The following is a 67,385-nucleotide window of genomic DNA, read 5'->3' as shown; positions in this document are numbered from 1 at the left end:
TGGTCAGGAACCGACTTTAGGTGCTTGTCCAGTGCCAGCTTGAAGACTGCCAGGGGTCTGTTGGTAATTCCCCTTATGTATGCTGGGAGGCAGTTGAACAGTCTCGGGCCCCTGACACTTATTGTATGGTCTCTTAACGTGCTAGTGACACCCCTGCTTTTCATTGGGGGGATGGTGCATCATCTGCCAAGTCTTTTGCTTTCGTAGTGAGTGATTTTCGTGTACAAGTTCGGTACTAGTCCCTCTAGGATTTTCCAGGTGTATATAATCATGTATCTCTCCCTCCTGCATTCCAGGGAATACAGGTTTAGGAACCTCAAGCGCTCCCAGTAATTGAGGTGTTTTATCTCCGTTATGCGCGCCGTGAAGGTTCTCTGTACATTTTCTAGGTCAGCAATTTCACCTGCCTTGAAAGGTGCTGTTAGTGTGCAGCAATATTCCAGCCTAGATAGAACAAGTGACCTGAAGAGTGTCATCATGGGCTTGGCCTCCCTAGTTTTGAAGGTTCTCATTATCCATCCTGTCATTTTTCTAGCAGATGCGATTGATACAATGTTATGGTCCTTGAAGGTAAGATCCTCCGACATGATCACTCCCAGGTCTTTGACGTTGGTGTTTCGCTCTATTTTGTGGCCAGAATTTGTTTTGTACTCTGATGAAGATTTAATTTCCTCGTGTTTACCATATCTGAGTAATTGAAATTTCTCATCGTTGAACTTCATATTGTTTTCTGCAGCCCACTGAAAGATTTGGTTGATGTCCGCCTGGAGCCTTGCAGTGTCTGCAATGGAAGACACTGTCATGCAGATTCGGGTGTCATCTGCAAAGGAAGACACGGAAGGAAAGACGGAAGGGAAGACGTCGGAAACCCTGAAAGGGTTAAATATCATAGAATATTATGTGTGGGTGGGGTGGCCTGGCTGGCTACCATACATACCGCACTTGATTTCTTGCAATAAATACTACTCATCTCACCCTAGATTGAAGCTACAAATATTTTAAGGTAAGTAATGAGTGAACTGTATATGCATTTTATTACTCTGGGATGCTTGAATGTCATAGAATATTCCAGGCAAAGTGCCATACAGTGCTTGAAGATAGAAGACATAATATTCATGACTGACAACTCAGTGGCAAGTAATACGCATTTTCACTTCATCAGGAATCAGACGTGACTACTGCATCATGTGTAATACCTGTTGGTTTACGAGCCACTCTCTAAGACTGAGAGACAAGCAGACAGAAAGACACACACAGGTAGATAGAAAGACCGAGACCCATAGGCAGACAGAACGACACACACACACACAGGCAGGCAGAAAGACAGACTCACACAGGCAGACAGAAAGACAGACACACACAAGTAGAAAGAAAGACTGAGACACACAAGCAGACAGAAAGACCGAGACACACGGGCAGACAGAAAGACCGAGACACACGTGCAAGAGGGCTCATTGTTATGCGAAATGATCGGTATGTGAATGAATTTTCCCCATAAGAAATAATGGAAATCAAATTAATCCATGCAAGACACCCAAAAGTATGAAAAAAAAATTTTACCACATGAAATATACATTTTCCTACACACAAAGAGAAGGATACATGCACAATAGTAGAGTAGTACATGCACAATATATATTGTGCATGTACTACTCTACTAAATGAAGAACAAATGACACTTACCTTTATTGAAGATGCAGCAATGACTGATGAGACAGTGTGTCCTGGGAGTGCCTTTTCCTCCTGAGTACTGTAGGTCCTGTTTGGCATTTTCTTCCAGAACAGGCCTTATCACACTGTGTATGCCACTATGATTCTTAAATCTCTCAAACCAACCTTTGCTGGCTTTAAATTCACCAATATGAGCACTAGTTCCAGGCATTTTTCCCTGTTCACCTGGGTGTTAGTCGACTGGTGTGGGTTGCATCCTGGGAGACAAGATTAAGGACCCCAATGGAAATAAGTTAGACAGTCTTCGATGACACTGACTTTTTTGGGTTATCCTGGGTGGCAAATCCTCTGGGGTTAATTGTTTCTTGGTATTCTCAATAAGCCACACCAACAACGGTGCTACAGCAGCAGCAGCAGCAGCTGACGGTACTACAGCAACAGCTGATGGTGGTACAGCAGCAGCTGACAGTGCTACAGCAGCAGCTGACAGTGCTACAGCAGCAGCAGACAGTGCTACAGCAGCAGCAGACGATGCTACAGCAGCAGCAGGCGGTACTACAGCAGCAGCAGCAGCAGCTGACGGTGGTACAACAGCAGCAGCAGCTGACGGTGCTACAGCAGCAGCAGCAGCTGACAGTGCAGCAGCAGCAGCTGACGGTGGTACAGCAGCAGCAGCAGCTGTACCACCAATAGTAGCGATGGTTGATTGGGGTTTATTATACAACCTGGCCAGCTCGGAGACACGCACTCCACTTTCATACTTATCAATGATCTTTTTCTTCATCTCTATAGTAATTCTCACCCTTATTGCTGTAGGGTTGGCACTAGAAGCTTTCTTGGGGCCCATGGTCACTTATTTTGCAGATAAAATCACCAAAAACACTGTAATAATACGAAATGTTCCGATTGTATGCATGGATGTTACCGCGGAGGCTGGCTGGTAAACAATGCCACCGGCGGCACATGTGAGGCTGGCTAAGGGCGCACATTGGACGTGTCTTGGACGAAGAGCGGTGAGCGGGTTTTTGAGCGGTATGCGAGGCAAAATTTTTGCGATAAAAGCGAACGGTATGCGGATTGAACGTTATGTGATGCCGACGGTATGCGGGGGTCCACTGTACATGTATATGGGAAAGTTATTATTGTTGTGGATCAGGGAAAAAACCAAATGAACAGGAGATAGTGTTGTGGAGTCAGTGATTTGTGAGATGGCAAAGCAGTTGTATGAGGATCTTGTAAATATAATGCCTGGAACAAGTGCTGCTGTTAGTGAATATAGGGCCAGCAAAGGCTAGTTTGAGAGATTTAAGAAGCAGAGTGGCATACACAGTGTGGTAAGGCATGGAGAGGCTGCAAGTTCTGATAAATGTACGGTTGAAAAATCTGTGCAAAATTTAAAGAGGTAGGTACAGGCTAAAGGATTCTTCCCCCAACAAGTGTTTAATTTTGACGAAATAGGCCTGTTTTGGAAGAAAATGCCAAAGAAGACCTACATTATGCAGGAGGGAAAGGTCCTGCCTGGACACAAGCCAATGAAAGACAGGCTTACTCTTGTTCTGTGCTAACACTACTGGGGATTTCAAAGTGAAGCATTTACTGGTGTATCACTCTGAAAATCCCAAAGTGTTGAAGAAACACAATGTTTTCAACAGTATATTGTGTGTGTGATGAGGAGAGCTAACAATAATGCATAGGTCACAAGGCAAATTTTCATATAGTGGGTGAATGATGTGTTTGGCCCGAGTGTGAAAAAATACCTCCTGGAAGATAAATTGCCAATCAAGTGCCTCCTGGTACTGGACAATGGTCCTTCTCATCCTCCAAACTTGGTAGACCTTTTGTCTGTGGAATTCTGTTTCATCACAGTGAAGTTTTTGCCTCCTAACACCACTCCTCTCATCCAGCCCATGGACCAGCAGGTCATTTCTAACTTCAAAAATTTGTACACCAAAGCAGTGTTTCAAATGTGCTTTGATGTGACCTCAGACACAGATTTGACCCTAAGAGAGCTCTCAAGGAATCACTTCAATATCCTCCACTGCATAAGCCTTATAAGTAAGGCTTGGGAAGGAGTGGCTTCCAGGACTTTGAACTCTGCTTGGAGAAAATTGTGGCCAAAATGTGTCCAAGAGAGGGATTCTGAAAGGTTTGGGGCTGACCCTAAGGACCCTACATCTGTTGTGGAGTCCACTGTATCTCTGGGCAAGTCCATGTAGTTGGAGGTGAGTGGTAAGGACGTGGAAGAGTTGGTGGAAGACCACAGGGAAGATCTAACCACTGAAGAGCTACAAGAGCTTCATCTGGAACAGCAACAGATTGCAGCTCAGGAACTTCCTTCAGAGAAGGAAGAAGAGGGAGTGAAGTAAGTGCCTTCTTCAGAGATTAAAGAGATTTGTGCAATGTGGACTAAGATGCAAGCTTTTGGTGAGAAATATCACTCTGTCCAAGCTGAAACAAGCTACATTTGCAACAGGTTCAGTGACAGAACCTTGTCCCACTTCAGGGAAATCTTACAGAGACGCCAGAAGTAGAACTCTCTGGAAATATATTTTGTGTGACATGGGTCTAGTGACTCTCAAGCTGGTCCTAGAGGCATTAAAAGATAAAGAAGGGAAGTAACCCCACATAGGGCTTTGATACCTGAAGTCCTTATGGAGAGGGATTCCTCTTCCATACAATACTCTCCTCCTCTCCTCCTCCCTATCTTCCATAAGCCAACAACAGTCTTCAATATAGGTATGTAATACTGATTTAATTCTTCACGTATTTATTTTATTGGGCAACATTTGGGCAACTTTGTTCCGAAGCGTTTCGCCTGCACAGTGGGCTTCTTCAGTCGGGTGCGGGGGGTGGACGGGAGCAGTGGAGATGTGGTCAGTCCATCACCCTTGAAGTCGTGGATTTAGGGTTGTCAGTCCCTCAGCCTGGAGAAGTTCTGTTCCAAACTTTGGAGCAAAACTTCTCCAGGCTGGGGGGCTGACAGCCTCGGGTCTGCGACTTCGGGGGTGATGGACTGATTGCATCTCTGCTGCTCCTGCCTGCTTTCTGTGCTTGACTGGGGGGGCCTGCTGTGTGGGCGAGGCGTTTCAGAGTGGGGTCGCGTAGGTGTTGCCTATGTGTCTTATCTACCAACCTGTCGGTATTGTATACCATTTGATATTCATTACAGATTGCGAGGGAGATTTGGGAGTTCTGGTTGGCAGTGGTCTGAGGCCGGGACAATGGTGCATAGGTGTTCGCAATAAAGCTAACGGAGTCCTTGGCTTCATATCAAGAAGAATAAATGATAGGAGTCCTCGGGTTGTTCTTCAACTCTATATATCCTTGGTTGGGCCTCATTTGGATTGTGCTGCACAGTTTTGGTCGCCATGTTGCATAATGGATGTGGGTGCACTGGAAAACGTACAGAGGAGGATAATAAGGCTGATCCCATGTATCGGAAACCTTCCCTGTGAGGATAGACTGAGGGCCCTGAATCTGCACTCTCTGGAAAGGCGTGGAATTGGGGAGGATGTGATTGAGGTGTATAAGTGGAAGATAGGAATGAGTAAAGGGGATGTAAGTGGCGGGCTGAAAATATTTAGTCAAGACGGGACTCGCAGCAGTGGTTTTAGGTCGGAAAAGTTCAGATTCGGGAGGGATGTAGGAGGGCACTGGTTTGGTGATGGAGTTGTGGATGTGTGGAGCAAGCTCCCAAGTGCAGTTATGTAGGCAGAAACGTTGTGTAGTTTTAAAAATACATGAATGGGTGTGGGTGGGTGTGTTGGACCTGATTAGCTTGTGCTACTGGGTCAGTTGCCGTGTTCCTTAAGTGAATGTGACCTGGCCCGACTAGGTTGGGTGCATTGGCTTGGGCCAGTAGAACACTTGGACCTGCCTCGCATAGGCCAGTAGGCCTGCTGCAGTGTTCCTTCTTTCTTATGTTCTTATGTTCTTATATGGAAGATGGCGAGGAGGGGAGAGGGAGTTTACCTGGAGAGGGTTTCGGGGGTCAACACCCCTGCGGCCCGGTCTGAGACCATTCCTCATGGTGGATCAGGGTCTGATCATCCAGGCTGTTACTGCTGGCCGCACACAAGCTGACGTACAAACCACAGTCCAGTTGGTCAGGTACTGACTTTAGATGCCTGTCCAGTGTCTTCTTGAAGACAGCCAGGGGTCTATTGGTAATCCCCCTTATGTATGCTGGGAGGCAATTGAACAATCTTGGGCCCTGGACACTTACTGTGTTGTCTCTCAGTGTACTCATGGCACCCCTGCTTTTCATCGGGGGAATGAGTGGAACCTTGACTTATGAGTGTCCCAACATATGAGCTTTTTGAGATATGAGCTGTCGATTGGTCGATTTTTTTCTCTGAGTTACGAGCCAACATTTGAGTTACGAGTCAGCTCCCCCCTACTTCCCCCTCAACCCAAAACCTGGACACCTCTCTTGTTTATCTATGATCTCTCAGCACTGTCCTTTACACTTAATTTTTTAGGACCCATGGTTAGAAAAGTGAAATTTGGCCAGGTGACTCAAAAATGTAAGCAAAGCAGGAGAGAACTGCTCCCACAACTAGGCAAACAGTGCACTGAGTTGGCTTTGTTCTGAATCTCTTGTTATTATAATGTATTATTATTAATTTAGGGAACTGAAACTCTGTTGTTATTGTAATAATTATTATTATTGATAATTTAGGGAACTGAAGCTCTATCGTTATAATTATTTTTATTATTATTATTTTATTATTATTATTATTATTATTATTATTATTATTAATTATTAATAATAATAATTTAGAGAACTTGAGCACATAATCCAAGTCCCTAGATCAAGATCCCCTCACCAGTGTCAAGGTTCCTTGACTCTGGTGAGGGTCTCTTGATCTAGGGAATTGGATATGTGCTCTAGTTCCCTAAATTAATAATAATAATAATAATAATAATAAATTATTATTATTATTATTATTATTAAAAAGATAGAGCTTCAGTTCCCTAAATTATCAATAATAACAATAATTATTATTACAATAACGATAAGAGCTTCAGTTCACTAAATTAATAATAATAATAATAATGTACATAATACGTAGGTAATAATAATTCATGATGCTGCCGCTAGTTGACAGTACACATGTTTAAATCACCGTCGAAGCAGTTCTCTCCTGCTTTGCTAACAATTTTGATAGTCATTTGGTCAAATTTCACTTTTCTAACCATGGGTCCTAAGAAAATAAGTGCAAAGGACAGTGATGAGAAGATAAAGACAATGATTTCCATGGAATTAATGCATGAAATCATAGATGAATGTAAGCAAGGTGCACGAGTTGTGGATTTAGCCAGACAATACCAGTGCAGTATATTTACTATATGTATGATACTAAAGCAACAGGAGTCGATAAAGGCTATAGTGCCAGCCAAGGGCACTATATCTAAGCTGCGGATCTCTGTCCATAAAAAGATGGAGAAGCTGCTGCTGACGTGGTTGAGAGAGAAGCAGCTCGCAGGAGATACCATATCAGTTATGTTCAGTGATTAAACAAAACAAATTATATCAGTTATATTCAGTGTGTAAGTACATATACACTTTACATAAACATTTTATTATTTCTTTACATTCTGTAGTGTATTATGATACATTATGTTTTTATATATGATATTTTCAGTGTTTTCCTTAGAAAAACAGTGATCTACTGCAGTTAGCCTCAAAAATACTCCATTTTCTCTTACAATAAGAGCATGGGAAGATACTCTAAGTATATACACACAGGAAATGGCAGACACTTCCGCCGCTGCCTCTGCCACCATATTATGGCCTATTTTATTAATTCTAGAGTATATATCATGTTTCTGTGTTAATTATATTGTTTATTATGTCATATTAGATGAATTGTGATAGACAAATAAGCCGTATAGTTGATAATAGGGCCATATTCAAGTATTTTTTCTCATCTCTCCAGAGTGCAGGAACGAATTAATGGCTTTTCAATTAATTTAAATGAGGAAAATTAATTTGATATACGAGTAAATTGAGTTACGAGCTAGCTCCTGGAATGGATTAAACTCGTAAGTCAAGGTTCCACTGTATATTTCTCTCCAGATTTGTTTCAAATCTTAAACACTAATATCTAACTGCATTAGAAACTTAATCCGAACTGTACTATTCCTTTTGCATGCATTGATGTACAGGGGGCTAGAGTTGTGCAGTGTAGGGATGCCTTTCCAAGATTGAATGGTGACTGATATACATCTAGTTTGCTTTGAGGTAAACCTGTGTGGGGAAAGGGAGAGGGAAAAACAAGTAGGAGAGGTATTTGTTTGATGAAGAAAGCGATGGTTTCATAATTTCTAATGTCTGTGTGTGCCTTGGAGTGAATCTGTTGGTTGAATTGGTATGTGTTGCTTTGAGCTGTGTAGGTTCCAGCAGAGCTTGATTAGTGGATGCAAGTAGGATCAACCTATCATTGGCCAGTAGGCCTACTGCAGTGTTCTACTGTGTGTGCCGAGGAATGTGGAAGGGGATACTTTCATGTGAGTGTTTATTTGGCATCTGTCAGTGTGTACATATGATACTTGTATATCAGTGTGATTTCGTGTATAGGGCAAGGAGGAATAACATCTTGTAGGAGTGAGGAAGAGCCAGTTGTGAGTGTGGGGGAAGTTCGTGAGGCAGTAGGTAAAATGAAAGGGGGTAAGGCAGCCGGGATTGATGGGATAAAGATAGAAATGTTAAAAGCAGGTGGGGATATAGTTTTGGAGTGGTTGGTGCAATTATTTAATAAATGTATGGAAGAGGGTAAGGTACCTAGGGATTGGCAGAGAGCATGCATAGTTCCTTTGTATAAAGGCAAAGGGGATAAAAGAGAGTGCAAAAATTATAGGGGGATAAGTCTGTTGAGTGTACCTGGTAAAGTGTATGGTAGAGTTATAATTGAAAGAATTAAGAGTAAGACGAAGAATAGGATAGCAGATGAACAAGGAGGCTTTAGGAAAGGTAGGGGGTGTGTGGACCAGGTGTTTACAGTGAAACATATAAGTGAACAGTATTTAGATAAGGCTAAAGAGGTCTTTGTGGCATTTATGGATTTGGAAAAGGCGTATGACAGGGTGGATAGGGGGGCAATGTGGCAGATGTTGCAAGTGTATGGTGTAGGAGGTAGGTTACTGAAAGCAGTGAAGAGTTTTTACGAGGATAGTGAGGCTCAAGTTAGAGTATGTAGGAAAGAGGGAAATTTTTTCCCAGTAAAAGTAGGCCTTAGACAAGGATGTGTGATGTCACCGTGGTTGTTTAATATATTTATAGATGGGGTTGTAAGAGAAGTAAATGCGAGGGTCTTGGCAAGAGGCGTGGAGTTAAAAGATAAAGAATCACACACAAAGTGGGAGTTGTCACAGCTGCTCTTTGCTGATGACACTGTGCTCTTGGGAGATTCTGAAGAGAAGTTGCAGAGATTGGTGGATGAATTTGGTAGGGTGTGCAAAAGAAGAAAATTAAAGGTGAATACAGGAAAGAGTAAGGTTATGAGGATAACAAAAAGATTAGGTGATGAAAGATTGAATATCAGATTGGAGGGAGAGAGTATGGAGGAGGTGAACGTATTCAGATATTTGGGAGTGGACGTGTCAGCGGATGGGTCTATGAAAGATGAGGTGAATCATAGAATTGATGAGGGAAAAAGAGTGAGTGGTGCACTTAGGAGTCTGTGGAGACAAAGAACTTTGTCCTTGGAGGCAAAGAGGGGAATGTATGAGAGTATAGTTTTACCAACGCTCTTATATGGGTGTGAAGCGTGGGTGATGACTGTTGCAGCGAGGAGAAGGCTGGAGGCAGTGGAGATGTCATGTCTGAGGGCAATGTGTGGTGTGAATATAATGCAGAGAATTCGTAGTTTGGAAGTTAGGAGGAGGTGCGGGATTACCAAAACTGTTGTCCAGAGGGCTGAGGAAGGGTTGTTGAGGTGGTTCGGACATGTAGAGAGAATGGAGTGAAACAGAATGACTTCAAGAGTGTATCAGTCTGTAGTGGAAGGAAGGCGGGGTAGGGGTCGGCCTAGGAAGGGTTGGAGGGAGGGGGTAAAGGAGGTTTTGTGTGCGAGGGGCTTGGACTTCCAGCAGGCATGCGTGAGCGTGTTTGATAGGAGTGAATGGAGACAAATGGTTTTTAATACTTGACGTGCTGTTGGAGTGTGAGCAAAGTAACATTTATGAAGGGATTCAGGGAAACCGGCAGGCCGGACTTGAGTCCTGGAGATGGGAAGTACAGTGCCTGCACTCTGAAGGAGGGGTGTTAATGTTGCAGTTTAAAAACTGTAGTGTAAAGCACCCTTCTGGCAAGACAGTGATGGAGTGAATGATGGTGAAAGTTTTTCTTTTTCGGGCCACCCTGCCTTGGTGGGAATCGGCCAGTGTGATAATAAAAAATAAAAAAAATAATATCAGTGTATGTGTGTGGTAGTTGCTTGTCATTGGGTGTGTGTGTGTGTGTGTGTGTGTGTGTGTGTGTGTGTGTGTGTGTGTGTGTGTGTGTGTGTGTGTGTGTGTGTGTGTGTGCGTGTACTGGTTACATCTCTAAAAAATTCGGTGTTCACATTTTCTCCTTTTTGTGATGCAGGAGATAGACGCAGCTGTGGCAGCTGGTGTGATCAAGAACTTTGACCCGAACACCTTGCAGTACCACTGTGCGGTGTGTCCCCGGAATGGCTGCGGCGACATCCTTCCTCACTTCCTCAGCAAGGAACACAGAAACAGCCTAATCTGGGAAGCCGTCAGACAGTCCCCACCATCGCCCGCTGTCCTACAGCTAGTGCCAGAGGTAGTTCGTAATGCCAAGCTTAGAAACGAGGTGGGGGCTGTGGACAAGAACCATTTTTCATATAGATGTCAAATTTGTGTTGTGAAGAAGCCTTTCAATGGGGTGGCTCCTCTTGAAGCTCACCTCAATGGCAAAGAACACGAGAAGTCTAAGAGAAACATGCAGTTTACATCCATGCCACATCAAACTCCCTTTCTCCCAGAAGAGAATTCAGTACCCAACAGTAAGATACAAAAACAGAGCCCACCACCACCACCTTCACCACATTCGTCCCTGTTAACCCTTTGACTGTTGGTGTCATATATATACGTCTTATGAGCCAGTGTTTTTGACGTATTAATACCAAAATTCTAGCGGCTTCAAATCAAGTGGGAGAAAGCTAGTATGCCCACATGTGAGAGAATGCGTCTGTGTGGTCAGTGTGCACAGTATAAAAAAATTCCTGCAGCACACAGTGCATAATGAGAAAAAAAAACTCCGACTGTGTTTTTGGATTAAAAAGCCAACTTTAAGGTGTATTTTCATACACCTTGTGGTTGTATTCTAGTTTTCTTGGCCTCATTTGATAGAATGGAAGACATATTACAGAAATAAAGATGATTTCAATTGGTTTTACGATGAAAAGGACCTTGAAATTGAGCTCAAAGTAGTGGAAATGTTTGATTTTTGCCGATGTTCATGAGTAAACAAATCACACCACACGTCCAATACACGTCAACTAGCCATTCTAATATGCAGTCACTAATGCACTGATATTATTTATACCATTTTTACAATAATGCAGTAGTCTGTATACCAGTAAATCTTTATTTTTTTGTGTGAATAAAAATTCAAAATAGAAAGCAAGAGTAATATAAGAGGGGCCTGGAGACGTGACTAATAAACAGAGATATACAGTGGACCCCCGCATAGCGAACGCCTTGCATAGCGAACAATCCGCATAGCGAACGCTTTGTTCGCTAAAATTTTGCCCCGCATAGTGGACAAAAACCCGCTCAGCGACCTTCGTCCGAGACGCGTCCAATGTGCGCCCTCAGCCAGCCTCACATGTGCCGCCCGTCCCATTGTTTACCAGCCAGCCTCCGCGGTAACATTCAAGCATACACTCGGAATATTTCGTATTATTACAGTGTTTTCGGTGCTGTTTCTGGAAAATAAGTGACCATGGGCCCCAAGAAAGCTTCTAGTGCCAACCCTACACCTCAAAGGGTAAGAATACCCATTGAAATGAAGAAAGAGATCATTGATAAGTATGAAAGTGGAGTACGTATCACCGACCTGGTCAGGTTGTACAAGAAACCAAAATCAACCATCGCTTCTATTGTGGGCAAGAAAACGGCAATCAAGGAAGCTGTTGTTGCCAAAGGTTTAACTGTGTTTTCGAAACAAAGATCGCAAGTGATGGAAGATGTTGAGAGACTCTTATTGGTGTGGATAAATGAAAAACAGCTAGCAGGAGATAGCGTCTCTCAAGCGATCATATGTGAAAAGGCTAGGAAGTTGCATGACGATTTAATTAAAAAAATGCCTGCAACTAGTGATGATGTGAGTGAATTTAAGGCCAGCAAAGGTTGGTTTGAGAGATTTAAGAAGCGTAGTGGCATCCATAGTGTGATACGGCATGGTGAGGCTGCCAGTTCGGACCACAAAGCGGCTGAAAAATATGTGCATGAATTCAAGGAGTACATAGAAACTGAAGGACTGGAACCTGAACAAGTGTTTAATTGTGATGAAACAGGCCTGTTCTGGAAGAAAATGCCAAGCAGGACCTACATTACTCAGGAGGAAAAGGCACTCCCAGGACATAAGCCTATGAAAGACAGGCTTACTTTGTTGATGTGTGCCAATGCTAGTGGTGATTGCAAAGTTAAGCCTTTATTAGTGTATCACTCTGAAACTCCCAGAGCGTTCAGGCAAAAGAATGTCCTCAAGGATAATTTGTGTGTGCTGTGGAGGGCAAACAGTAAGGCATGGGTCACTAGGGAATTTTTCTATAACTGGTTACACCATGCATTTGCCCCCAATGTGAAAGATTACCTAACTGAAAAGAAATTAGACCTTAAGTGCCTCCTGGTGTTAGACAATGCCCCTGGTCATCCTACAGACGTGGCAGAGCGACTTTATGGGGACATGAGCTTCATTAAGGTGAAGTTTTTGCCTCCTAATACCACTCCTCTCCTGCAGCCCATGGACCAGCAGGTCATTTCCAACTTCAAGAAACTGTACACAAAAGCTCTGTTTCAAAAGTGCTTTGAAGTGACCACAGACACTCGATTGACTCTAAAAGAGTTTTGGAAGGATCACTTTAATATCCTCAATTGTGTAAACCTTATAGGTAAGGCTTGGGAGGGAGTGACTAAGAGAACCTTGAACTCTGCTTGGAAGAAACTGTGGCCAGAATGTGTAGACAAAAGGGATTTTGAAGGGTTTGAGGCTAACCCTGAGAGGAGTAGTATACCAGTTGAGGAATCAATTGTGGAATTGGGGAAGTCCTTGGGGTTGGAGGTTAGTGGGGAGGATGTGGAAGAGTTGGTGGAGGAGGACAATGAAGAACTAACCACTGATGAGCTGATAGATCAACTTCAAGAGCAAGAGGCCAGACCTGGGGAAACTGGTTCAAAGGAGGGGAGAGAGAAATTGAAGGAATTGCCTACTTCAAAGATTAAGGAAATGTGTGCAAAATGGCTTGAAGTGCAAACCTTTTTTGATGAAAATCACCCTCACACAGCTATTGCAAGCCGTGCTGGTGACTGTTACAATGACACTGTTGTGAACCACTTTAGACAAATCATAAAGGAACGAGAGGTACAGGCCACTATGGACAGATATGTTGTGCGAAAGAAGTCCAGTGACTCTGAAGCTGGTCCTAGTGGCATTAAAAGAAGAAGGGAAGTAACCCCAGAAAAGGACTTGCTACCTCAAGTCCTAATGGAAGGGGATTCCCCTTCTAAACACTAACACTCTCTCTCCCCTCCTCCCATCCCATCAATCATCACCAGATCTTCAATAAAAGTAAGTGTCATGTAATTGTGCATGCCTTTTTCAGTTTGTGTGTACTAAAATTAACATTTTTTTGTGGTAAAAAAAATTTTTTTTCATACTTTTGGGTGTCTTGCACGGATTAATTTTATTTCCATTATTTCTTATGGGGAAAATTAATTCGCATAGCGAACATTTCGCATAACGACCAGCCCTCTTGCACGGATTAAGTTCGCTATGCGGGGGTCCACTGTATATATATATATATATATTTATTTCACTTTATTCCGCTAATACGGACATTTCAAATTATGACCAAAACTCGCTATACGGCTCCCCCCACCTGACTTTCTAATACGGTCACCGTGCCCCACCCTGTTTGTTTACATTCTCCATGAGCTCAGTAATTCAAAATTATATAATAAACACGATGCATAACATATAAATAAGATAAATACACCCCACAGTAGAATAAATAAACATAAATGTGAGATGTGGTAGCAGACGACTTGCACAAGTGACGCCATATTAGAAATGATAATAATAATAATACTCACCGAGTCTCATTAAATGTCGTATATTACGGTAATATACACATTTTCATTAATCCATCCATGATATTTTTTTCAAAATTATATAATAAACACGATGCATAACATATAAATAAGATAAATACACCCCACAGTAGAATAAATAAACATAAATGTGAGATGTGGTAGCAGACGACTTGCACAAGTGACGCCATATTAGAAATGATATAACAATACGAGTCTCATTAAATGTCGTATATTACGTTAATATACACATTTTCATTAATCCATCCATGATATTTTTTTCAAAATTATATAATAAACACGATACATAACATAAAAAGATGATAAATACACCCCACAATAGAATAAATAAACATAAATATAAGATGTGGGAGCCACATAACTTGTACAAGTGACGGCAAGAATAACATTTTCTCTAATCTAACATAAGAGAAAATGTGTTACTGGGGGTAACTGTAGAAAATTATTCCTTTCGTATGTATGTAAGTAAGTTTATTCAGGTATACACAAATACAGTTACATAGATTATCATACATAACAACATACGTGTAGAGAACCTAGGATAACCCAAAAAAGTCAGTGTGACTTATTTCCATTGCCTTCACTCAGAGCTTCATTTCTTCTCAAAATGATGTTACATGAGAATGGGAGTGTTCTTCTTTATTAATTCTACCGTATCAATGTAGAGACAACCTGTACACAATGTAACTTGTACACAAACCAGACGTGTACACTTCGTTTGTTTACAAAACTTACCTTCGCCTGGTTTGTTTACATAACTCTGCGCCTGTCCCCTCTCATGTACTCATTCTTTCTCTCTCTCATTTATTCGTTTTATCTCATTTACTTACTCCTGACCCTACATTAAGACTACAAATATTTTAAGGTAAGTAATGAGTGAACTGTATATACATTTTATCGCTCTGGGATGCTTAAATATCATAGAATAGTATGTGTGGGTGGGGTGGCCTGGTAAGGTAGCCTGGCTATTACCATACATACCACACTTGATTTCTTACAATAAATACTACTTGTCTCACCCTAGATTAAGACTATAAATATTTTAAGGTAAGTAATGAGTGCACTATGTGTGTATTGTACTTTTTTATTGTTTTTTGATGCCTGGTTCTATTGCTAACTTAATATATGTTAGTGTAAACTTGTTATCTAGTGTTTGTATGCATTTATAAGTGGAAAAAAAGGGTGTTCCACTTTACGGCGCATAACCATGCAAGATTTTAGGTATGTCTTGCTACTTCTATTTACACTTAGGTCACATTACACATGCATTTACAAGCATATATATACACACTCCTCTGGGTTTTTCTTCTATTTTCTTACTAAAGTGGACCCCCGGTTTACGATATTATTTCATTCCAGAAGTATGTTCAGGTGCCAGTACTGACCGAATTTGTTCCCATAAGGAATATTGTGAATTAGATTAGTCCATTTCAGACCCCCAAACATACAAATACAAACGCACTTACATAAATACACTTACATAATTGGTCGCATTGGGAGCTGATCATAAACCGGGAGCCCACTGTAGTTCTTGTTCTTGTTTATTTCCTCTTATCTCCATGGGGAAGTGGAACAGAATTCTTCTTCCGTAAGCTATACATGTCGTACGGGGTGACTAACATGCCGGGAGCAAGGGGTTAGTAACCCCTTATCCTGTATACATTACTAAAGTTAAAAAGAGAAAATTTTGTTTTTCGTTTATTAACCATTTGAATGTTTCAGGCCCCTCTCTGAAACTGTCATTCTATGTCGCTCAATTTTTGAAAAAAAATTATTTTTTCTTATGAAATGATAGAGAATCTTTTCCCGATGGTAATGACACCAAAAGTTCGAAATTTGGTCAAAAACTCGTGGAATTATGCTCCCGCGAAGTTAGCGGTCTCGGCGACATATGCGTATCGGCGATTTCGCCGACTTTGAGCCCAATTTTCAGCCAATTCCATTGTTCCAGTTGACCAAACTCATAGCTATTTCTTTAGAACTCTATTTTATCTATCAGCTGAGTACAAGAAACCTCCCATTTACTAATTTGGACTACCCAATATGGTGGTCAGAAATTGGCAATTTGGCCAATTTCACGCAAAATAAAAAAGATGCCAATTTCAAAATAGGGTCCAGAATAAACAAGGTAGACATTCGTGGCACTAAAATAACATATGCTCTGTTCATTAGTCACATCTCTAGGCCCCTCTTATATTATTATTGCTTTCTATTTTGATTTTTTATTCATACAAAAAAATACAAAATTTACTGTTATGCAGACGACTGCATTATTGTAAAAATGGTATAAATAATATCAGTGCACTAGTGAAAGAATATTAGACTCCCCAGTTGACGTGTATTGGACGTGTGGTGTGATTTATTTACTCTTGAACATAGGTAAAAATCGAACATTTCCGCTACTTTGAGCTCAGTTTCAAAGTCGTTTTCATCGTAAAAGTAATGAAAATCATCTCTATTTCTGTAATATGTTTTCCATTTTATCACCTAAGACCATGAAAACGCGAATACAACGATAAATACTATACGAAAATACACCTCAAAGTCGGCGTTTTATTCCAAAAAAACGATCAGTTTTTTTTTTCTCATTACGCAATGTGTGCTGCAGGATTTTTTTTATGTGGTGCACACTGACCACACAGACCCAGTCTGAGCTACCAATGCTCCTATGATGACCTAGTTACAAGCAAAACTGCACTACCCAACGTAGCACCCAGAATGACCAAAGATTACCAACAGTGAAACCTACAAATCGAAAAAATAGAGATCAAAGGAAGACTGCAAACTAACCGTAAGCAACACCCCGCTGCCAGCCGAACAACGTAACCCTAAGCTTTGTATACTACAACTTCTTCTTAACTACAACAATTCCTGTAGTATTATGAGGCGCAATCTAAGAGGAAACAGCACCAAGGCCAGCAAGAAAACACCGAAAAATCAACTATTCAACAAGTGTAGTCAGGAGGACGCCGGCCCAGCAACCACCCCACTCACCACCACTCAAGGCGACACCACAACAATAACAACAAACATGGCTGCCACCAGCCCATCCTCCCCTCTCTTCCCCGGATTCAACCTACCAAGTAGTCTCTCAGGTATGACCAACGATCCAGATACCCTAAAGTCATGCATCTCCAACTTAGTTATTGAAAATATGAATCTTCGAGAGACGCTAACAAAACAAGACACCAGGATGACACAACTCGAAAACAAAATCCTCAGTCTTGAACAAAAGTTATCAACACCAGGAATGACTAACTGTGACAAGACCATCCAAACAGTCATAGATAGCCATACCCAACAAATAATATCTCTTAATACAAAGGTTGAAGAAGCAGTAAAAGAATGGAAGAACAACTTAGATAACCAGTTCAGTGACTACTTTGCTCTCCAAGAAGATAAAACTGAACAAGATAAACTATCGGACGCAGTAATAGTTAACAGTCCACTTTTTCCCAGTGATATGAACCAAACAAACAGTAAAGAAATTACTCTGCAGATCATAAAGGACCAAACAAGTGTTATTGTACCAGAGTCAGAAATAAAAGAAGCCAGGTTACTAGGATCCCATGGTAGAAAAAGTGTTATGCTTAGATTCCACTCACATGACAGGAAAAAAGACTTAATTATTGCATCTATTAAAGTAAAGAAAGAGGTATACATAAACGAGTGTCTTACCAAAAAACGTCAGAATCTCCTGTATAGAGTCAGAAAACTTAAGCGAGAGAATAATGACACAATACACCAATGCTTCACACGGGATGGGAAAATTCTAGTTAGGAAAACAAATGTAGGTCAACTGTACACAATCACGAACGAGAATGATCTATCACGATTTCTCAGGGATACTAATCTTACAGAGAATAACTAAACAATGTCCAACCTAAAAGCCTACGTAGTGTAGTGTATGTTTTGCTCCATTATTGTTCAAATTTCATTGTACAATCTCTTAGTAATTAAATAATCAACTACCTCATTTTGTGATTTTACTAGTAAGCATAAGTCACCTTTTGTGATTTTCTTATTTACTATTGTTCGCTTAAACATTAGCTGAATTGATACTTTCTCTGTCCATATTACTACCTCATATTTTTTTAAATACTATCAATTGATATTACTTACTAAAATTAATAAATATCATTTTTACTAAAATTTCAATTTACTCTTAACATTTTTGACATTTAATAACCATTACTTGTCTAATTACCTTTACCTGTTTTAATACCACATTTACTATCCTAGATTACTCTTAATTACCTTGTACTGCCATATAACCTCAAGTATAACTACCAGTGCAATATTGAATGAAATAAACATTACTTTTTCACTTTTTTGTAATCATTATTACTTACTAAAATTTTATTAAACACCATATTTACTACCAGTCAATTTTACTTTTGTACATTAAACATTATTTTATACTTCCCATAACATTTTGTAGCCAAATTTTCAAATTTTTATATTCAACCCCAACCTTTATATTATCCCTTGTACCTGTGTACCTGTCTACCCTCTTACTATCATATTATAACCAAGACATTACCATTGTTATTTTTTTACTATTATTCTTTTGGTACTTTAATTGTGAATTTTATTTTGTCAATTTAAATCTAGTTATAATCTTGATCTTGTCAACAACCTATACCAGACTCTAGTGCAATTGCAAGTACCATTTCAAATTGTATTTTTATATTATAAGTTTATATTATAATTCCTACCATCTGTCCATTTAACTTTGCTTACCATTACTTAATTTTAGTCCCTTATATATTTTCTCCTTTATTTTAGCTTTATATAACTATCCTAGTTTATATATTCACAATTGTTAAAATAATCAAGGTGGCTCTGGTGGCCTGGTGGTTAACGCTCTCGCTTCACACGGTGAGGGCCTGGGTTCGATTCCCAGCCAGAGTAGAAACATTGGACGTGTTTCTTTCCACCTGTTGTCTATGTTCCCCATCAGTAAAATGGGTACTTGGGTGTTAGTCGACTGGTGTGGGTCGCATCCTGGGACACTGACCTAAGGAGGCCTGGTCACAGACCGGGCCGCGGGGGCGTTGACCCCCGGAACTCTCTCCAGATAAACTCCAGATAATTCTTAGGTGCTAAAGTAGAATAAGTTCACAATTTTGCCATTATATTCCAAAGCTCATTTATTTGATTACCACTTTATTGTTCACCACAACCTATATTAGTCCCTTTTATATTATAATTTTATACAATAATTCTAACTTTAAAAAATTACCTTTATAGTACTACCTACTATCATATTCCCAAGCTCCACTATTTGATCATCACTTTATTTGTATTAGTCCCTTAGCTCATTATTTTACATTTGTTAAATAATCCAGGTGCTATTTTTTAGCTTAAGACTATTTACTTTGTTTTATACTTAATTCAAACTATAGATTCACTACAAATCTTATGATTACAAGCATTGATCCTGATACCAACCTCTTATTTAATGACTTAAATGAATCAAACAGTTACTGTAATTACTACACTGCAGAACAATCAAAGGCACTTCTCAGTGCCAACAACAACATAACTATCTTTAACTACAATATCAGATCTTTAAGCAAGCATTACGATGACCTCATAGCATTACTAAATTCCTTACATGCCAATATGTCCATCATTACACTAACTGAAACCTGGCTAAAGCCTGATAGTACAGATGTCTATGCCATTCCTGGTTACACAGCCATACACAACTGTAGGCCAGACCAACAAGGGGGTGGCACAGCCATATACTACTCAGACCAACTAGAATGTATCACTAATACTTGCACAAGGGATGAACATGGGGAATATATAATAGCTAAATTCAAATCCAAGTACCTACAAAAACCTCTCACATTGATAAACATCCACAGAGTTCCACAGTCAAACATTAGCCAATTTAGTCAAAATCTAGGAAGTATGATAACTGATGCACGCATGAACAAAGATCACTTACTACTCTCAGGTGACTTCAATATAAATCTCCTGCAAGACCAGGACCCACACGTTACTGAATTCACAAACACAATGAGTAACTGTATGTTACTACCAACAGTAACAAAACCTACAAGAGTTACAGAGACTAGTATTTCCCTACTTGACCACATCTGGACCAACACCATATCCCCTTTAAAATCAGGCATAATTACAGATAATACCACAGACCACTACCCTACTTTCCTCATAACAACTCTTGGTAAACTACCCCAAGACACTACTAAAGTCACCTTCAGACTTCACAATGAGGCAGCCATTAATAACTTCACAACAGCAATAGCAAACATTGATTGGCACACTGAGCTAGAAACCTATACAGATATTGACGAATGTATTAATAATTTTCTAAAAAAAAACCCAATACCTCTATAACAAGCACTGCCCTAAAAAAACTAAACAGATGACAGCAAAGAGACTGAACAGTCCCTGGCTAACACCCAGCATTCTCAAATCCATAAATACAAAACACCAATATGAAAAACAGTACAGAATGGGTCACATAACCAGAGACCAAACAAAACGTTACTCGTCAATCCTAACCAGCCTGATAAGAAGGGCAAAAAAATTGTATTATGAGAACAGATTATCCAACTTACGAGGTGATATAAAAAAGACCTGGAAAACCCTATCAGAAATTCTGGGAACAAAAAAGATATCACGAAATAGCGAAATAAAATTAGCAAAATCAGATGAACCCCAACTCCCACCAACAGAAACAGCAAACAGACTCAATGATTTCTTCTCCACTATAGGACAAAACCTTGCCAATAAAATCCCAAGCTCAGATACCCCACCAAATGACTACCTCACTGGCAACTACCCGAACACACTGTTCCTAGCTCCGACTAACCCATACGAAGTCTCCCTTATTATCAACGCACTAAAAAACAAGGCAGGAGATTTAAATACCTTACCACCCTTTATATACAAAAAAGTGTCACAAGTGCTATCACCAATCATTGCAACACTCTTTAACAAATCCATTGAATCCTCCACCTTCCCTACAGTACTCAAAATAGCAAGGGTCACCCCGATCCACAAAGGAGGAGACCAAACAGAGTTGAATAACTACAGGCCAATATCCAACTTACACCCTCTCTCAAAAATCTTTGAAAAATTAATTCATAAACGAATCTACTCCTACCTTATCTCCCAAAACATACTCAACCCCTGCCAATTTGGATTCAGGCCTAATAAAAATACTAATGATGCTATTATACACATGCTAGAACATATATACACTGCAATAGAGAAAAAAGAAGTCCCACTGGGGATCTTCATTGACTTACGTAAAGCTTTTGATACAGTTGACCATGACTTGCTCCACGTAAAATTGTCACACTATGGTATAAGAGGGCACTCCCTCAACTACCTCAAGTCATACCTCAGCAACAGAAGCCAATATGTGTACGCAAATGGGGCAAACTCTTCTGCGCAACCAATTACAGTTGGTGTCCCACAGGGAAGTGTCCTTGGCCCTCTTCTCTTTCTCCTATACATAAATGACCTTCCAAATGCTTCGCAATTACTCAAACCCACACTATTTGCAGATGACACTACATACGTCTTCTCTCACCCGAGCCCAGTCACGCTAGCCAATACTGTAAATACCGAATTACAGAAAATATCTACCTGGATGAGGACTAACAAACTTACACTAAACATTGACAAAACCTACTTCATTCAGTTTGGTAACAGAGCTACAGATGTCCCTCTTAACATAATGATAAACGGATCACCTATCACAAAACTAACAGAGGGAAAATTCTTAGGAATCCACCTTGATAATAGACTCAAATTTCATACACGCACTGTACTTCCCATCTCCAGGACTCAAGTCCGGCCTGCCGGTTTCCCTGAATCCCTTCATAAATGTTACTTTGCTCACACTCCAACAGCACGTCAAGTATTAAAAACCATTTGTCTCCATTCACTCCTATCAAACACGCTCACGCATGCCTGCTGGAAGTCCAAGCCCCTCGCACACAAAACCTCCTTTACCCCCTCCCTCCAACCCTTCCTAGGCCGACCCCTACCCCGCCTTCCTTCCACTACAGACTGATACACTCTTGAAGTCATTCTGTTTAGCTCCATTCTCTCTACATGTCCGAACCACCTCAACAACCCTTCCTCAGCCCTCTGGACAACAGTTTTGGTAATCCCGCACCTCCTCCTAACTTCCAAACTACGAATTCTCTGCATTATATTCACACCACACATTGCCCTCAGACATGACATCTCCACTGCCTCCAGCCTTCTCCTCGCTGCAACATTCATCACCCACGCTTCACACCCATATAAGAGCGTTGGTAAAACTATACTCTCATACATTCCCCTCTTTGCCTCCAAGGACAAAGTTCTTTGTCTCCACAGACTCCTAAGTGCACCACTCACTCTTTTTCCCTCATCAATTCTATGATTCACCTCATCTTTCATAGACCCATCCGCTGACACGTCCACTCCCAAATATCTGAATACGTTCACCTCCTCCATACTCTCTCCCTCCAATCTGATATTCAATCTTTCATCACCTAATCTTTTTGTTATCCTCATAACCTTACTCTTTCCTGTATTCACCTTTAATTTTCTTCTTTTGCACACCCTACCAAATTCATCCACCAATCTCTGCAGCTTCTCTTCAGAATCTCCCAAGAGCACAGTGTCATCAGCAAAGAGCAGCTGTGACAACTCCCACTTTGTGTGTGATTCTTTATCTTTTAACTCCACGCCTCTTGCCAAGACCCTCGCATTTACTTCTCTTACAACCCCATCTATAAATATATTAAACAACCACGGTGACATCACACATCCTTGTCTAAGGCCTACTTTTACTGGGAAAAAATTTCCCTCTTTCCTACATACTCTAACTTGAGCCTCACTATCCTCGTAAAAACTCTTCACTGCTTTCAGTAACCTACCTCCTACACCATACACTTGCAACATCTGCCACATTGCCCCCCTATCCACCCTGTCATACGCCTTTTACAAATCCATAAATGCCACAAAGACCTCTTTAGCCTTATCTAAATACTGTTCACTTATATGTTTCACTGTAAACACCTGGTCCACACACCCCCTACCTTTCCTAAAGCCTCCTTGTTCATCTGCTATCCTATTCTCCGTCTTACTCTTAATTCTTTCAATTATAACTCTACCATACACTTTACCAGGTACACTCAACAGACTTATCCCCCTATAATTTTTGCACTCTCTTTTATCCCCTTTGCCTTTATACAAAGGAACTATGCATGCTCTCTGCCAATCCCTAGGTACCTTACCCTCTTCCATACATTTATTAAATAATTGCACCAACCACTCCAAAACTATATCCCCACCTGCTTTTAACATTTCTATCTTTATCCCATCAATCCCGGCTGCCTTACCCCCTTTCATTTTACCTACTGCCTCACGAACTTCCCCCACACTCACATCTGGCTCTTACTCACTCCTACAAGATGTTATTCCTCTTTGCCCTATACACGAAATCACAGCTTCCCTATCTTCATCAACATTTAACAATTCCTCAAAATATTCCCTCCATCTTCCCAATACCTCTAACTTTCCATTTAATAACTCTCCTTGGTAGGATGATTCCACAAGCCATTGGTCTCTATTGAAGCCTCCTTTTGCACTTAGGCTCACTCAGATCATCATTTATCTTCTTCCTCTTGGATGGAATTTTCTTCCATGTCTAACATATGCCAAACAAATTATCCCACCTGCACGATGTCCAGGAATATTCTGTTTGCTTTTAAACAATCAGTTCTGATTAAGATTAAAGTCCAGGCAGCAGTGTAAATCTGCGAACTTAACCCTTTGACTGTCGCAGCCGTATATATATGTCTTACGAGGTACCGTGTTTGATGTATATATACTCATAAATTCTAGCGGCTTCAAATCAAGCAGGAGAAAGCTGGTAGGCCCACATGTGAGAGAATGGGTCTGTGTGGTCAGTGTGCACCATATAAAAAAAATCCTGGAGCACGCAGTGCATAATGAGAAAAAAAAAACTCCGACCGTTTTTTTTAATTAAAATGCTGACTTTGTGGTCTATTTTCGTATAGTATTTATTGTTGTATTCTAGTTTTCTTGGTCTCATTTGATAGAATGGAAAACATATTATAGAAATAGAGGTGATTTTGATTGATTTTACTATAAAAAGAACCTAGAAATGGAGCTCAAAGTTGGGGAAATGTTTGATTTTTGCCAATGTTCAACAGTAAACAAATGATGCCATTGTCCAATAAATGTCCAACTAGCCATTCTAATATGCAGTCATGAATGGGTTGATGTTATTTATACAATTATTACAGTATTGCAGTAGTCTGCATAATAGTAAGTCTTCTATTTTATGTTTGAATAAAAATTCAAAATAGAAAGCAAGAGTAATATTAGAGGGGCCTGGAGACATGACTGATGAGCAAAGAAAATGTTATTTTAGAGCCAGAATGTGTGCATTGTTCATTCTGGACCTTATTTTGAAATTGTCATATTTTTTAGTCTTCGTGAAATTGGCCAAATTGCAAATTTCTGACCACATTATTAGGTAGTTGAAATCGGTAAATGGGCAGTTTCTTGTACTCAATCGATAGAAAAAATAGAGTTCTAAAGAAATAGCTATGAGTTTGGGCGACTGGAATAATGGAATTAGCTGAAAATAGGGCTCAAAGTGGGCGAAATCGCCGATTTGTAAACAGCGCTTAGGTCGCTAACTTCGTGAGAGCATAATTCCATCAGTTTTCCATCAAATTTCGTTTTTTTGGTGTCATTACAATCGGGAAAAGATTCTCTATCATTTCATAAGAAAAAATAATTTTTTTTTTTTTTTTGAAATTTTGCGACACCAGGAGACACCTCAGGATTGGGGGTTGCGACAGTCAAAGGGTTAATGCAAAAATTTCGCCTCGGTATCCGATCGAAAACCCAGTATTCGATGCGATTTGTACGAGATGTGTCCACGTGTTGCCTGAACTGCCCCGTGTGTGTCAGTGTTTACAAGCCAGGCAGTTCGGTACATTCCATATTATCACTGTTTTTGGTGCTTGTTTCTGCAAAATAAGTCACCATGGGCCCCAAGAAAGCTTCTATTGCCAACCCTTCGAGAAAAAAGGTGCTAATGACTATTAAAATGAAGAAAGAGATAATTGCAAAGTACGAAAGTGGAGTGCATGTGTCGGAGCTGGCCAGGTTGTATAGTAAACCCCAATCAACCATCTCTACTATAGTGACCAGAAAAACAGCAATCAAGGAAGCTGTTCTTGCAAAAGTTGCAACTGTCATTACGAAACAGGGACTGCAAGTGTTAGAAAATGTTGAGAGACTGTTATTGGTGTGGATAAATGAAAAACAGATAGCAGGAGATAGCATCTCTCAAGCGATCATTTGTGAAAAGGCTAGGCAGTTGCATGACGATTTGGTAAAGAAATTGTCTGCAACTAGTGCTGATGTGAGTGAATTTAAGGCCAGCAAAGGTTGGTTTGAAATATTTAAGAATCGTAGTGGCATACATAGTGTGATTAGGCATGGTGAGGCTGCCAGTTCGGACCAAAAAGCAGCTGAAAAATATGTGAAGGAATTCAAGGATTACATAGACAGTGAAGAATTTAAACCTGAACAAGTGTTTAATTGCAATGAAACTGGCCTGTTTTGGAAGAAAATGCCAAGCAGGACCTACATTACTCATGAGGAAAAGGCACTCCCAGGACATAAGCCTATGAAAGACAGGCTTACTCTGTTGATGTGTGCCAATGCTAGTGGTGATTGCAAAGTGAAGCCTTTATTGGTGTATCACTGAAACTCCCAGAGTGTTCAGGAAAAACAATGTCCTCAAGGCTAATTTGTGTGTGCTGTGAGGGCAAACAGTAAGGCATGGGTCACTAGGGACTTTTTCTATGACTGGTTACACCATGCATTTGCCCCCACTGTGAAAAATTACCTAATTGAAAAGAAATTAGACCTTAAGTGCCTCCTGGTATTAGACGATGCCCCTGGTCATCCTACAGACTTGGCAGAGCGATTTTCTGGGGACATGAGCTTCATTAAGATCAAGTTTTTTGCCTCCTAATACCACTCCTCTCCTGCAGCCCATGGACCAGCAGGTCATTTCCAACTTCAAGAAACTGTACACAAAAGCTGTTTCAAAAGGGCTTTGTAATGACCACAGAAACTCAACTGACTCGAAAAGAGTTTTGGAAGGATCACTTTAATATCCTCAATGGTATAAACCTTATAGGTAAAGCTTGGGAGGGAGTGACTAAGAGGACCTTGAACTCTGCTTGGAAAAAACTGTGGCCAGAATGTGTAGACAAAAGGGATTTTGAACGGTTTGAGGCTAACCCTGGGAATCCTATGCCAGTTGAGGAATCCATTGTGGCATTGGGGAAGTCCTTGGGGTTGGAGGTTAGTGGGGAGGATGTGGAAGAGTTGGTGGAGGAGGACAATGAAGAACTAACCACTGATGAGCTGCTAGATCATCTTCAACAGCAAGAGGCCAGACCTGAGGAAACTGCTTCAGAGGAGGGGATAGAGAAATTGAAGAAGTTGCCTACTTCAAAGATTAAGGAAATGTGTGCAAAGTGGCTTGAAGTGCAAACCTTTTTTGTTGATAATCACCCTGACACAGCTACTGCAAGCCGTGTTGGCAACCTGTACAATGACAATGTTGTGAACCACTTTAGGAAAGTCATAAAAGAACGAGAGGTACAGGCCTCTTTGGACAGATATGTTGTGCGACAGAAGTCCAGTGACTCTCAAGCTGGTCCTAGTGGCATTAAAAGGGAAGTAACCCCGGAAAAGGACTTGCTACCTCAAGTCCTAATGGAAGGGGATTTCCCTTCTGAACACTAACACCATCCACACTCTCCCCTCCTCCCATCCCATCAATCATCACCAGATCTTCATTAAAGGTAAGTGTCATATACAACCTGGCCAGCTCGGAGACATGCACTCCACTTTCATACTTTGTGATTATCTCCTTCATTTCTGTTGTAATTCTCACCCTTTTTACCACAGGGTTGGCACTAGAAGCTTTCTTTGGGCCCATGGTGGCTTATTTAGCAGTTGTAAGCACTAGAAACACTGGAATAATAAAAAATACACCTACCATCTGACTTACGACCTGCTCGACTTACGACCACTCGACTTAGGACCGTGTTTTTATGCCAAATTTCTGGGAAATAAACAACTATTTGTGTTGTACACAGTGTTTATCCTAAACCTTACAGTATAAAATACAGTACTAACAGCATAAAAAGTAAAGTAAAACATGAAATATCAAAATAAAACAATAAAATAAAGTCATTACAAAAATGTTTTGTTGATATTCAGTAGTAAAGTTCGACTTACAACCATTTCGACTTAGGACCGGTTTCTCAGAACCGAACTCGGTCGTAAGTCGGCTGGTAGGTGTATACCGAATGTATGCCTAGAAGTGACCGCACTGGTTTGTAAACACTGGCACACTAACTGAAGGCAAGGCAGCTAAGGCGCGCTCAGGCCAGATGGAAACGTGGACGAGTTAGGAATGAATGTTGTTAGTCGAGTTTTTCATCGTTGGTCGGGCCAAAATTTTTACGCTAAAACACTTTGTTAGGTGATTTTATCATTAGACAATACCTTCGTTGGTCATGGGTCCACTGTACCTTATTGCATATTAGGTAACTGAAGTGATTACAATGGACCCTCAGATATCGGCCAAATCGGATTTCGGCTGCTTTTTTGGCCGAAATTCTATCCTGGATTTCAGCCGGCAACTTGGAAATTGGCCATATTGGACGCGTCCGCCCGCCGCGTGTGTGAGTCAGTCTGTCTGCGTCTCTCAGTGAGTGAGCAACACTCCACACATTCATTCAAACAATTTGTTATAATCCATTGCTTTTTGTGGTTGTTTATTGAGTGTGACTGTGAAATAAGCCACCATGGGCCCAAAGAAGTTCCTAGTGCCAGCCCTTTGGTAAAGGGCTGAGAGAGAGGGGAGAATGTGCCTTCTTCAGTGATTCTATGATGTGTACAATACTAAAGCAGCAGGAGTCGATAAAGGCTATAGTGCCAGCCAGTGATAAAGTGCAGCATTAACAGTGTAGCAAGTAAGTTAAGCGATTAAGCAATAGAAAAAGAATGACATAAAACTCCACCAATATTGTTGGAGGTCTATAGGGCCACTGACAACAAATCTCACCCTGCATATCTTCCACCACCCTAAACCTCTGCCAGCATCTCAATAACCACTTTATTTCTTTACATTATCAATTATGTTTTTATACAACATTTATTTATAAATTATGTACATTGTTTCAGTGTGACTTGTGGTGTTTCAGTGTGACTAGTAGTATGGCTAGTGGTGGTGGCCGCTGCCGCTGCCACCACCACCACTATACAGCTTATACTGTCAGTGGCCCTGATAAACCCAACAACACCACCACCACCATCACCACCACTAGTCACATACATAATGACATATTTTATTCATTCTAGAGTATATATCATTTTTCTGTGTTATTAATATTGTTTATTATGACATATTAGATAAATTGTGATAGATAAATAAACTGTAGATATTTGATACTAGCACCAACAAGAGTCTCTCTCTCGTTTATTCATTTAATCTTGTTTACTCACCTCTCACTCTACATTAAGACTACAGATATTTTAAGGTAAGTAATGAGTGGACACGATTATGTTATAGTTTAATAATAATATTAATAATATTAGTACATATGTATTATTGTAATAATAATAATAATTATTATTATTATTATTAATCTAGGGCACTGGAGCACAGATCCACTGTATAGCACTTTGTCTGGATTTTTTGGGTTATCCTAGGTAATTTATATTATGTATGATAACTGTACTTACGTGTACCTGTGTGTGTGTGAGAGAGAGAGAGAGAGATAGAGAGAGAGAGAGAGAGATACAGAGAGAGAGAGAGATACAGAGAGAGAGACAGCCACATTCAGTCAGCCAACCACCCAGCCGGCCACCCAGCCAGCCAGCCGGATATACATATCACACATGTTCCAGAGCCGTTTTTCTTTACTTAGGGTATAGGTTATACTACATTCTGGCAGGATGACACTACCAGTGGTATTCTCCCATTCCACTGTGTCGACAATACATAAAGATAACAGTAACATATGATACTGTATTATTATTATTATTATCACAATGGCCGATTCCCACAAAGGCAGGGTGGCCTGAAAAAGAAAAACTTTCACCATCATTCACTCCATCACTGTCTTGCCAGAAGGGTGCTTTACACTACAGTTTTTAAACTGCAACATTAACACCCCTCCTTCAGAGTGCAGGCACTGTACTTCCCATCTCCAGGACTCAAGTCCGGCCTGCCGGTTTCCCTGAATCCCTTCATAAATGTTACTTTGCTCACACTCCAACAGCACGTCAAGTATTAAAAACCTCAGGTACGTCTTACTACTTCTACTTACACTTAGGTCATACTACACATACATGTACAAGCATATATATGCACACCCCTCTGGGATTTCTTCTATTTTCTTTCTTGTTATTGTTTATTTCTTCTTATCTCCATGGGGAAGTGGAACAGAATTCTTCCTCCGTAAGCCATGCGTGTTGTAAGAGGCGACTAAAATGCCGGGAGCAAGGGGCTAGTAACCCCTTCTCCTGTATAAATTACTAAATTTAAAAAGAGAAACTTTCGTTTTCTTTTTGGGCCACCCTGCCTTGGTGGGATACGGCCGGTTTGTTGAAAAAAAAAAAAAAAAAAGTGCAAGATTTTAGGTACATCTTGCTACTTCTGCTCACACTAAAGTCACTCTGCACATGCATATACAAACATATATCTATATACACACTCCTCTGGGTTTTCTTCTATCTTCTCACTGGTTCTTGTTCTTGTTTCCTCCATAAGCCGTGCTTATTGAAAGAAGCGACTAAAATGCTGAGAGCGAGGAGCTAGTAACCCCTTCTGTATATATTACTAAATTTAAAAGGAGAAACTTTCGTTTTTCCTTTTGGGCCACCCTGCCTCGGTGGGATACGGCCGGTGTGTTAAAAGAAGGAATAAAAAGTGATGTGGGATGAGAGCAAGTACTGAGGGTGGCTTTTATCATATGAAGAAAATGAATTTAATAATACTATGAGACAGGAAGTGAATATGTACAGTGGACCCCCGGTTAACGATTTTAATCCGTGCAAGAGGGGTAATTGTTATGCGAAATAATCGTTATGTGAATGAATTTTCCCCATAAGAAATAATGGAAATAAAATTAATCCGTGCAAGACACCCAAAAGTATGAAAAAAAAATTTTTTTTACCACATGAAATGTTAATTTTAATACACACAAACTGAAAAAGGCATGCACACTTACATGACACTTACTTTTATTGAAGATCCGGTGATGATTGATGGGATGGGAGGAGGGGAGAGATTATCTGTTACTGTTTAGAAGGGGAATCCCCTTCCATTAGGACTTGAGGTAGTAAGTCCTTTTCTGGGGTTACTTCCCTTCTTCTTTTAATGCCACTAGGGCCAGCTTCAGAGTCACTGGACTTCTTTCGCACAAGATATCTGTCCATAGTGGCCTGTACCTCTCGTTCCTTTATGACTTGCCTAAAGTGTTTCACAACATTGTCAGTGTAATAATCACCAGCACGGCTTGCAATAGCTGTGTGAGGGTGATTTTCATCCATGAAGGTTTGCACTTCAAGCCACTTTGCACAGATTTCCTTTATCTTTGTAGTAGGCAACTTCTTCAATTTCTCTCTCCCCTCCTCTGAACCAGTTTCCCCAGGTCTGGCCTCTTGCTCTTGAAGTTGATCTATCAGCTCATCAGTGGTTAGTTCTTCATTGTCCTCCTCCACCAACTCTTCCACATCCTCCCCACTAACCTCCAACCCCAAGGACTTTCCCAATGCCACAATGGATTCCTCAACTGGCACAGGATTCTCAGGGTTAGCCTCAAACCCTTCAAAATCCCTTTTGTCTACACATTCTGGCCACAGTTTCTTCCAAGCAGAGTTCAAGGTCCTCTTAGTCACTTCCTCCCAAGCCTTACCTATAAGGTTTACACAATTGAGGATATTAAAGTGATCTCTCCAAAACTCTCTTAGAGTCAGTTGAGTTTCTGAGGTCATTACAAAGCACCTTTCAAACAGAGCTTTTGTGTACAGTTTCTTGAAGTTGGAAATAACCTGCTGGTCCATGGGCTGCAGGAGAGGAGTGGTATTAGGAGGCAAAAACTTCACCTTAATGAAGCTCATGTCCCCATAAAGTCGCTCTGCCACGTCTGTAGGATGACCAGGGGCATTGTCTAACACCAGGAGGCACTTAAGTTCTAATTTCTTTTCAGTTAGGTAATCTTTCACATTGGGGGCAAATGCATGGTGTAACCAGTTATAGAAAAATTCCCTAGTGACCCATGCCTTACTGTTTGCCCTCCACAGCACACACAAATTATCCTTGAGGACATTCTTTTGCCTGAACGCTCTGGGAGTTTCAGAGTGATACACTAATAAAGGCTTCACTTTGCAATCACCAGTAGCATTGGCACACATGAGAAAGTAAGCCTGTCTTTCATAGGCTTATGTCCTGGGAGTGCCTTTTCCTCCTGAGTAATGTAGGTCCTGCTTGGCATTTTCTTCCAGAACAGGCCTGTTTCATCACAATTAAACACTTGTTCAGGTTTCAGTCCTTCAGTTTCTATGTACTCCTTGAATTCCTGCACATATTTTTCAGCCGCTTTGTGGTCCGAACTGGCAGCCTCACCATGCCTTATCACACTATGGATGCCACTACGCTTCTTAAATCTCTCAAACCAACCTTTGCTGGCCTTAAATTCACTCACATCATCACTAGTTGCAGGCATTTTTTTAATTAAATCGTCATGCAACTTCCTAGCCTTTTCACATATGATCGCTTGAGAGACGCTATCTCCTGCTATCTGTTTTTCATTTATCCACACCAATAAGAGTCTCTCAACATCTTCCATCACTTGCGATCTTTGTTTCGAAAACACAGTTGAACCTTTGGCAAGAACAGCTTCCTTGATTGTCTTTCTGGTGCCCACAATAGTAGCGATGGTTGATTGGGGTTTCTTGTACAGCTTGACTAGGTCGGCTATACGCACTCCACTTTCATACTTATCAATTATCTCTTTCTTCATTTCTATAGTAATTCTTACCCTTTGAGGTGTAGGGTTGGCACTAGAAGCTTTCTTGGGGCCCATGGTCACTTATTTTCCAGAAACAGCACCGAAAATACTGTAATAATACGAAATATTCCGAGTGTATGCTTGGATGTTACCGCGGAGGCTGGCTGGTAAACAATGGGACGGGCGGCACATGTGAGGCTGGCTGAGGGCACATTGGACGCGTCTCGGACGAAAATCGGTGAGCGGGTTTTTAATCGGTATGCGCGGCAAAAATTTTGCGATTAAAGTAATCGGTATGCGGAAAAATCGCTATGTGATGCCATCGTTATGCGGGGGTCCACTGTATATAGGGGAGTTAGTAGATGGGGAGATGGAGGTATTAGGTAGATGGCGAGAATATTTTGAGGAACTTTTAAATGTTAAGGAAGAAACAGAGGCAGTAATTTCATGCACTGGTCAGGGAGGTATACCATCTTTTAGGAGTGAAGAAGTGTGGGGGAGGTACGTGAGGCATTACGTAAAATGAAAGGGGGTAAAGCAGCTGGAACTGATGGGATCATGACAGAAATGTTAAAAGCAAGGGGGAATATAGTGTTGGAGTGGTTGGTACTTTTGTTTAATAAATGTATGAAAGAGGGGAAGGTACCTAGGGATTGGCAGAGAGCATATATAGTCCCTTTATATAAAGGGAAAGGGGACAAAAGAGACTGTAAAAATTATAGAGGAATAAGCTTACTGATAATACCAGGAAAAGTGTACGGTAGGGTTATAATTAAAAGAATTAGAGGTAAGACAGAATGTAGGATTGCGGATGAGCAAGGAGGTTTCAGAGTGGGTAGGGGATGTGTAGATCAAGTGTTTACATTGAAGCATATATGTGAACAGTATTTAGATAAAGGTAGGGAAGTTTTTATTGCATTTATGGATTTAGAAAAGGCATATGATAGAGTGGATAGAGGAGCAATGTGGCAGATGTTGCAAGTACAGTGGACCCCCGCATAACGATGGCATCACATAGCGATTATTTCGCATACCGCTTACTTTAATTGCAAAAATTTTGCCTCACATACCGCTTAAAAACCCGCTTACCGATTTTCGTCCGAGACGCGTCCAATGTGCGGCCTGAGCCACGCTCACATGTTCCGCCGGTGGCATTGTTTACCAGCCAGCCTCCGCGGTAACATCCAAGCATACAATCGGAATATTTCGTATTATTACAGTGTTTTCGGTGCTTTTTCTGGAAAATAAGTGACCATGGGCCCCAAGAAAGCTTCTAGTGCCAACCCTACAGCAATAAGGGTGAGAATTACAATAGAGATGAAGAAAAAGATCATTGATAAGTATGAAAGTGGAGTGCATGTCTCCGAGCTGGCCAGGTTGTATAATAAACCCCAATCAACCATCGCTACTATTGGTGGTACAGCTGCTGCTGCTGCTGCACTGTCAGCTGCTGCTGCTGCTGCTGCACTGTCAGCTGCTGCTGCTGCTGTAGCACCGTTGTTGGTGTGGCTTATTGAGAATACCAAGAAACAATTAACCCCAGAGGATTTGCCACCCAGGATAACCCAAAAAAGTCAGTGTCATCGAAGACTGTCTAACTTATTTCCATTGGGGTCCTTAATCTTGTCTCCCAGGATGCAACCCACACAAGTCGACTAACACCCAGGTGAACAGGGAAAAATGCCTGGAACTAGTGCTCATATTGGTGAATTTAAAGCCAGCAAAGGTTGGTTTGAGAGATTTAAGAATCGTAGTGGCATACACAGTGTGATAAGGCCTGTTCTGGAAGAAAATGCCAAACAGGACCTACAGTACTCAGGAGGAAAAGGCACTCCCAGGACACAGTGTCTCATCAGTCATTGCTGCATCTTCAATAAAGGTAAGTGTCATTTATTCTTCATTTAGTAGACTAGTACATGCACAATATATACTGTGCATGTACTACTCTACTATTGTGCATGTATCCTTCTCTTTGTGTGTGGGAAAATGTATATTTCATGTGGTAAAATTTTTTTTTTCATACTTTTGGGTGTCTTGCACGGATTAATTTGATTTCCATTATTTCTTATGGGGAAAATTCATTCACATAGCGATTATTTCGCATAACAATTACCCCTCTTGCACGGATTAAAATCGTTAACCGGGGGTCCACTGTATATGGAATAGGTGGTAAGTTATTAAATGCTGTAAAGAGTTTTTATGAGGATAGTGAGGCTCAGGTTAGGGTGTGTAGAAGAGAGGGAGACTACTTCCCGGTAAAAGTAGGTCTTAGACAGGGATGTGTAATGTCACCATGGTTGTTTAATATATTTATAGATGGGGTTGTAAAGGAAGTAAATGCTAGGGTGTTCGGGAGAGGGGTGGGATTAAATTTTGGGGAATCAAATTCAAAATGGGAATTGACACAGTTACTTTTTGCTGATGATACTGTGCTTATGGGAGATTCTAAAGAAAAATTGCAAAGGTTAGTGGATGAGTTTGGGAATGTGTGTAAAGGTAGAAAGTTGAAAGTGAACATAGAAAAGAGTAAGGTGATGAGGGTGTCAAATGATTTAGATAAAGAAAAATTGGATATCAAATTGGGGAGGAGGAGTATGGAAGAAGTGAATGTTTTCAGATACTTGGGAGTTGACGTGTCGGCGGATGGATTTATGAAGGATGAGGTTAATCATAGAATTGATGAGGGAAAAAAGGTGAGTGGTGCGTTGAGGTATATGTGGAGTCAAAAAACGTTATCTATGGAGGCAAAGAAGGGAATGTATGAAAGTATAGTAGTACCAACACTCTTATATGGGTGTGAAGCTTGGGTGGTAAATGCAGCAGCGAGGAGACGGTTGGAGGCAGTGGAGATGTCCTGTTTAAGGGCAATGTGTGGTGTAAATATTATGCAGAAAATTCGGAGTGTGGAAATTAGGAAAAGGTGTGGAGTTAATAAAAGTATTAGTCAGAGGGCAGAAGAGGGGTTGTTGAGGTGGTTTGGTCATTTAGAGAGAATGGATCAAAGTAGAATGACATGGAAAGCATATAAATCTATAGGGGAAGGAAGGCGGGGTAGGGGTCGTCCTCGAAAGGGTTGGAGAGAGGGGGTAAAGGAGGTTTTGTGGGCAAGGGGCTTGGACTTCCAGCAAGCGTGCGTGAGCGTGTTAGATAGGAGTGAATGGAGACGAATGGTACTTGGGACCTGACGATCTGTTGGAGTGTGAGCAGGGTAATATTTAGTGAAGGGATTCAGGGAAACCGGTTATTTTCATATAGTCGGACTTGAGTCCTGGAAATGGGAAGTACAATGCCTGCACTTTAAAGGAGGGGTTTGGGATATTGGCAGTTTGGAGGGATATGTTGTGTATCTTTATATGTGTATGCTTCTAGACTGTTGTATTCTGAGCACCTCTGCAAAAACAGTAACCCTTAATTTTTTGGTGTACAGGCGACATGATCTTCAACAGCCATTATAACTACATGCATTATTATCATCATTAATATTCTCCAGGATCCAGCACCGAATAGAAGTCTCAACACAATGTTTGGCAACATGCAGCCACTCTCACCAGAAGCTGAAGATGCAGTTCGTAATGGCATCGTTTCAGAGGGAGAAATGTCCAGGACTGGTCCTGCTTACTACTGCAACTCTTGCAGGGTGCCACTGACGGGAGCCAGGCCCTTGGTGCAACATGTAGAGGGCGAAAAGCACAAGAAGAATGTCCTGGCTGCATCGTATAGGAGGGAACCTCATAACAAGGTGAGTTAGGTGTGGTGATGGTGAGTTGGGTGTGTGGTGATGGTGAGTTGGGTGTGGTGATGGTGAGTTGAGTGTGGGGTGATGGTGAGTTGGGTGTGGTGATGGTGAGTTGGGTGTGGGGTGAAAGTGAATTGGGTGTGGGGTGATGGTGAGTTGAGTGTGGGGGTGATGTTGAATTGGATGTGTGGTGATGGTGGGTTGGGTGTAGAGTGACAGTGAGTTGGGCATGGGGTGACAGTGAGGTGAGTGTGGGGTGACCATGGGTGAGTGTAGGGTGACTGTGAGTGAGTGTGGGGTGACAGTGGGTGAGTGTGGAGTGGCAGTGAGGGTAAACTAGTCCCTACCAGCAGAAACATTGAACTTGTGTTCCACATTCCATGAAAATTTTTCATTTAAAAATTCTGAATGGCATTACACCATGTTCCACTTTCCCTGACTTTTCAGTTTCTTTATTTAATAATTTCTTGAATATACTGGTCATCTCCCACTTAGGTAGAGTGACCTGAAAAAAAAGCGGGAACACAGTCACCATCACTAAGTCAATAGCTGTCTTGCCAGTAGTGCACAGACCTCACAGTTCAAATGACCTTCTGCACTGCAGCATCAGGCACTTCCTCCAGGAGTCAAGTATGGCTGACTGGTTTCCCTGAATTCCTTTATAAATATTAACCCTTTCAGGGTCCAAGGCCCAAATCTGGAGTCACGCACCAGTGTCCAAGAATTTTCAAAAAAAAAATTTGTTATTTTTTCTTATGAAATCGTAGAGAATCTTTTTGTGAAGGTAATAAAACAAAAAGTACGAAATTTGGTGGAAAATTGACGAAATTATGCTCTCGCGAATTTTGATGTGTCAGCGATATTTACGAATCGGCGATTTTGCCGACTTTGACTCCCATTTTAGGCCAATTACATTATTCCAATCAACCAAATTCTTAGCTATTTCACTAGTATTACTTCTATTCTATCGATTGAGCACAAGAAATCGCCAAGTCAACTGTTTCAACTACAAAATAAAGTGATCGGAAATTGTTAATTTGGCCAATTTAACACAAAGTTCAAAATATTCCAATTTCAAAATAGGGTCCAGAATAAACAATGTAGGCATTCCTGGCACTAAACTAACATTTCCTCTGTTCATTAGTTATGTTTTGAGGCTTTACAAATAAATTCCATTTTGATTTTTTATTCACATAATGAATTTTTATTCACACCAAAAAATAGAAGATTTACTGTTATGCAATACTGTAATAATTGTATAAATATCATCACCATATTTGTGAATGTATATTAGACCCACCAGCTGACGTGTATTAGACGTGTGAGGTCGTTTGTTTACTCTTGAATATCGGCAAAAATTTAACATTTCCGCTACTTTGAGCTCAGTTTCAAGCCATTTCCAGTGCTAAAACCAATCAAAATCATCTCTATTTCTGTAATATGTCTTCCATTCTATCAAATGAGACCAAGAAATCGCAAATACAACTATAAAAAACATACGAAAAAACACTGCAAAGTTGCTGTTTTAATCGAAAAATCATGATTTCAGTTTTTTTCTCTCATTATACACAGTGTGCTGCAGGATCTGTTTTATGTGGTGCACACATACCACATAGATGTATTCTCTCATATCTAGGCCCAAATGTACCACTCACAGTTTATCAGAGTGAGCTGAGCTCATGGCGTAGATCTACGGTTTGGACCCTGGTTTAGATCTACGGGACGGACCCTGAAAGGGTTAAAAGATTTGTAAAGCCGTAGATCTACGGGACGGACCCTGAAAGGGTTAATGGAAGGCATACTAAAGAAATAACTATGAGTTTGGTTGGTTGGAGCAGTGGAGTTAGCCTGCAACAAATACTCAGTGTTGTTTATGTCACACTCCACCGAGCCAACAAAGCACTCAAATTACTGAGAACACCTTAACCCTTTCAGGGTCCGTGCCCGTAGATCTACGGCTTTATGTTGAGGGTCCAAACCGTAGATCTACGCCATGAGCTCAGCTCACTCTGATAAACTGTGAGTGGTAAATTTGGGCCTAGATATGAGAGAATACATCTATGTGGTATGTGTGCACCACATAAAACAGATCCTGCAGCACACAGTGTATAATGAGAGAAAAAAACTGATCATGATTTTTCGATTAAAACAGCAACTTTGCAGTGTTTTTTCGTATGTTTTTTATAGTTGTATTTGCGATTTCTTGGTCTCATTTGATAGAATGGAAGACATATTACAGAAATAGAGATGATTTTGATTGGTTTTAGCACTGGAAATGGCTTGAAACTGAGCTCAAAGTAGCAGAAATGTTAAATTTTTGCCGATATTCAAGAGTAAACAAACGACCTCACACGTCTAATACACGTCAGCTGGTGGGTCTAATATACATTCACAAATGTGGTGATGATATTTATACAATTATTACAGTATTGCATAACAGTAAATCTTCTATTTTTTGGTGTGAATAAAAATTCATTATGTGAATAAAAAATCAAAATGGAATTTATTTGTAAAGCCTCAAAACATAACTAATGAACAGAGAAAATGTTAGTTTAGTGCCAGGAATGCCTACATTGTTTATTCTGGACCCTATTTTGAAATTGGAAAATTTTGAACTTCGTGTTAAATTGGCCAAATTTCCAATTTCCGATCACTTTATTTTGTAGTTGAAACAGCTGACTTGGCGATTTCTTGTGCTCAATCGATAGAATAGAAGTAATACTAGTGAAATAGCTAAGAATTTGGTTGATTGGAATAATGTAATTGGCCTAAAATGGGAGTCAAAGTCGGCAAAATCGCCGATTCGTAAATATCGCTGACACATCAAAATTCGCGAGAGCATAATTTCGTCAATTTTCCACCAAATTTCGTACTTTTTGTTTTATTTCCTTCACAAAAAGATTCTCTACGATTTCATAAGAAAAAATAACAAATTTTTTTTTTTTAAATTCTTGGACACTGGTGCGTGACTCCAGATTTGGGCCTTGGACCCTGAAAGGGTTAAAAAATGAGACCAGTTTGATCAATATTATATAGTTGGTTATCAAAGTATTATTGCAAACATACTGCAAATGTTGCTCTGAAATACAGTGGACCCCCGCATAACGATTACCTCCGAATGCGACCAATTATGTAAGTGTATTTATGTAAGTGCGTTTGTATGTGTATGTTTGGGGGTCTGAAATGGACTAATCTACTTCACAATATTCCTTATGGGAACAAATTCGGTCAGTACTGGCACCTGAACATACTTCTGGAGTGAAAAAATATCGTTAACCAGGGGTCCACTGTATTCTCAAAAGTGACATTTGGCAAATTGGTTGTTTTTCTTTAGGTTGCAATCTTCTCAAAAGTAGCATTTGGTGAGCTTGTTTTCTTCACCTTGTATATAGCCATTTTCTTTTTTTTTAACATGTCAACCATTTCCCACCAAGGCAGGGTGACCCAAAAAGAAAGAAAAAACCCAAAAGAGAGAAAAAACCTTCATCATCCAACACTTTCACCATCACTCATACATAGATATTTTTAGTAGCTTGGTGTTAACAGTGTCTTAGATCTAAGCATAGCCAGGTTTGAGTGGGAGAAGACATAAGTTGTGTCATCTGTGAGTAGAACTGGTTTAAGGAGTTTAGATGCTTTGGGGAGGTCATTGATGTAAATGAAAAAGAGTAGTGGGTCAAGGACACTACCCTGTGGGACTCCAACAACTACAGGCTGAATAGTGGAGGTAACTCATTTGTCCTAGGTAGTAGGTTGGTAGACAGCAACCACCTAGGGAGGTATTACCATCCTGCCAAGTGAGTGTAAAACGAAAGCCTGTAATTGTTTTACATGATGGTAGGATTGTTGGTGTCCTTTTTTTCTGTCTCATGAGCATGCAAGATTTCAGGTACGTCTTGCTACTTCTACTTACACATAGGTCACACTACACATACATGTACAAGCACATATATACACACCCCTCTGGGTTTTCTTCTATTTTCTTTCTAGTTCTTATTCTTGTTTATTTCCTCTTATCTCCACGGGGAAGTGAAACAGAATTCTTCCTCCGTAAACCATGCATGCTGTAATAGACGACTAAAATGCCGGGAGCAAGGGGCTAGTAACCCCTTCTCCTGTATATATTACTAAATGTAAAAGGAGAAACTTTTGTTTTTTCTTTTGGGCCACCCCACCTCGGTGGGATACGGCCGGTGTGTTGAAAGAAACTCATTTGTGTGTACATACAGTGGAACCTTGGTACTCGAACAATTTGGTATTCGAACTCTTTGTTCAGTAAACAAATTACTCGGTTATCGACCGTTTCCTCAACACTCGACCAAACAAACATGACCTGCCAGAACTTTGCTGTAAACTATTTCGTGTTTCCTCGCATTTTTTGGTGTTTTTCTATATTGTTTAAATAAGTCACCATGGGGCCTAAGAGAGTTAGTGATAACAGCCAACCAAAAGGAAAATTTGTTGGGAAAAAATCGTTCATTGCTCAAACAGATCAGCACTCGAACAGCCTTCTGGAATGAATTAAGTTCGAGTGCCAAGGTTCCGCTGTACTGGTGTCTTTTACTAACACAAGATTTTAGGTAATCGAGGGAGTGTCCTCTGACACCATAATGTTCATGTTTTAGGTACAAGAGAGTGTGGTCTTCTGTATCAAGTGCTTTCTGCAGGTCTGTGAAGAGTCCCAGGGGATATTCAAGCACTTGTATAATTGCATCATTCGTACCTTTTTCGGCCTAAATCCAAACTGGCAGGGGTTAAGTACATTGTGGGATAATAGGAAGGAGTAAATTCACTTGTGTATTATTTTTTCAAAGATTTTAGATAGTAAGGGCAAGTTCAGTATAGGTCAATAGTTATTCAGTTTAGTTGGAGTGCCTCCTTTGAGGATCGGGGTAACCCTTACTGTCTTGAGTATGGATGGAAGGTTGAAGATTCCACAGATTTGTTAGATATGCAGTAATGGGTAACAGCACATGAGCTGGTTTTTTATACATAAGTGGTGGCAAGTTATTCAGGTCTCCTGTCTTAATTTTTAGTGATTTGATGATGAGTGAGACTTCAGTAGGGTTTGTTGGTGGTAGATATAGAGTATCTGCTTTCATAATACAGTTGTTTAGACTTCTGTATTAGATTAGTAAGTATTTAGGTGTATCATTTTGTCTGTTCTTTTGTTATTAGATCCGGTATGAATTGTTTCTCAGTAGATGTTTCTTATCAATGGATTTGAGGATACTATTTGTAAGCCATGGGCTGTTTAGTCTCTGCTGTAATCTGCTTTGTTTTAATTGGACAATGCCTGTTATAGAGATTTTGGGTTTTTTTGAAGAAAAAAATTTGACATTCATCAATATCATGACTGTTGGCTTGATCTCTCTGCCAGTCAATGTCACTTAATGCTGAAATAAAGTTAGTTACTGATGACTCATCATGTAGTCGGAAAGAGATCTTACTCCTGTCTCGAGGCAATTTACATAAGTTGGTTATGATAAAGGTGGGGTAGTGGTCTGTGGTGTTATCTGTGATTATCCCTGCTTTTAGTGGGGATATAGCGTTGGTCCAGACATAGTCAAGTAAAGAGGCACTTGCCTCAGAGATTCTTATTGGCTTAGTTATAGATAGTAGGAGCAAGCAGTTGTTCATAGTGTGTGAAATTGGCTACTTTAGAGTCAGCTGCTTGGATGAGGTTTATGTTGAAGTCACCTATTAGTATCAGGTGATGCTTGTTCAATTCTTAGTCAGTTATAATGTTTTTTTAGGGTATCACTAACTGTATAAGGATTAGTGTGAGGTAATCTGTAGATTACTTCAACAGTTATATATATATATTTTTTTTTTCTTTTTAGGTTTTTGGATGAGAATTTTGCAAATATATATTCACCATTTTCATGCCTGGAGCAGGCAGATTTAATACATTCTAGTTCACCAGAATAGTAGATAGCATCTGTACTATGATGTTGGCACTCTTCTGGCAAGACAGTAATTCAGTAAGTGACAACGAAAGTATTTTCTTCTTTGTGAGTCACCATACCTTGGTGGAAGATGGCCAGAATATTAAAACAAAAAATTGGTGGGCTAATTTTTATGTTGTGCTTTTTTCTTACATCAAAAGTAATTTGTTTTCCTCTGGCAGGGGCCTCAAGACTTGAGGGGTATGAACAGCGAGTCACCATCTACTAACAATGAGGTAAGAGAAGCTAACAGTACACAAATAACCCGCACATAAAAGAGAGAAGCTTACGACGACTTTGTCAATGGTCCAAGTCGGACCGAAACGTTGTCGTAAGCTTCTCTCTTTTATGTGCGGGTTATTTGTGTATCGTTCCAGTCACGGTATTGTGCCTTTTTGTTATTTAGAAGCTGACAGGTTTATATATCTCTAATAGTAAGATAATCGTTGATAGCCTACCGTAGATAATTGAGTGATAAAGCCAACAGATTTTTAATAAATGCAGGTTTTTATTAGTGATGTGTAATGGTGTAAGGGATGTAGTATATGAACAATACAAGGTACTATCAAAGGATGATGTCAGGGTGAAATTTAATTAATTATTTTCACGCGATTTATAAGTCCCTTTAACCTGTTAACTGTCCAATAGTAGATGTACGTTCTCTCGCCCAGTGCTCTGAGTATTCAAAAAAAAATTATTTTTTTAATTAAAGAGGGTAATTTTCTGTGTGTAATAAGACCAAAAAACAAAAATTGGGGGGGGGGCAGTACTTACTGAGATATAAGACTGCAAAGTTGGCGCTGGATTCTCATCTGACGGCAACATGGAGTCCTTCCGCTTGCAGAAGTGTTTTTTTGTTGTTGTTGTTGTTGTTGTTGTTTATATAATTTTTATGATCTAATAATTACAATTTGTAGTAGTTCTTGTGATTTCATAGCCAATGTTTGTTCTGACACTAATATTAGGTACTGAAATAGTACTCAAATAGTCACAAACACACTGACAGGTGAACATTTTCACCTCCCTTGGTCACATACTATTGTCTAGAAATATATACAAAGTATTTATAGGTCCCAACAATGTTTTAGACATGCTGGAGAATATATGAAACTCTTTGAAGCACGGTGTAAGACGAGTGTCACTCCACTTGATGATCGTGCACTACCCTGGCTTTATTTGTTTTCCCTGTTACATATAAACATGTCTATCTGTTTGTCTATCTATATTTTTCTGTCTGTCTAGCTCTGTCTCTGCTTTTCTGTCTTACTGTGTCTTCCTGTCTCTATGTGTGCTTGTCTCTCCTTCTGTCTCAGAGAGCCGCTCACAAACAGGTATTACACACGATGCAGAGTCGTCACGTCTGATTCCTGAACAAGTGAAAATGCATATTACTTACCAGTCATGCTTATTATGCCTTATATCTACAAGCACAGTATAGCACTTTGTCTGGATTTTTTGGGTTATCCTAGGTAATTTACCCTACGTATAAACAAACAACAAACAAATTTTATTTCTTTGCAAGGTTACATTGAGATTATGAAATTACAATGATGGGGTACAGTGCAAAGAGAGCCACTGTCATGCCTAGGCATTATGGGCAGACTTAATTTAATGGCTTATATACTACTTAACCCCTTGACTGTCGCAACCCCCAATCCTGAGGTGTCTCCTGGTGTCGCAAAATTTCAAAAAAAAAAGAAAAAAAAAAATTTCTTATGAAATGATAGAGAATCTTTTCCCGATTGTAATGACATCAAAAAAAAAAAAAGAAATTTGATGGAAAACTGACGGAATTACGCTCTCGTGAAGTTAGCGACCTTGGCGATATTTACAAATCGGCGATTTTGCCCACTTTGAGCCCTATTTTTGGCTAATTCCATTGTTGCAGTCGAACATCAGTCATGTCTCCAGGCCCCTCTGATATTACTCTTGCTTTCTATTTTGAATTTTTATTCAAACAAAAAATAGAAGATTTCCTATTATGCAGACTACTGCAATACTATAATAATTGTGTAAATAACATCAACCCATTCATGACTGCATATTAGAATGGCTAGGTGGACATTTATTGGACAATGACATCGTATGTTTACTTTTGAACATCGGCAAAAATCAAACATTTCCCTTACTTTGAGCTCCATTTCCAGGTTCTTTTTATAGTAAAATCAATCAAAATCACTTCTATTTCTATAATATGTTTTCCATTCTATCAAATGAGACCAAGAAAACGAGAATACAACCATAAATACTATACGAAAATAGATCACAAAGTCGGCATTTTAATTAAAAAAAACGGTCTGAGTTTTTTTTTTTCTCATTATGCACTGCGTGCTCCAGGATTTTTTTTATATGGTGCACACTGACCACACAGACCCATTCTCTCACATGTGGACCTACCAACTTTCTCCTTCTTGATTTGAAGCCGCTAGAATTTATGAGTATGTATACGTCAAACACGGTACCTCGTAAGACGTATATATACAGCCGCAACAGTCAAAGGGTTAATACTAAAGAAATTGATCATAGTTGTTTAAGTTATACATCTTCTTTGTTTATTTTTTTTTTTTTTTTTCAACAAGTCGGCCGTCTCCCACCGAGGCAGGGTGACCCAAAAAGAAAGAAAATCCCCAAAAAGAAAATACTTTCATCATCATTCAACACTTTCACCTCACTCACACATAATCACTGTTTTTGCAGAGGTGCTCAGAACACAACAGTTTAGAAGCATATACGTATAAAGATACACAACATATCCCTCCAAACTGCTAATATCCCAAACCCCTCCTTTAGAGTGCAGGCATTGTACTTCCCATTTCCAGGACTCAAGTCCGGCTATATAAAAATAACCGGTTTCCCTGAATCCCTTCACTAAATATTACCCTGCTCACACTCCAACAGATCGTCAGGTCCCAAATACCATTCGTCTCCATTCACTCCTATCGAACACGCTCATGCACGCCTGCTGGAAGTCCAAGCCCCTCGCCCACAAAACCTCCCTTACCCCTTCCTTCCAACCTTTTCGAGGACGACCCCTACCCCGCCTTCCTTCTCCTACAGATTTAAATGCTCTCCATGTCATTCTACTTTGATCCATTCTCTCTAAATGACCAAACCACCTCAACAACCCCTCTTCAGCCCTCTGACTAATACTTTTATTAACTCCACACCTTCTCCTAATTTCCACACTCCGAATTTTCTGCATAATATTTACACCACACATTGCCCTTAGACAGGACATCTCCACTGCCTCCAACCGCCTCCTCGCTGCTGCATTTACAACCCAAGCTTCACACCCATATAAGAGTGTTGGTACTACTATACTTTCATACATTCCCTTCTTTGCCTCCATAGATAACGTTTTTTGACTCCACATATACCTCAACGCACCGCTCACCTTTTTTCCTTCATCAATTCTATGATTAACCTCATCCTTCATAAATCCATCCACTGACACGTCAACTCCCAAGTATCTGAAAACATTCACTTCTTCCATACTCCTCCTCCCCAATTTGATATCCAATTTTTCTTTATCTAAATCATTTGATACCCTCATCACCTTACTCTTTTCTATGTTCACTTTCAACTTTCTACCTTTACACACACTCCCAAACTCATCCACTAACCTTCGCAATTTTTCTTTAGAATCTCCCATAAGCACAGTATCATCAGCAAAAAGTAACTGTGTCAATTCCCATTTTGTATTTGATTCCCCATAATTTAATCCCACCCCTCTCCCGAACACCCTAGCATTTACTTCTTTTACAACCCCATCTATAAATATATTAAACAACCATGGTGACATTACACATCCCTGTCTAAGACCTACTTTTACCGGGAAGTAGTCTCCCTCTCTTCTACACACCCTAACCTGAGCCTCACTATCCTCATAAAAACTCTTTACAGCATTTAGTAACTTACCACCTATTCCATATACTTGCAACATCTGCCACATTGCTCCCCTATCCACTCTATCATATGCCTTTTCTAAATCCATAAATGCAATAAAAACTTCCCTAGAGAGGAGAGTTATTAAATGGAGAGTTAGAGGTATTGGGAAGATGGAGGGAATATTTTGAGGAATTGTTAAATGTTGATGAAGATAGGGAAGCTGTGATTTCGTGTATAGGGCAAGGAGGAATAACATCTTGTAGGAGTGAGGAAGAGCCAGTTGTGAGTGTGGGGGAAGTTCGTGAGGCAGTAGGTAAAATGAAAGGGGGTAAGGCAGCCGGGATTGATGGGATAAAGATAGAAATGTTAAAAGCAGGTGGGGATATAGTTTTGGAGTGGTTGGTGCAATTATTTAATAAATGTATGGAAGAGGGTAAGGTACCTAGGGATTGGCAGAGAGCATGCATAGTTCCTTTGTATAAAGGCAAAGGGGATAAAAGAGAGTGCAAAAATTATAGGGGGATAAGTCTGTTGAGTATACCTGGTAAAGTGTATGGTAGAGTTATTATTGAAAGAATTAAGAGTAAGACGGAGAATAGGATAGCAGATGAACAAGGAGGCTTTAGGAAAGGTAGGGGGTGTGTGGACCAGGTGTTTACAGTGAAACATATAAGTGAACAGTATTTAGATAAGGCTAAAGAGGTCTTTGTGGCATTTATGGATTTGGAAAAGGCGTATGACAGGGTGGATAGGGGGGCAATGTGGCAGATGTTGCAAGTGTATGGTGTAGGAGGTAGGTTACTGAAAGCAGTGAAGAGTTTTTACGAGGATAGTGAGGCTCAAGTTAGAGTATGTAGGAAAGAGGGAAATTTTTTCCCAGTAAAAGTAGGCCTTAGACAAGGATGTGTGATGTCACCGTGGTTGTTTAATATATTTATAGATGGGGTTGTAAGAGAAGTAAATGCGAGGGTCTTGGCAAGAGGCGTGGAGTTAAAAGATAAAGAATCACACACAAAGTGGGAGTTGTCACAGCTGCTCTTTGCTGATGACACTGTGCTCTTGGGAGATTCTGAAGAGAAGTTGCAGAGATTGGTGGATGAATTTGGTAGGGTGTGCAAAAGAAGAAAATTAAAGGTGAATACAGGAAAGAGTAAGGTTATGAGGATAACAAAAAGATTAGGTGATGAAAGATTGAATATCAGATTGGAGGGAGAGAGTATGGAGGAGGTGAATGTATTCAGATATTTGGGAGTGGACGTGTCAGCGGATGGGTCTATGAAAGATGAGGTGAATCATAGAATTGATGAGGGGAAAAGAGTGAGTGGTGCACTTAGGAGTCTGTGGAGACAAAGAACTTTGTCCTTGGAGGCAAAGAGGGGAATGTATGAGAGTATAGTTTTACCAACGCTCTTATATGGGTGTGAAGCATGGGTGATGAATGTTGCAGCGAGGAGAAGGCTGGAGGCAGTGGAGATGTCATGTCTGAGGGCAATGTGTGGTGTGAATATAATGCAGAGAATTCGTAGTTTGGAAGTTAGGAGGAGGTGCGGGATTACCAAAACTGTTGTCCAGAGGGCTGAGGAAGGGTTGTTGAGGTGGTTCGGACATGTAGAGAGAATGGAGCGAAACAGAATGACTTCAAGAGTGTATCAGTCTGTAGTGGAAGGAAGGCGGGGTAGGGGTCGGCCTAGGAAAGGTTGGAGGGAGGGGGTAAAGGAGGTTTTGTGTGCGAGGGGCTTGGACTTCCAGCAGGCATGCGTGAGCGTGTTTGATAGGAGTGAATGGAGACAAATGGTTTTTAATACTTGACGTGCTGTTGGAGTGTGAGCAAAGTAACATTTATGAAGGGGTTCAGGGAAACCGGCAGGCCGGACTTGAGTCCTGGAGATGGGAAGTACAGTGCCTGCACTCTGAAGGAGGGGTGTTAATGTTGCAGTTTAAAAACTGTAGTGTAAAGCACCCTTCTGGCAAGACAGTGATGGAGTGAATGATGGTGAAAGTTTTTCTTTTTCGGGCGACCCTGCCTTGGTGGGAAACGGCCAGTGTGATAATAAAAAAAAAAAATACGTCTTACGCGCCACTGTTTCTGACATATTTAAAGGCATAAATTCTAGCGGCTTCAACTCAAGCAGGAGAAAGCTGATAGGCACACATTTGAGAGAATGGGTCTGTGTGGTCAGTATGCACCACATAAAAAACCCTGCAGCACGCAGTGCGTAATGAGGGAAAAAAAAAACTATGACCGGTTTTTTTTTGGATTAAAACGCTGACTTAGAGGTGTATTTTCATATAGTATTTATCGTTGTATTCTCGTTTTCATGGTCTCAGGTGATAAAATGGAAAACATTTTACAGAAATAGAGATGATTTTGATTACTTTCACAATGAAAACAACCTTGAAATTGAGCTCAAAGTAGCGGAAATGTTCGATTTTTACCAATGTTCAGGAGTAAGCAAATCACACCACATGTCCAATACACGTCAACTGGGGAGTCTAATATTCTTTCACTAGTGCACTGATATTATTTATACCATTTTTACAATAATGCAGTAGTCTGCATAACAGTAAATTTTGTATTTTTTGTATGAATAAAAAATCAAAATAGAAAGCAATAGTAATATAAGAGGGGCCTAGAGACATGACTAATGAACAGAGGATATGTTATTTTAGTGCCAAGAATGTCTACATTGTTTATTCTGGACCCTATTTTGAAATTGGCATCTTTTTTAATTTGCGTGAAATTGGCCAAATTGCCAATTTCTGACCACTTTATTGGGTAGTTCAAATCGGTAAATGGGCAGTTTCTTGTACTCAATGATAGAAAAAAGAGTTCTAAAGAAATAGCTATGAGTTTGGTCAACTGTAACAACGGAATTGGCCAAAAACAGGGCTCAAAGTCGGCAAAATCGCCGATGCGTATATGTCGCTGAAACCGTTAACTTCGCGGAGCATAATTCCGTGAGTTTTCGACCAAATTTCGTGCTTTTGGTGTCATTACCATCTGGAAAAGATTCTCTTATCATTTCATAAGATTTTTTTTCAAAAAATTTGCGACATAGAATGATAGTTTCAGAAAGGGGCTTGCGACAGTCAAAGGGTTAAGAATTAATTTTCCTTATAAGAAATAATGGAAATCCAATTAATCCGTTTCAGACATCCAAAAATATTAACAAAAAATGTTTTTTTTTTAAAGGCTAAATATAAATATACATCCAGAAAACAATGACAAATATAAAGCACTAATAAAATGGATTAATGAACATTTAGCATCACACTTACCTTTATTGACTTACCTTAACTGACTGGACTTGTTGGTGTATGACAGACACATAGGAGGCAAGAGGAAGACAAGTTTATTATGCTTCAATATGATGCTAATATCATCTCTACAGCTTATTTATCTATCACAATTCATCTAATATGACATTATAAACAATATTAATAACATAGAAACATGATATATACTCTAGAATGAATAAAATATGTCATAATGTATGAGAGGAGTAAATGGTGTAAGTGTTATTGTTGGGTTTAAGGGCCGCCACTGAGAGAAGCCATGTTGGTGGCGGTGGAGGATTTTGCCAGCACCACACACTTAAACAATATGTAATTTACTAAGAAATAAACAATGTATGTAATTTATAAATAAGAAATATTTACATTTTAATTTATAAATAAGTAAGTTTATTCAGGTATACACAAATACAGTTACATAGATTATTATACATAGCAGCATACATATGTGTAAAGTACCTAGGATAACCCCAGAAAGTTAGAGTGAGTTATTTCCATTGGGGTCCTTTTATATTTACATTTAATATATTTACTTTTATGCTTACACTTTTATATTTACACTTACCTTGGAGATGTTAGTTTAATTAGTTAGTTTGATGGAAGAGATGCTGGCAGAGGTTTAGGGTAGTGGAAGATAGCAGGCCAGCGTATGTTCAACGGATGTACACACATCCAACAACATTGGAGAGTTACTTTCGTGTTGTTTTTCTATCGCTTACTCGCTTAACTTACTTGCTACACTGTTAATTCTACACTTTATCGCTGGCTGGCACTATAGCCTTTATCGATACCTGCTGCTTTAGTATCGTACATATCGTAGAATCACTGAATCACTGCAGAAGGCACATTCTCCCCTCTCTCTTCCTCCTCCACTTTGGTACTTTGCTACGAGTTTTTTCTTGAATTTTATTGTGTTTCTTTCCTTCTTTATCACAGGGCTGGCACTAGAAACTTTCTTTGGGCCCATGGTGGCTTATTTAGCAGTTTTAAGCACTAAAATCACTGGAATAATACAAAATATATTATAAGCAGTAAATTTTGGCCTGTGCGGTGAGTGTGCACAGGGTAAAAAAAAATTCTGCCCCATGCAGTGGATGATCTGAAAAGCAAAACTCTGACCTTGTGTTTGGTATAAAACAGTGACTTTGAGGTATTTTCTAGGATGGTTTTTTATGATTTTATTGGCTGTTTCTTGGTATTGATAGACCCAAAAACATACTACTGGAATAAAGATGATTTTAATTGGTTCCACTGCTGGAAGTAGCTTGAAATCTGCCTCAAGGTAGCCATTATTCGATTTTTGCCAATATTCCTGAGGACATGTTAGGCCTCTCTTGCACTGGTCTGTTTTGTAGGATTTTTACTAGGTGTGATTCAGTTACTGAGACACTGTAAACAATGGCATTATCCAAGAAATATGGTAAATCTTCAAATTTTTTGTGTGAATTCAAAATGGAAGGCAAGTGTTATATAGGAGAAGCCTGAGGACATGATTAATGAACAGAGGAAATGTTATTTTAGTGCCAGGAATGTCTACAGTGTTTATTTTGGATTCTGTTTCTAGATTGGAATTTTTTTAATTATGCATAAAATTGGCCAAATTAAAAAATTCTGTGCACTTTATAAGGCAGTGTTGGTAATTGAATGGAAGGTTTCTTGTATTCAATCAATAGAACAGAAGGCATAGTAGTGAAATACCTAAGAATTCGGTCAAAATTTGTATTTTTGGTGCCATTAACTTCAGAAAAAAAAATTTTTTCATGTCAGTAGACAAAAATATTTTTTTTAAATGTGGACACTGAGCACTTTTAATTTTAGCAATTTAAACAGCGAAAGGGTTAATGTATCTGGGGTGGTCTTACACGGCCATCCAGTGTCTTTTCCTCTGATGAGGTTGTCTGTGCCACCAGAATCCACAAAACATTTCACTTCAAATAAATAGCAAAAAGGCACAATAGTGTGACTGGAACAATACACAAATAACCCGCACATAGGAGAGGGAAAGAGGAGCACTGCAAGGTTATTTATTTATTTATTTATTAACAATTTGAGCACACATACAGAGGTACAAAAAAATACAGATAAGAGCAGCATGCCAAAGCCACTTATACTATGCATAGCATTATGGGCTGGCTTAAAATTAACTTAAGATTACTAAGCAATGATGAAATCAGTGATAAAACATTAATGTAAACAGATTACTATAAAGCACAAGTGAGTATTACAAAGACAGGTCATATGGTTGCATGCATTGTTGTACAATCAGACGTATGGAGTATTCTGTTAGGTAGTATATTTAAAAAATAATAAAGTTAGATTGGGTTTTAGGTTTAACATTTTATTTTTTTTTATTATCACACTGGCCGATTCCCACCAAGGCAGGGTGGCCTGAAAAAGAAAAACTTTCACCATCATTCACTCCATCACTGTCTTGCCAGAAGGGTGCTTTACACTACAGTTTTTAAACTGCAACATTAACACCCCTCCTTCAGAGTGCAGGCACTGTACTTCCCATCTCCAGGACTCAAGTCCGGCCTGCCGGTTTCCCTGAATCCCTTCATAAATGTTACTTTGCTCACACTCCAACAGCACGTCAAGTATTAAAAACCATTTGTCTCCATTCACTCCTATCAAACACGCTCACGCATGCCTGCTGGAAGTCCAAGCCCCTCGCACACAAAACCTCCCTTACCCCCTCCCTCCAACCTTTCCTAGGCCGACCCCTACCCCGCCTTCCTTCCACTACAGACTGATACACTCTTGAAGTCATTCTGTTTCGCTCCATTCTCTCTACATGTCCGAACCACCTCAACAACCCTTCCTCAGCCCTCTGGACAACAGTTTTGGTAATCCCGCACCTCCTCCTAACTTCCAAACTACGAATTCTCTGCATTATATTCACACCACACATTGCCCTCAGACATGACATCTCCACTGCCTCCAGCCTTCTCCTTGCTGCAACATTCATCACCCACGCTTCACACCCATATAAGAGCGTTGGTAAAACTATACTCTCATACATTCCCCTCTTTGCCTCCAAGGACAAAGTTCTTTGTCTCCACAGACTCCTAAGTGCACCACTCACTCTTTTTCCCTCATCAATTCTATGATTCACCTCATCTTTCATAGACCCATCCGCTGACACGTCTACTCCCAAATATCTGAATACGTTCACCTCCTCCATACTCTCTCCCTCCAATCTGATATCCAATCTTTCATCACCTAATGTTTTTGTTATCCTCATAACCTTACTCTTTCCTGTATTCACCTTTAATTTTCTTCTTTTGCACACCCTACCAAATTCATCCACCACATTTATGTGATATAATTGTGAGAAACATTTAAGATATACAATTTATAAGGTTCAGTTATTCAGTATTTATTTGGTTTTGGGTGAGTAAGTGATCTTTGAGAAGAGACTTGAATTTATAAACAGGTAGTGTTTCTTTTATATTTACAGGTAATGAATTCCAGATTTTAGGGCCTTTTATGTGCATTGAGTTTTTGCATAGTGTGAGATGGACACGAGGAACATCAAAGAGTGATCTGTGCCTTGTGTTATGGTCATGTGTTCTGTTGAGGTTGGCAAGGAGATGTTTGAGGGGAGGGTTAATATCAGAGTTAAGTGTTCTATGTATGTAATAGGTGCAGTAATAAGTATGGATGTTTTGTATGGTGAGTAGGTTTAGTGTATTGAATATTGGTGGAGTGTGCTGCCTGTAGTGAGAATTTGTTATCATTCTAACTGCAGCCTTTTGTTGGGTAATTAGTGGTCTGAGATGGTTAATTGTTGTTGAGCCCCATGCACAAATTCCATAGGTGAGATAGGGGTAAATAAGAGAGTGATATAGGGCCAGGAGGGCTGACTGTGGAGCATAGTACCGTATCTTCGATAGTATGCCTACAGTCTTGGAAATTTTCTTAGAAATTTGTTGTATATGTGTATGAAATTTGAGTCTATTATCAAGGTGGATTCCTAAGAATTTTCCCTCTGTTAGCTTTGTGATAGGTGATCCGTTTATCATTATGTTAAGAGGGACATCTGTAGCTCTGTTACCAAACTGAATGAAGTAGGTTTTGTCAATGTTTAGTGTAAGTTTGTTAGTCCTCATCCAGGTAGATATTTTCTGTAATTCGGTATTTACAGTATTGGCTAGCGTGACTGGGCTCGGGTGAGAGAAGACGTATGTAGTGTCATCTGCAAATAGTGTGGGTTTGAGTAATTGCGAAGCATTTGGTAGGTCATTTATGTATAGGAGAAAGAGAAGAGGGCCAAGGACACTTCCCTGTGGGACACCAACTGTAATTGGTTGTGCAGAAGAGTTTGCCCCATTTGCGTACACATATTGGCTTCTGTTGCTGAGGTATGACTTGAGGTAGTTGAGGGAGTGCCCTCTTATACCATAGTGTGACAATTTTACGTGGAGCAAGTCATGGTCAACTGTATCAAAAGCTTTACGTAAGTCAATGAAGATCCCCAGTGGGACTTCTTTTTTCTCTATTGCAGTGTATATATGTTCTAGCATGTGTATAATAGCATCATTAGTATTTTTATTAGGCCTGAATCCAAATTGGCAGGGGTTGAGTATGTTTTGGGAGATAAGGTAGGAGTAGATTCGTTTATGAATTAATTTTTCGAAGATTTTTGAGAGAGGGTGTAAGTTGGATATTGGCCTATAGTTATTCAACTCTGTTTGGTCTCCTCCTTTGTGGATCGGGGTGACCCTTGCTATTTTGAGTACTGTAGGGAAGGTGGAGGATTCAATGGATTTGTTAAAGAGTGTTGCAATGATTGGTGATAGCACTTGTGACACTTTTTTGTATATAAAGGGTGGTAAGGTATTTAAATCTCCTGCCTTGTTTTTTAGTGCGTTGATAATAAGGGAGACTTCGTATGGGTTAGTCGGAGCTAGGAACAGTGTGTTCGGGTAGTTGCCGGTGAGGTAGTCATTTGGTGGGGTATCTGAGCTTGGGATTTTATTGGCAAGGTTTTGTCCTATAGTGGAGAAGAAATCATTGAGTCTGTTTGCTGTTTCTGTTGGTGGGAGTTGGGGTTCATCTGATTTTGCTAATTTTATTTCGCTATTTCGTGATATCTTTTTTGTTCCCAGAATTTCTGATAGGGTTTTCCAGGTCTTTTTTATATCACCTCGTAAGTTGGATAATCTGTTCTCATAATACAATTTTTTTGCCCTTCTTATCAGGCTGGTTAGGATTGACGAGTAACGTTTTGTTTGGTCTCTGGTTATGTGACCCATTCTGTACTGTTTTTCATATTGGTGTTTTGTATTTATGGATTTGAGAATGCTGGGTGTTAGCCAGGGACTGTTCAGTCTCTTAGCTGTCATCTGTTTAGTTTTTTTAGGGCAGTGCTTGTTATAGAGGTATTGGGTCTTTTTTAGAAAATTATTAATACATTCGTCAATATCTGTATAGATTTCTAGCTCAGTGTGCCAGTCAATGTTTGCTACTGCTGTTGTGAAGTTATTAATGGCTGCCTCATTGTGAAGTCTGAAGGTGACTTTAGTAGTGTCTTGGGGTAGTTTACCAAGAGTTGTTATGAGGAAAGTAGGGTAGTGGTCTGTGGTATTATCTGTAATTATGCCTGATTTTAAAGGGGATATGGTGTTGGTCCAGATGTGGTCAAGTAGGGAAACACTAGTCTCTGTAACTCTTGTAGGTTTTGTTACTGTTGGTAGCAACATACAGTTACTCATTGTGTTTGTGAATTCAGTAACGTGTGGGTCCTGGTCTTGCAGGAGATTTATATTGAAGTCACCTGAGAGTAGTAAGTGATCTTTGTTCATGCGTGCATCAGTTATCATACTTCCTAGGTTTTGACTAAATTGGCTAATGTTTGACTGTGGAACTCTGTAGATGTTTATCAATGTGAGAGGTTTTTGTAGGTATTTGGATTTGAATTTAGCTATTATATATTCCCCATGTTCATCCCTTGTGCAAGTATTAGTGATACATTCTAGTTGGTCTGAGTAGTATATGGCTGTGCCACCCCCTTGTTGGTCTGGCCTACAGTTGTGTATGGCTGTGTAACCAGGAATGGCATAGACATCTGTACTATCAGGCTTTAGCCAGGTTTCAGTTAGTGTAATGATGGACATATTGGCATGTAAGGAATTTAGTAATGCTATGAGGTCATCGTAATGCTTGCTTAAAGATCTGATATTGTAGTTAAAGATAGTTATGTTGTTGTTGGCACTGAGAAGTGCCTTTGATTGTTCTGCAGTGTAGTAATTACAGTAACTGTTTGATTCATTTAAGTCATCTAAAAAATATCACCTTAATTATTTAAAAAATTTAAAATAATTAGCTATGTTATTTTTTTTTTTTTTTTTTTTTTTTTAAGCTAAAATAAAGGAGACAATATAAAAGGGACTAATACAAATAAAGTGATGATCAAATAATGGAGCTTGGGAATATGATAGTAGGTAGTACTATAAAGGTAATTCTTTAAAGTTAGAATTATAGTATAAAATTATAATATAAAAGGGACTAATATAAGTTGTGGTGAACAATAAAGTGGTAATCAAATAAATGAGCTTTGGAATATAATGGCAAAATTGTGAACTTATTCTACTTTAGCACCTGAGAATAGCACCTTGATTATTTTAACAATTGTGAATATATAAACTAGGGTAGTTATATAAAGCTAAAATAAAGGAGAAAATATATAAGGGACTAAAATTAAGTAATGGTAAACAAAGTTAAATGGACAGATGGTCACTATGAAATAATATTGGTTTAGGAGTAAGATCTGATTTGTAATATTAAATAAATTGAGCAGTTTATTGCACAATAAAAGTAAAAAAATGAGGTAGTTGGTACTAGCTAGCAAAAGATAGTTTTGGTACTTGCAAAAAAGTAATTGGAATATACACTAATTGCATACACAATGAAAAGTGACTAAAAAACAAGTAGTGATAAACAAAATTAAATGGACAGGTAAGAATAGTGAATATTATTAATTTGGAGTAAGATTTGACTTGTAATTTAAAATTATGAGCAATTAATAGCAGTAAGAAAGAAGTATAGAGTATTGGAGGTAGTTGGCATTAGCTAGTGATGAAAAATAATAAAAATAATAATGCACAATATAATAGTAACGTACACTATATGCACCACACGTATATATGTATTAAGGGCACTTATCTAATCTGTTACAGAAATGTCAGCTTTTCTAAGGAAGGTAGAGAAATCGTGTTCGTTTGAGATGGTATATTGTTGTCCTGTTGATGTTTTCCTTACTAGTATTTTCCCATCTCGCGTGAAACACTGATGTATTTTGTTTTCCTGTTTAAGTTTTCTCAGCCTGAACAGAAGGTTTTGACGTTTTTTTGTTAGACACTCATTTATGTACACTCCATTTTTCATTGTAATTGCTGATTTAATTAGGTCCTTTCTTTTATCGTATGAATGAAGTCGGATCATTATACTGTGTTTACTTCCTGGTTTTCCTAGCAAACGTGTTTCTTTGATTTCATTGTTTTGCACGATGACTTGTACGTGGTTCTGTATTATCCTGACAGCAGTTTCTTTGCACTGTGCTTGTGTTATGTCACTAGGAATGTGTGGACTGTTTATTATAACTGCATCAGACAACTTATCTTGTTCAGTTTTGTCGTCTTGGAAATCAAGGTATTCATTTAGTCGAGTGTGCATGTTCTGATTCCAGTCCTTGATTGCTTCTTCAACCTTCATATTTATTGTTGTTATTTGCTCAGTGTGACTGGCTATAGCAGCTTTTAGAGTTAAATGTAAATGGGGAGCCTTTAATTGAGCTATGTGTAGAAAGAAATTTGGTAATAAGTAATACATATTTTATGAAAAAGAGGATAAATAAATATACAAGGTATGATGTAGCACGTAATGAAAGTAGTTTGTTAGATTATGTATTGGTGGATAAAAGGTTGATGGGTAGGCTCCAGGATGTACATGTTTATAGAGGGGCAACTGATATATCGGATCATTATTTAGTTGTAGCTACAGTTAGAGTAAGAGGTAGATGGGAAAAGAGGAAGGTGGCAACAACAAGTAAGAGGGAGGTGAAAGTGTATAAACTAAGGGAGGAGGAAGTTCGGGTGAGATATAAGCGACTATTGGCAGAAAGGTGGGCTAGTGCAAAGATGAGTAGTGGGGGGGTTGAAGAGGGTTGGAATAGTTTTAAAAATGCAGTATTAGAATGTGGGGCAGAAGTTTGTGGTTATAGGAGGGTGGGGGCAGGAGGAAAGAGGAGTGATTGGTGGAATGATGAAGTAAAGGGTGTGATAAAAGAGAAAAAGGTAGCTTATGAGAGGTTTTTACAAAGCAGAAGTGTTATAAGAAGAGCAGAGTATATGGAGAGTAAAAGAAAGGTGAAGAGAGTGGTGAGAGAGTGCAAAAGGAGAGCAGATGATAGAGTGGGAGAGGCACTGTCAAGAAATTTTAATGAAAATAAGAAAAAATTTTGGAGTGAGTTAAACAAGTTAAGAAAGCCTAGGGAAAGTATGGATTTGTCAGTTAAAAACAGAGTAGGGGAGTTAGTAGATGGGGAGATGGAGGTATTAGGTAGATGGCGAGAATATTTTGAGGAACTTTTAAATGTTAAGGAAGAAAGGGAGGCAGTAATTTCATGCACTGGTCAGGGAGGTATACCATCTTTTAGGAGTGAAGAAGAGCAGAATGTAAGTGTGTGGGAGGTACGTGAGGCATTACGTAGAATGAAAGGGGGTAAAGCAGCTGGAACTGATGGGATCATGACAGAAATGTTAAAAGCAGGGGGGGATATAGCATTGGAGTGGTTGATACTTTTGTTTAATAAATGTATGAAAGAGGGGAAGGTACCTAGGGATTGGCAGAGAGCATGTATAGTCCCTTTATATAAAGGGAAAGGGGACAAAAGAGATTGTAAAAATTATAGAGGAATAAGTTTACTGAGTATACCAGGAAAAGTGTACGGTAGGGTTATAATTGAAAGAATTAGAGGTAAGACAGAATGTAGGATTGCGGATGAGCAAGGAGGTTTCAGAGTGGGTAGGGGATGTGTAGATCAAGTGTTTACATTGAAGCATATATGTGAACAGTATTTAGATAAAGGTAGGGAAGTTTTTATTGCATTTATGGATTTAGAAAAGGCATATGATAGAGTGGATAGAGGAGCAATGTGGCAGATGTTGCAAGTATATGGAATAGGTGGTAAGTTATTAAATGCTGTAAAGAGTTTTTATGAGGATAGTGAGGCTCAGGTTAGGGTGTGTAGAAGAGAGGGAGACTACTTCCCGGTAAAAGTAGGTCTTAGACAGGGATGTGTAATGTCACCATGGTTGTTTAATATATTTATAGATGGGGTTGTAAAAGAAGTAAATGCTAGGGTGTTCGGGAGAGGGGTGGGATTAAATTATGGGGAATCAAATTCAAAATGGGAATTGACACAGTTACTTTTTGCTGATGATACTGTGCTTATGGGAGATTCTAAAGAAAAATTGCAAAGGTTAGTGGATGAGTTTGGGAATGTGTGTAAAGGTAGAAAGTTGAAAGTGAACATAGAAAAGAGTAAGGTGATGAGGGTATCAAATGATTTAGATAAAGAAAAATTGGATATCAAATTGGGGAGGAGGAGTATGGAAGAAGTGAATGTTTTCAGATACTTGGGAGTTGACGTGTCGGCGGATGGATTTATGAAGGATGAGGTTAATCATAGAATTGATGAGGGAAAAAAGGTGAGTGGTGCGTTGAGGTATATGTGGAGTCAAAAAACGTTATCTATGGAGGCAAAGAAGGGAATGTATGAAAGTATAGTAGTACCAACACTCTTATATGGGTGTGAAGCTTGGGTGGTAAATGCAGCAGCGAGGAGACGGTTGGAGGCAGTGGAGATGTCCTGTTTAAGGGCAATGTGTGGTGTAAATATTATGCAGAAAATTCGGAGTGTGGAAATTAGGAGAAGGTGTGGAGTTAATAAAAGTATTAGTCAGAGGGCAGAAGAGGGGTTGTTGAGGTGGTTTGGTCATTTAGAGAGAATGGATCAAAGTAGAATGACATGGAAAGCATATAAATCTATAGGGGAAGGAAGGCGGGGTAGGGGTCGTCCTCGAAAGGGTTGGAGAGAGGGGGTAAAGGAGGTTTTGTGGGCAAGGGGCTTGGACTTCCAGCAAGCGTGCGTGAGCGTGTTAGATAGGAGTGAATGGAGACGAATGGTACTTGGGACCTGACGATCTGTTGGAGTGTGAGCAGGGTAATATTTAGTGAAGGGATTCAGGGAAACCGGTTATTTTCATATAGTCGGACTTGAGTCCTGGAAATGGGAAGTACAATGCCTGCACTTTAAAGGAGGGGTTTGGGATATTGGCAGTTTGGAGGGATATGTTGTGTATCTTTATATGTATATGCTTCTAAACTGTTGTATTCTGAGCACCTCTGCAAAAACAGTGATAATGTGTGAGTGTGGTGAAAGTGTTGAATGATGATGAAAGTATTTTCTTTTTGGGGATTTTCTTTCTTTTTTGGGTCACCCTGCCTCGGTGGGAGACGGCCGACTTGTTGAAAAAAAAAAAAAAAAAAAAAATATATATTATATATATATATATATATATATATATGGGATATTTTAGATACAGTGGACCCCCGCATAACGATGGCATCACATAGCGATTAATCCGCATACCGCTTACTTTAATCGCTAAAATTTTGCCTCGCATACCGCTTAAAAACCCGCTCACCGATTTTCGTCCGAGACGCGTCCAATGTGCGCCCTCAGCCAGCCTCACATGTGCCGCCCGTGGCATTGTTTACCAGCCAGCCTCCGCGGTAAGATCCAAGCATACAATCGGAATATTTCGTATTATTACAGTGTTTTCGGTGCTTTTTCTGGAAAATAAGTGACCATGGGCCCCAAGAATGCTTCTAGTGCCAACCCTACAGCAATAAGGGTGAGAATTCCTATAGAAATGAAGAAAGAGATCATTGATAAGTATGAAAGTGGAGTGCGTATCGCCGACCTGGTCAGGTTGTACAAGAAACCCCAATCAACCATCGCTACTATTGTGGGCAAGAAAAGGCAATCAAGGAAGCTGTTCTTGCCAAAGGTTTAACTGTGTTTTCGAAACAAAGATCGCAAGTGATGGAAGATGTTGAGAGACTCTTATTGGTGTGGATAAATGAAAAACAGCTAGCAGGAGATAGCGTCTCTCAAGCGATCATATGTGAAAAGGCTAGGAAGTTGCATGAGGATTTAATTAAAAAAATGCCTGCAACTAGTGATGATGTGAGTGAATTTAAGGCCAGCAAAGGTTGGTTTGAGAGATTTAAGAAGCGTAGTGGCATACATAGTGTGATAAGGCATGGTGAGGCTGCCAGTTCGGACCACAAAGCGGCTGAAAAATATGTGCAGGAATTCAAGGAGTACATAGAAACTGAAGGACTGAAACCTGAACAAGTGTTTAATTGTGATGAAACAGGCCTGTTCTGGAAGAAAATGCCAAGCAGGACCTACATTACTCAGGAGGAAAAGGCACTCCCAGGACATAAGCCTATGAAAGACAGGCTTACTTTGTTGATGTGTGCCAATGCTAGTGGTGATTGCAAAGTTAAGCCTTTATTAGTGTATCACTCTGAAACTCCCAGAGCGTTCAGGCAAAAGAATGTCCTCAAGGATAATTTGTGTGTGCTGTGGAGGGCAAACAGTAAGGCATGGGTCACTAGGGACTTTTTCTATAACTGGTTACACCATGCATTTGCCCCCAATGTGAAAGATTACCTAACTGAAAAGAAATTAGAACTTAAGTGCCTCCTGGTGTTAGACAATGCCCCTGGTCATCCTACAGACGTGGCAGAGCGACTTTATGGGGACATGAGCTTCATTAAGGTGAAGTTTTTGCCTCCTAATACCACTCCTCTCCTGCAGCCCATGGACCAGCAGGTTATTGCAAACTTCAAAAAACTGTACACAAAAGCTCTGTTTGAAAGGTGCTTTGTAGTGACCTCAGAAACTCAACTGACTCTAAGAGAGTTTTGGAGAGATCACTTTAATATCCTCAATTGTGTAAACCTTATAGGTAAGGCTTGGGAGGGAGTGACTAAGAGGACCTTGAACTCTGCTTGGAAGAAACTGTGGCCAGAATGTGTAGACAAAAGGGATTTTGAAGGGTTTGAGGCTAACCCTGAGAGGATTATGCCAGTTGAGGAATCCATTGTGGCATTGGGAAAGTCCTTGGGGTTGGAGGTTAGTGGGGAGGATGTGGAAGAGTTGGTGGAGGAGGACAATGAAGAACTAACCACTGATGAGCTGATAGATCAACTTCAAGAGCAAGAGGCCAGACCTGAGGAAACTGGTTCAGAGGAGGGGAGAGAGAAATTGAAGAAGTTGCCTACTACAAAGATTAAGGAAATCTGTGCAAAGTGGCTTGAAGTGCAAACCTTTTTGGATGAAAATCACCCTCACACAGCTATTGCAAGCCGTGCTGGTGACTATTACACTGACAATGTTGTGAAACACTTTAGGGAAGTCATAAAGGAACGAGAGGTACAGGCCACTATGGACAGATATGTTGTGCGAAAGAAGTCCAGTGACTCTGAAGCTGGTCCTAGTGGCATTAAAAGAAGAAGGGAAGTAACCCCAGAAAAGGACTTGCACCTCAAGTCTTAATGGAAGGGGATTCCCCTTCTAAACACTAACACTCTCTCTCCCCTCCTCCCATCCCATCAATCATCACCAGATCTTCAATAAAAGTAAGTGTCATGTAATTGTGCATGCCTTTTTCAGTTTGTGTGTATTAAAATTAACATTTCATGTGGTAAAAAAAAAATTTTTTTCATACTTTTGGGTGTCTTGCACGGATTAATTTGATTTCCATTATTTCTTATGGGAGCAGCAGACGATGCTACAGCAGCAGCAGACGGTACTACAGCAGCAGCAGACGGTACACAGCAGCAGCAGCAGCTGACAACAGCAGCAGCAGCTGGTGCTACAGCAGCAGCAGCAGCTGACAGCAGACGGTGTACAGCACGGTGCAGCAGCAGCTGACGGTGGTACAGCAGCAGCAGCAGCTGTACCACCAATAGTAGCTATGGTTGATTGGGGTTTATTATACAACCTGGCCAGCTCGGAGACACGCACTCCACTTTCATACTTATCAATGATCTTTTTCTTCATCTCTATAGTAATTCTCACCCTTATTGCTGTAGGGTTGGCACTAGAAGCTTTCTTGGGGCCCATGGTCACTTATTTTGCAGATAAAATCACCAAAAACACTGTAATAATACGAAATGTTCCGATTGTATGCTTGGATGTTACCGCGGAGGCTGGCTGGTAAACAATGCCACCGGCGGCACATGTGAGGCTGGCTAAGGGCGCACATTGGACGCGTCTCGGACGAACAGCGGTGAGCGGGTTTTTGAGCGGTATGCGAGGCAAAATTTGGCGATAAAATGTAGCGGTATGCGGATTTAACGTTATGCAAGGCCAACGGTATGCAGGGGTGCGGTATATACAGTGGACCCCCGCATAACGATTTTAATCCGTGCAAGAGGGGTGTTATGCGAAATATCGGTATGTGAATGAATTTTCCCCATAAGAAATAATGGAAATAAAATTAATCCGTGCAAGACACCCAAAAGTATGAAAAAAAAAATTTTTTACCACATGAAATATACATTTTCCTACACACAAAGAGAAGGATACATGCACAATAGTAGAGTAGTACATGCACAGTATATATTGTGCATGTACTAGTCTACTAAATGAAGAATAAATGACACTTACCTTTATTGAAGATGCAGCAATGACTGATGAGACACTGTGTCCTGGGAGTGCCTTTTCCTCCTGAGTACTGTAGGTCCTGTTTGGCATTTTCTTCCAGAACAGGCCTTATCACACTGTGTATGCCACTACGATTCTTAAATCTCTCAAACCAACCTTTGCTGGCTTTAAATTCACCAATATGAGCACTAGTTCCAGGCATTTTTCCCTGTTCACCTGGGTGTTAGTCGACTGGTGTGGGTTGCATCCTGGGAGACAAGATTAAGGACCCCAATGGAAATAAGTTAGACAGTCTTCGATGACACTGACTTTTTTGGGTTATCCTGGGTGGCAAATCCTCTGGGGTTAATTGTTTCTTGGTATTCTCAATAAGCCACACCAACAACGGTGCTACAGCAGCAGCAGCAGCTGACAGTGGTACAGCAGCAACAGACGATGCTACAGCAGCAGCAGACGATGCTACAGCAGCAACAGACGATGTTACAGCAGCAGCAGACGATGCTACAGCAGCAGCAGCAGCTGACGGTGGTACAGCAGCAACAGACGATGCTACAGCAGCAGCAGACGATGCTACAGCAGCAGCAGACGATGTTACAGCAGCAGCAGACGATGCTACAGCAGCAGCAGCAGCTGACGGTGGTACAGCAGCAACAGACGATGCTACAGCAGCAGCAGACGATGCTACAGCAGCAACAGACGATGTTACAGCAGCAGCAGACGATGCTACAGCAGCAGCAGCAGCTGACGGTGGTACAGCAGCAACAGACGATGCTACAGCAGCAGCAGACGATGCTACAGCAGCAACAGACGATGTTACAGCAGCAGCAGACGATGCTACAGCAGCAGCAGCAGCTGACGGTGGTACAGCAGCAGCAGACGATGCTACAGCAGCAACAGACGATGTTACAGCAGCAGCAGACGATGCTACAGCAGCAGCTGACAGTGGTACAGCAGCAACAGACGACGCTACAGCAGCAACAGACATGTTACAGCAGCAGCAGACGATGCTACAGCAGCAGCAGCAGCTGACAGTGCAGCAGCAGCAGCAGCTGACAGTACAGCAGCAGCAGCAGCTGTACCACCAATAGTAGCGATGGTTGATTGGGGTTTATTATACAACCTGGCCAGCTCGGAGACACGCACTCCACTTTCATACTTATCAATGATCTTTTTCTTCATCTCTATAGTAATTCTCACCCTTATTGCTGTAGGGTTGGCACTAGAAGCTTTCTTGGGGCCCATGGTCACTTATTTTGCAGATAAAATCACCAAAAACACTGTAATAATACGAAATGTTCCGATTGTATGCTTGGATGTTACCGCGGAGGCTGGCTGGTAAACAATGCCACCGGCGGAACATGTGAGGCTGACTCAGGCCGCACATTGACGCGTCTCGGACGAACAGCGGTGAGCGGGTTTTTGAGCGGTATGCGAGGCAAAATTTTTGCGATAAAAGCGAGTTCCTGCTCATAAATTTGTGTGGTTCCAGACCATCAGTGTCCAGAAAAATCGATGTTGTATCTGTATGTGTGTGTGTGTGTGTGTGTGTGTGTGTGTGTGTGTGTGTGTGTGTGTGTGTGTGTGTGTGTGTGTGTGTGTGTGTGTGTGTATATCTATCTATATATATATATATATATATATATATATATATATATATATATATATATATATATATTATATGTTATATATATGCAAAACAACCACTGTGAAAGAAGAGTGAAATTCCAAGCACTTTCGTGACTTCTCCTTGATAATGTGAGAAGTCACGAAAATGCTTGGAATTTCACTATTCTTTCACAGTGGTTGTTTTGCATATTCAGAAATCACCTGTTTACTGTGATCTTACTGCATATATATATAGTATATATATCATTGCACCACGCAGAAACAAGCGGGTATATATAAAGAAAGATCGCAGACAGCAGGACTTGATACTGCTTACTGGGCCAGACAGATTCCCAGGCAGTGCTCTAGACCACTCGGCCATCACAAATGCCACAAAAGCTGGGTAGCCTGGTTCTTTCCCAGCCATGTTTCTTTCCCAGCCCGGGCACGTCAGTGAGCCTCAAGCATGGATTCAAGCTATTTCAATCTCCTCCTGTATGTTCTGACCTCTCAAGCAATTTTTTATATCAGTGCATTATGCAGAAACAAACGGGTATATACAGAGAAAGATCGCAGTCAGCAGGACTTGATACTGTTTACTGGGGCAGACAGAACATACAGGAGGAGATTGAAATAGCTTGAATCCATGCTAGAGGCTCACTGACGTGCCCGGGCTAGGAAAGAAACATGGCTTGTGAACCAGGCTACCCAGTCTATGTGGCATTTGTGATGGCCGAGTGGTCTAGAGCACTGCCTGGGAATCTGTCCGCCCCAGTAAGCAGTATCGAGTCCTGCTGACTGCAATCTTTCTCCGTATATATATACATGTACAGTGGACCCCCGGTTTACGATCAGCTCCCAATGCAACCAATTATGCAAGTGCATTTGTATGTGTATGTTTGGGGGTCTGAAATGGACTAATCTAATTCACAATATTCCTTATGGGAACAAATTCGGTCAGTACTGGCACCTGAACATACTTCTGGAATGAAATAATATCGTAAACTGGAAATAGAAACATTTTCACTATCATTTATTTAATGGCTATCTTGCCAGCAGTGCATGAACATCACAGTTCAAGTCATCCTCCAAACCACAACATCCTCCATGCCTCATTTAGAGTGCAGGCACTGTACTTACCACCTCCAGGACTCAAGTCCAGCTAACTAATTTCCCTGAATCCCTTCCGTACATGTTATCTTGCACACAACTGATTAGCACATCAAATCTCAAAAACTACTAGTCTCTACTAATTCACAGTATGCTGACACAAGCTTGCTAAGTAAACCATGGAATGGGGGGGGATTGAACCTGTGGCAAGCGAGTCCTAAAACTTGCTCACTCGCCATGGGTTCAAACCCCACCTGTTCCATGGTTTGTTTGCAATTGTGTTGTTAAGATCTCGTGAGTCAGTTATTATTATTATTGTAATCAAGGGGGAAGCACTAAACCCGTAGGATTATACAGCACCTGTGGGGGACATGTGAAAGGTATTCAGGCTTAATTCAGGGAACTGGAGAACAGATCCAATTCCCTAAATCAAGAGCCCCTCACCAGCATCAAGGAACCTTCCTTGAGGGTTTGTGAGTCAAGCTTGCTAGATGGTCAAGCTCCTTCCACCTGGTAACTCATTTACTTCTCTTTCCTAACCCTACATAGGATGATCCCTACCCTCTCTTATCCACAACATATTTATGCACCCTCTTGGTCAACCTATTCTGTTTCATCCTTTCAAAGTGTCCTAACCACTTAATCAGCCCTTTCAGCACCATCTGAATTATACCTTTCATATTCTCACACCATCTTCTGACTCTACATTCCTTATTCTCTTCATTATATATACACTACACACACACACTGATCTTAAACTTGACATCTCTTTTCCTCAGTCTATTTCACCACAACATTTAACCCCTTAACTGTCCAAATTTAGATCTGCGTTCTTACCGCTAGCAGTCCAAACGTAGATCTACATTTTATTTTTCCTGCCTCCAAAATTAGCATGATTGGCCTGAGATGCCTTGTCAGCATAGAATGGGTCTTAACACTTGGTGTGTGCAGTATTAAAAAATCTAGGACCTCTTAGTACCTTGTGGGAGCACCAGTTCAATTGAAGGCCAGCTAGAGCAAATAGCATGGCAACACCAGGTATTCACTGATGCCATGTCATGTTAACACTCCCCTTTTAAGAGGAAAGTGATGGATGTATCACCTGTCTATACCTCTGTCTGTGTGTATCTCTATCTGTCTATCTCTCTCTCTCTCATGTACACATAAGTACAGTTATTATATATATTGTAAATTACCTAGGATAACCCAGAAATTCCAGGCAAAGTGCTATACAGTGCTTGTAGATATAAGACATAATAAGCATGACTGGCAACTCATTGGCAAGTTATATGCATTTTCACTTCATCAGGATTCAGACTACTGCATCGAGTGAAATACCCATTGGTTTACGAGCTGCTCTTCGAGGCTAGGAGACAAGCATACGGAAAGACAGACACACATGCAGACAAAAAGACAGACACACAGGCAGACAGAATGACAGACACACAGGCAGACAGAAAGACAGACACACACAGGCAGACAGATAAGCAGAGCTAGACAGATACAGTGGACCCTCAACTAAAGGCTGCATCGGCTAATGCCAAAATAGGCTAACAGCTCTCTTTGGCATCAAAATATTGGCTCGGCCAATGCCAAAAAACTCGGCTAAGGGCTTTTGTCCCGAACATGTCCGCGCAGCCTGAGCGGGCCCTGCCACTCCAAGACTCCATGTATGGCCAGTGTGCCATTGTTTACAAGCCATTGCAGTCGATTCCACGCGTACATGCAATATATTTTGTATTATTCCATTGTTTTTAGTGCTTGTAACTGCTAAATAAGCCAACATGGCCCCAAGAAAACTTCTAGTGCCAGCCCTTTGGTAAAGGATGTGAGAAACACGATAGAATTCAAGAAAAAGTTTGTAGAAAAATACAAAAGTAGTGGTGGTGGGGGGTGGTAGTGATGGT

General features: G+C 40.3%; 1 protein-coding gene across 1 annotated transcript; it reads left to right on the top strand.

Moving 5' to 3' along the window:
* The first annotated feature begins 6,871 nt into the window (after positions 1-6,871).
* On the top strand, positions 6,872-35,911 carry LOC128702607 (uncharacterized). Its single transcript, XM_070081105.1, has 4 exons — positions 6,872-7,174; positions 10,265-10,740; positions 11,054-11,111; positions 35,638-35,911. Exons 1-4 carry the CDS (start codon positions 6,872-6,874, stop codon positions 35,893-35,895), a joined length of 1,095 nt encoding a protein of 364 aa, XP_069937206.1. The 3' UTR covers positions 35,896-35,911.
* Positions 35,912-67,385: the final 31,474 nt, after the last annotated feature.

This window comes from Cherax quadricarinatus, unplaced genomic scaffold (genome assembly GCF_038502225.1).
Source record: "Cherax quadricarinatus isolate ZL_2023a unplaced genomic scaffold, ASM3850222v1 Contig1698, whole genome shotgun sequence".
Lineage (NCBI taxonomy): Eukaryota > Metazoa > Arthropoda > Malacostraca > Decapoda > Parastacidae > Cherax > Cherax quadricarinatus.
This window is presented reverse-complemented; position numbering and strand designations above follow the sequence as displayed.

What these genes read in the sequence shown, in the direction of transcription:
- LOC128702607 (XM_070081105.1), top strand. Translation starts at nt 6,872, where the DNA reads ATGGGTCCTAAGAAAATAAGTGCAAAGGACAGTGATGAGAAGATAAAG. An exon ending in CCTTCACCACATTCGTCCCT is followed by an intron (nt 10,741 to 11,053) that starts GTTAACCCTTTG and finishes GACATATTACAG; the next exon opens with AAATAAAGATGATTTCAATT. An exon ending in ACCTTGAAATTGAGCTCAAA is followed by an intron (nt 11,112 to 35,637) that starts GTAGTGGAAATG and finishes AATATTCTCCAG; the next exon opens with GATCCAGCACCGAATAGAAG.